We start from the raw sequence: 69,881 nt of genomic DNA on the forward strand, positions 1-69,881 counted from the left end.
CCACTCTCCTGCTGAGCAAGGGATGACTAGGTTCTGCTTTTCCATTTAAGCAAGAAACGGAATAAAAATGTTTGTGGCACATACAGCTAGTTCAGTGCATGCTGATTGTTTTAAGGAATTCACAAGCTCTGCTGGCAAGAGGCATGTTAGTAGTGCTGAGTGAAATGTTTTCAGCAAATAATAATTTCACCAAAAATACATTTTTCAGAGCACTGAAACTATTTTCAAATTTAGGTAGAATTAAATGAATAGTTTTGACTGAAAAAAGAAAGAAGCTAGAATGGTTCAATTTAACCATTTTGAAACACTTTGTTTTGATTTTTCAAAATTGCATTTCATTTTCAAAATTTGGCCATTTTGAGAAGGGTGAAAACATTCTGAAAATGACAGTGCCTCTCCTCTCCATGAGTATTTCATTTGGACAGATGATTAGGGAGGAATATAAATATATTGCTTTAGCATGCAGGGGTATAATCGGGAAGGTGAAAGCACAGTTGGAATTACAGCTAGCAAGGGATGTGAAGGGTAACAAGAAAGGTTTCTACAGGCATGTTAGCAATAAGAAGGTGGTCTGGGAATGTGTGGGTCCCCTACTGGATGGGGATGGTAACTGCTGAAGTACTCAAGAGCGATGTTCAATTGCATTTAATCAGCTAGTTGAGTCATCAATGGAATTTCCATTGATCAGTCAATAAGGGAGAAATTGCAGAGCCGCAGCGGGGTTAGCTCCTGGCCCTAGGAACTAACCTCGCTGCAGCTCTGCCTTTAAATGTATTAAGAGCTGGCAGCTCTTAATACATTTAAAAGGAAGAGGTGTAGTGGGGGAACTGCGTGGGAGCTGAGCATCAGCTGACCTGGCAGCTCTTAATACATTTAAAAAGCAGAGGCACAGAGTCTGGGACTGGGTTCCAGCCAGGAATCAGCTGTCCTGGCTCGCACCCGGTCCCTGCTACTCCCCTGCTTCCCCTGACTCCTGCAGAGACAGTGTTGGGGGGAACTGGCTTTTAAGCTGGTTCCTCCCAGAATCAAGGGAAGGGGAAAGCGACTAGTTGAGTCACTATTCAACTATCCAATAAGCTTATTGGGTAATCGACTAGTCACTTACATCCCTAGTACTCAATGCTTTTTTGCTTCGGTCTTCACAGACAAGATCCCAGACCACTGCACTAGGTCAGGCCAGGCTAGAGGGGGGGGGGGGGCGATTAGGGGAGGTCCTGGACAACTGAAAAAAGGCCAATGTAGTGCCTGTCTTTAAAAAAGGGAAGGAGGCAGAAATGGGGAGCTACAGACCGATCAGCTTCACCTCAATCCCTGCAAAAATCCAAGAGTCTGTCTTCAAGGAATCCATTTTGAAACCCATGGAGGGGAGGAAGATGATCAGGCACAGTCAACATGGATTCACCAAGGGCAAGTCATGCCTGACCAACCTGATTGCCTTCTATGACAAGGTAACGGGCTCTGTGGATATGGGAAAGTCAGTGGATATGATATACCTTGACTTTAGCAAAGCTTTTGATACGGTCTCCCACAGTTTGTTGCCAGCAAGTTAAGGAAGTATGGATTGGATAAATGGACTGTAAGGTGCATAGAAAGCTGGCTAGATTGTTGGGCTCTATGATTAGTGATCAACAGCTTGATGTCTGGTTGGTGGCCAGTGTCAAGCGGGGTGCCCCAAGGATTGGTTGTAGGGCTGGTTTTGTTCATCTTTATTAATGATCTGGATGAGGGGATGGATTGCACTCTCAGGAAGTTCTCAGATGACACTAAGCTGGAGGGAGAAGTAGCTATACAGGATGGCAGACAAAAGGTCCAGAGTGACCTAGACAAATTGGCAGAGTCCTGCATTTAGGATGGAAGAATCCCATGCACTGTGGCAGTTTGGCAGAAAAGGACTTGGGGATTACTATAGACTAGAAGCTGGATATGAGTCAGTGTATCCTTGTTGCCAAGAAGGGCTGAATTAGTAAGAGCACTGCCAATAGATTGAGGAAACTGATTATTCCCCTCTATTCAGAATTGGTGAGGCTACATCTGGAGTGCTGCATCCAGTTCTGGGCCCCCCTCTATGGAAAGTGTGGAGAAACTGGATAGTCTAGCAGTGAGCAGTAAAAATGATTGGGGGCTGGGGCACATGACTTATGAGGAGAGACTGAGGGATTTGGGTTTGTTTAGTCTGCAGAAGAGAAGAGTGAGGGAGGATTTGATATCGACCTTCAATTTCCTGAAGGGAGGTTCCAAAGAGGATGGAGAGAGGCTGTTCACAGTAGTGACAGGTGGCAGAACAAGGAGCAATGGTCTCAAGCTGCAGGGAGGGAGGTCTAGCTTGGATATTAGGAAAAACTATTTCCCTAGGAGGGTGGTGAAGCACTGGAATGGGTTACCTAGGGAGGGGGTGGAATCTCCATCCCAAGAGGGCTATGTCTACACTGCCGGCTTTTGCTGGCAGATAGTATGCAAATGACACATTCATTAGCATTTTGTTGTGCTTCATTTGCATAATTTATTCAAGCCATTTTTGCACAAAACCCCTTTTGCACAAAAAGGAAATGTCCACACGGCTTGTTTTTACACAAAAACCCCTTGCACAAAACCGGCTCGAATAGATTATGCAAATGAGTGACAAAATGCTAATCAGCGCTTCATTTGCGTGCTCTCTGCCAGCATTGTAGACAAAGCTGAGGTGTTTAAGTCCTGGCTTGACAAAGCCCTGGCTGGGATGATTTAGTTGGGGTTGGTCCTGCTTTGGGCAGGGGGTTGGACTAAAAGGCCTCCTGAGGTCTTTTCCACCCTAATCTGCTATTATTCCATTTCTATTAACAGCTTTTATATTTAAAATGATTTTTTTCCAGATTTTCAATTTTTCCACAAAAAAAAAAAAAAAAAAAAAAATTAAAAATTGGTTTCAGTCTGACTCAAACTGATTTTTTTTTCTGGTTTGGCCTCCCATATTAAAAAATCTAGTTTTTGCTCACTTCTGCTTGTAAGTTCTGCAAGCTCTCAGGATATTGATTCCCTTTATTTAAAAGAAACAACAAACGTAGGAAATGAAATGCAAAACTATTGTGAATGCAAGGTTAAGTTTGCACAAAAATTAGTAAATGTAGAAGAGAAATCTCCTGTAGCAACATTACCTTGAATATATTGCACATGTAGATTGTTTTCTTGTCCACTTTTTCTAGCTAAATATTTAGTTTAATAGGCTACTCTTGGTATCATTCATTATCTCATGGAAAACATAGGGAGTGTGCTATACAAGGGGTTCTCAAACTGGGGGGTTCTTGCCCCTTCAAGGGGTCATGAGGTATTAGATGGTGGTTGCGAGCTGTCCTGTCATGTTCAGTATTTATAACAGTGTTAAATATAACAAAGTGTTTTTAAATGTATAGTGAGGGTCGCTATGTGAAAAGGGTCACCAGCAATGTTCCCTCTACTTTTTTTTTCATCTGTGGGCAGAATACATTTTGTTATATGCACCAAGGCATGTGTGGATACACATGCTTCCCCTGAGAAAGGCAGGGTGGGTCTCCACATGCTGTCCTTGCCTGCAGGCACCACCCCTGCAGCTCCCAGTAGAAGCTGTTTGTTTGGTGCCTGTAAATGAGGGGCAGCACATGGCACCACGGCACACCACCTGCTCTCAGGAGTGGCACAGGGCCAGGACAGGAGTGGTCCTGCCTTAACTCCATTGCTTCATCTGTGGAGCAGCTGCCTGGATGCTCCAAGGGAGGGAAGGAAGGTGGGACTTGAACCCAGCCCTCCCTAGGCAAATGACCTAGCTCCTCAGCCACTCCAGAACATAATCCAAGTCTTAGCCTTCAGAGGAGCCCTTATCCTGCTTTCCAAATGCAAGCGCCAGGTCCATCCCTGAGGCAGCTGGTGTTGGCTATCCAGCTGCTCCCAGGATAGGGGTGCTGTGTTAATCCGCGAGGTGGCATTTGAATCTCTGTTGCCTGAGATTCAAGTGCACAGCTTACAGGGAACACTGGCCACCAACATAAACTATTGGGCTACACAATCAAGTTAACTCTCCTGAACAAACTTTCTCTCCTGCATTTTCTGACTATAACTGAACAATCAAAAAACATGTTACTCAAAGTTCTTGCATTTTTGGTAAATAATCTCACTGAGCCTGATTCTTCTCTGCTTGGAGCCTCATGGAGCAATCCTTTGCACTTGTGTGTGAGGGCTGACATGCTCCCACATCAAATGCTCCGCTTGTTCGTGCCCAGTGTGCACAGCTGTAAGTGACAGCTCACAATACAAGGTGGGGAGAACCAGGCCCACCCTTTCTCTTTTTCTCTGTGGATCTAGCCATTTCCTCCCCTCTCCACAGATGAGTTGAGTGCTGCTCCAGGAAGTCCTGACTGGCACCTGGGCAAAGCTCCAGATCCCCTAGGCATGCCCGAGTCAACCTCTCCTTGCAGCCCCAGGCAGGAGGTGTCAGGGAGACAGGAGCAAGCCGCAGAGGAGGCAAAATTCACTTCTTTCACTGCTTGCCAGTCCCCACTTCCTTGGCCTGCTATTTTTCTTACCTATTATTTTCCCTCTTCCCACTTGCACTTCACGCCCCCACCCTGCCACATCTTTTCCCTCCTGCTGTTTCAGTCGCCCTCCCTCCTTCCTTGTTCTTTCTCCTGCTCTGCCTTGTTCTGTTCTCCCCACCCCATTCTCTGTTCTTCCCTGTGTGCCTGCCCCCTTCGACTTGCTCTCCTCCCCCTCCCCGTGCGCTGTGATATATATTTTTGTAGGATTCTCTTCTCCTTGTGGTGAAATATTCAGTTCTTGTGGGATGTAAGTTTCAACATTTTTAAATAAACCTTTACAAAACACTGAAAACAGAACTGCTGCTGCTGTGTACAGGGTCATGGCAGGGAGCCCAAGGTGGCCATCACCCCAGGGAAACTGGGATGGGGCACCACACATACACACACTCCTCTGTCCTTGGCCACAGAGGAGGCAGAATTCAGCCCCATTCAATCCTGGGCTTCAGCTCTCTCCTCTAACACACATACCTTGCTCTCTGCTTTCCGGGATCCCTGCCTTCCATGCAAAGTGCCTTCTCCCGGCCAAGGGCCTTGGGCTCTGTGTTCAGTCCCAGGCTTGTATTGCCTGTTACATGCACTTGCCCAGCTACCGGCATGGACTGACTGTTCAACACATGGTGATTTCTGATTGAAGCAGAGTGGCAGGAAGAGGAGAGACAGAAAAGCTGAAAGAAAGGGAGGAAGATGGAGATATGCCGGGAGCAGAAAACTCGCTTGCTCCGTTCCCCTCGGCTGCCTCCGCGATTTCTATTTACAGCCTTGCTGCCTCCCCTCCTGGCCACGTTGCTGCTGCTGCTGTTGCTGGTTTCCAGGGCTGCTCTGTAATTAAGCATCCTTGTATCCTTTTACTCCCCCACTTTATTAACTCTGGCAGTGATCACTGGAGGGGTGGGCAAAAGCGTGTGTGTGTGTGTGTGTGTGTGTGTGTGTGTGTGGAAGGGGGAGGGCTGTACACCACAGCAACACATTAGGTTCCCTGGCTACTATCCCAGGGCCTCTACCCATTAGACTTAGGACCCAGGGCTCCAGTTATTGTCTGTGTTCCCTTCCTATTGAGGATGGGATGCAGGCCCCCCAATTACTGTCCCGAGCCCAATACCACTAGGGAATTGACCTAGGCCCACCCTTGACCTCGGACATATTTATTCTAATGAAGCAGGGATATTTAAATCCCCGGTTCATTGACTATGTTGGTATGTCTAATTTACATGCCTCTGTCGACAGAGACACGTAGTCTAGACATACCCCAAGTGACTGACTCCTCAACTCTTCAGCTTCTCTCAAATCCCTTCCCTGCTAATCAAACACACATTAAGAGCCGGGAGCTGAGGATGCCTGAGGGGCTTCCGTTCAAGGCGTAATAGAGTGGTCCTCTCCTGAAAGAGCCTCCCAAACTCTGCTGTACATCAGGACAGCCTCCAGCTGCCTCCGTCACTGCTCCAACTCTGCCTTGTCAGGCACAAGATGATTTTCCCTCACCGGTCCTCTCAGCGCGGTCTAACCTGCAGCGACTCGGTGAAATATTCCTCTGCTCCAGTAGGACCTGTTCTCCACAAAGTAGATTATGTTCCTGGTGCTGCCCTTTCAGCATCCTCCCTCGTTCACTGGCTCATGGCTGTTCCCTCATGAGACCTTGCCGTGCCCCGGCTACACTGCTTCCCCACCCCACACTTCTTACCCCTCGCTCCTCTCCCAGGCCGTTTTTTCCTCCAACTGGGAACTAGATGGGCAAACATCTTAAACCGGGAGGGAAAAGGGGAAGAAATAATTCTGAGGATTGAACACAACACCCAAAAGCTCAACTCCCAGATCTCTGCTACACTAATAAGCTAAAAATGTGCAGTGTGTTAGGATGGTCTCCAGTGTCTTCCTTAGGCTGAGAGTCCCCTGGGGCACAGAGGTCAGAATGGGTCAGCTCATGGGAGCTCAGGAAGCTAGCAGTTTCCCTGCTGGATGCTTTTTATGACTCACCATCTGAGCTCCAATTAACAACGATACAAACGTTTTCCAGAAGTGGACATTGCCCACCAGGTCCTGTTTTCAGAGATGAGCAGTTTCAGCTCCCACCGATTGCAACGTGGCATGTGCGTTCTCAGTACTGTCCCAAACTGGGACACCCGATTTGGACCAAATTCCTCTCCCTAAGTTGCAAAGAAAAGCTTCAGCGTATAACTCAGTCTGCAGAAAATCTGAGGGTCTGACTGCCCTGCTTCCACTTGAGTGACTTAACACTCATTGCGTCTCTCAAGTTAGCCTAGCCCAAGCCACCACTCCTAGGCTGTGAAATAACACTTCACTACTGTGTCCACACTGATGCTGCAACCCCATAGCTGTCAGAGCCACCAGAGATAGTGACAGCAAAGCCTGTGATTGCAGTATAGCCATCTGAGGCACAGCCCATGTTCATTAACAGTCACAAAATAAGCAGAGTCACACGCTGGAGTCAAAGGCACGGAAGACCAGTGGCACACACCTGCATCCACATTGCACGGGTTATGTTAGCAGATGACAAACTGGGCTCATGAACTTTAGCCTGAATCCAGCAAGCCAGCCAACTTGAGTTAAAAACGTCACCATGCTTGAGTTTTTGTGTGTGGACTAGAGTCAAGTTTAGGAAGTGTCCTGGAGGAATGAAAGATTAATCTTTAATTAAAGATTATGTCAAGTGATGAACAGTCAAGTTAGGGGCAATACACAAATTATAACTCAAGTAAACTTTGCAGCAAACTTGAGCCTTGAAACAAATCTTTGTAGTATCTCGAATAACAGAACCTGAATAGGTACCATTGTTTCATTTCCAATCTGGTCCCTGAGGGCAGGACTGCATCCGTGCACTGGTCACTCGGGGTGAGGCTAGAAGGCTGTACAACATTTTAGTTTTCTCCCCCTTTTTCGCTTCTCATATGTAACGCTCTGTTGTCAAAACCAGAAGCAGAATGAATCTGCCAGCTTAGTCCCAGCTACCCCTAGAATAGGACTAGCCCAGCGATGACTAATTCAAAGTCAAAGGTACAGGAATTCCTAAAGAGCAAAGCCTGAAGGAGCATAGTGCTTTGGGGATAAATAAAGCCAAAGATCAGGTCAACATTACATGGAGTTTTCACATTTAATTGTAGGTGGGGCAGAGAGCCCTGGCTCACATGGGAGCTGTCCAATACCCTGCTTTCTGTTGCTTACAACTTCAGTGAAAGTTTAACCAATCAGATTGACATTTTCCATATCATGGATCTGCTCCAGGCTGAATTCTTTAGAAAGTTTCAGTGGGTATGTCTACACTACAAAGTTAATTCGAACTAACAGCTGTTAGTTCGAATTAACTTTGATAGGCGCTACACAGGCAAACCGCTAGTTCGAACTTAATTCGAACTAGTGGAGTGCTTAATTCGAACTAGGTAAACCTCAATCTACGAGGACTAACGCCTAGTTCGAATTAAGGGCTGTGTAGCCACTCAATTCGAACTAGTGGGAGGCTGGCCCTCCCTAGCTTGCCCTGGAGGCTACTCTGGGCACTACCAGGGAAACTCGTCTGCCCCCCTCCCGGCCCCGGAGCCCTTAAAGGGGCACGGGCTGGCTACGGTGCCCGTGCCAGGTGCAAGCCTGCCAGCACCCAGCCAGCAGACCCTGCACCTGGCACGGCACGAACCAGCCACCCGCTGCCACCCAGCCCTCCGTCTGTTCCCGGGACCAGGCTGGCGGCTCCCAGGAGCCTGCCCGGGGCCGCAAGAGGCGGGCACCCGCCTGGTCTAGTGCAGACATCATGGACCTCATCGAGGTTTGGGGGGAGGCCTCTAACGTCCACGACCTCCGCACTAGGCACAGGAAAGTGGCAGTCTAGGGCAGGATAGCTGCCAGTCTGGCCACCCAGGAGCAGGTTTGCATGAAAATCAAGGTGATCGAGTGAGACCCCGACCTTGAGCTTAGAACATCAAAACATAAGAACGGCCGTACTGGGTCAGACCAAAGGTCCATCTAGCCCAGTAGCCTGTCTGCCGACAGCGGCCAACCCTAGGGACCCTGGAGGGGATGGACCGAAGACAATGACCAAGCCATTTGTCTCGTGCCATCCATCTCCAGCCTTCCACAAACAGAGGCCAGGGACACCATGTCTACCCCCTGGCTAATAGCACTCCATGGACCCAACCTCCATGAATTTATCTATCTTCTCTTTAAACTCTATTATAGTTCTAGCCTTCACAGCCTTCTGCAGCAAGGAGTTCCACAGGTTGACTATTTGCTTTGTGAAGAAGAACTTTCTGTTATTAGTTTGAAGCCTGCTACCCATTCATTTCATCTGGTGTCCTCTAGTCCTTCTATTATGGGAACTAATGAAGAACTTTTCTTTATGCACCCTCTCCACACCACTCATGCTTTTATAGACCTCTATCCTATCCCCCCTCTGTCTCCTCTTTTCTAAGCTGAAAAGTCCCAGTCTCTTTAGCTTCTTTTCATATGGGACCTGTTCCAAACCCCTGATCATTTTAGTTGTCCTTTTCGGAACCCTTTCCAAGGCCAAAATCTCTTTTCTGGGGTGAGGAGACCACATCTGTACACAGTAATGAAGATATGGAGTACCATAGTTTGATACTTCCCCTCCTCCTTCTTCCTCTGGCTTCCCCCTTCCAGCTCCCTTCTCCCACCCTCTCTCTTTCCCTCTCCCACCTCCTTTTCCCAGTCTCCCTGAGTTTTGCTCAATAAAAGAGAGTTCCTATTTTTGAACACACGTGTCCTTTATTTTGTACATCAGTAAGGGGCGCTAGGGAGGAGTAAGTGGAAGGAGGTGAGGGAGGAATGGGGTACGATCCCCCGATGGGGAGGACTGGGGTGGCTCTGCAGGCTCCTCGGGGTGGAAGCTCTCCTGCAGCCCCCAGATTGACACCCCCCCCCCGGATGGCAGCCTGCGGCAAGTGCAGCTGGGCTGATGGCCGAGTGCTGTGATGTGCCGAGTGTGGGCACTCAGGGCACTCCAAGCCAGGACTGCTTTGCTGTCCCTCATCGAGTTAGACAAGCAGGGGAACCTGAGAACTGTCTGTCCGGGGTGGGGGTTGGGTCCCTTTAAGCACAGCCCTCGGCTAGCCTGAGGCAGCAGCCCCACACACTAAATCCTAATCTGATGCCCTGCCGGCACTGGTTCCGGCCACCCTTAACTTCGGTTCAGGGTCCACTCAGTATGGACATGCTAGTTCGAATTAGCAAAATGCTAATTCGAACTAGTTTTTAGGTCTAGATGCACTAGTTCGAATTAGCTTCATTTGAATTAACTAATTCGAATTAAGTTAGTTCGAATTAGTGCTGTAGTGTAGACATACCCAGTTATAACAGTTCAGCCACTTCTGAGAATGAGGTTAGCCAAAAATAAGTTGCTTTGCTCACATTAAAAATTCTCACCATTGCTTTGTCGAGAAGCTCTAGAGCACCCATGGTTTGGGGCAGGAGTCTGAAATTTGGCAGGGGATTGCCATGGTGTCATGAACGTGCCTTTTGCTGTCCCCATATAAATCTACCCAAGCTTGAGCGAGCTATAAGCCTCTGGAAAGTCAGTTAGCACATGTTCACCAGAAGCTTGTTGGAGTTAGGCAAATAAAGTCTGTCCCCTCACAGAACCTGCCTACTCACGGGACTGAATGCGCATTATCCCCACAAAGCAACTGAGCGTGCACTGGACCAAGACCTTCCTTGCAACTGCATCTGGGGTGGAACTGAGCACACACCGCTTCTGCTGCTGGCCTCTAAGCAGCATGGTGGAAAGGAAATAACAGTCTGACTGACAGTCCGGCAGGGGCGGGAGCTAACAGGACAAGAGCAGAGGCAGTAACCAAGAGGAGGCAGGATTTGAGTAAAGAGAGGCAAGAACTTGAAGGGGAGGGTGCAGAGGCAAGGGCTTGGGGGAGGAGGGAGGATGGGACAGGAAGTGAAGAAGGATGTGGGGGGTGGACTGGTGCAGGAGCTCCTAAGGGAGATAGGGACAGGCACAGAGGAGTGCACAGGAGCAGAGAGAACAAGGTCAGGAACAAAGTGGGATGGAGGCAAGAGGGTTTACAATCACTGAACGCTTTCCATCAGGAGCTTGGCTTGAGCTTCCTGCATCCCACCATTTCTCGGCCATCAGCCAATAGCCATGCTGCAGAAGATAACATCCTCTACTGCTACCAGCCACTCAATGAGCTCAAGTGGCAGAGGTCTGAGCGGTAACTTAAGTTGCCAGAGCTGCTGCTGAACCTCATGGGTGTCAATGTTGCCAAAAGATGGATCTTTGTGTTTGCCAGACTGTGTGTCCATCATTTTCTAGGTGCCCAACTGGAGACACCTGGGATGTGATTTGCTGAGAACACACAGTAGTGTCTGAAGTTAATGGGAGATGTGCTCAGTACATATAAATGCTAAGGTCTCTAAAAAAATCCAGTCCCTAGATATCTCTGCTAGGCGCTCAATTAGCAGGCCCTTGCCAATGGTGGCCTCTGTTGTCAGTGTGTAAAGTGGGGATATTGCCCCTTCCGCCCACCGGGAGTTGGGAAGATGAATTCATGAATGTTGTGAAGCTCTTGTAAGAATTCTCCAGCTTGCTTTGGCACAAATGATTCAGTGTATCCACACTGACTATGCTTTAATTGTGTTTTGCTCATCTCACTGCCAACTTTTGTGCAGCTCCATGTGTGACGTTTTAAGGAAAATATTTGACTGAGCTAATTTGTGACTTTAAAACTAATTTGCATACAACTATAAACGGTGGCTTTAAAAAAGTTATTTGGTTTAGTAGTCATGCACTGTGGTGAATGAATGTCTCTGTTTGTGTACAGGATAACAGTGTGGCAGGCTTCCCTCACACATGGGCCTATTGCAGCTGTGATCCGCAGCGACTTCGGGTAGGCAGGGGTAACAGGTAGCTCAACCTCCATGGTCCGTGCAGTTCTTGGCTTCTCTGCTGAGGCTGCTAATCCATGCACAGTGAAGTGGAGAGGCAGGGAAAGGGCATGCTATTTCATGGGAAAAGGCTGAATTTTTCAAAATACAGTATAGTTTATTTCCATTTCAGAAAATATTTCCTGGGAATTCTTCCAACCAACTCAAGCTGAGAGTCTGTAACCTGAGAGCTAGAAATCAGACCCACCAGCTCAGTTCATCAAACCTCCCCTAGGAGGGAATAACTTAATCCCTACTGAGCTAGGTCGGGTTCAAGCTGATGATTTAGAGGGAAAAGGCTCTGTAGCTCATTAGCAAGCCTGGAGACCTCCAGATCCCCAAGCAGTGTTCATGTTACACTTTCAGGAATAAAGCTTCTTTTCTGGAAAAATATCTGTCTCGATAGTGCTGACCTGTCTGGGGCTGACACAGGCAGGTCCTTCTGCTCTCTGGACACACAGGCAAAATCATCCACCCACTGCTCTTGGTTTTGATGCCCACTGCCATCTTGGAGAACCCTGCACGCTCCGGCTTAATGTGCCACCATTCCCAGATAAAATATAGCCATCTAGAGACAACTCAGCCATAGCTGAACAAGTGCAGGATTGGCTGAGCATGCCTCCGGGAGGCTGAGAGCCAGATGGAGACATCTGCTCATAGGCAGTGGTTTTTCAGTGGCCCAGTCTACTGCATTTTACATTTGCAGAAGTAAAGGTGGAGTAAGCAACAAGAACTGGACCACCCAGGCCAAACCTCCTGCCTGTACCTTTAGGCAGCCAGAAACATAGGCAGCAGGACTCGAGACCAGGGACACTGCCTGCACAAGGTGTGCTACACACACAGCAATGTTCTGGTGCATCTGCTAGCTTAGGGTGAGTACGCAGGAGAGTAAATGATGAAATCCCTTCAGTACGTTTAAACCGTAGTTTTGCTTCTGGACTCTATGGCAAGATCCAAGGGGAATTAAGTGCCTAACTGCCACTTTAGGTAGCTAGGCCCAACATTTTAGGCTCCACTGAAATCCTCAAAACCCCCACTCAGTGGTTGCCTAATCCTGTAGGACCTAAGGCTGCCTGTGCACCAACACTTGCACTGTTAAAGAGCCCACAGAGTCTGAAAATCTGCCTGTGAGCATAGCCATGGCTGTTGCTGCTTGCCTAAGCCCCAGCAGGATCCTCAAACTAGATATGTGAGACTGAGGGACCCCTCCTACCCAAGAATACCCCACAGCCTACTAGCTAGAGCATGCTCCTGGCAGGCGAGACAGCCCACTTCAACCTCCTTCTCCACATGGCACAGAGGAACTGAAGCAGGGTCTCCAACATCCAGGGGCAGTGCACTGAGCGCTGGGCTAATGGTTGTAGCACCACCTCTTCCATCACTGTCTTGCCCTGAGAAAAGGATGACCTGCCTGGCCTCTAAGTGCAGGAGCGATTCATAGCTTCGAATCCCAAGCAGACTGGATAAGTCTCCAATTAAAACACCCTATAGCGCTTCAGTGTAGACATTACCTATTCCAAAAGGAGGACTTTTCCCAATAGTGTAGGCAATCCACTTCCCTGCAAGGTGGTAAGTAGGTCCAAGGAAGAATTCTTGTCTACCCTGGAGGGCTAGATCACTATAGCTATGTCTCTCAGGGATGTGGTTTTTCATCCCCTTGACAGATGTCGCTATACTGAATTAAATTCCTAGCATGGACCAGGCCTTAGGCACCTAAGCTGTAAGGTAGACCAGCCCTTAATTGATGTAATTTACATTGCTTGGGAGTGTGAAAAAGAAACCCCTGAGCGATGCAAGTTACATTGACTTAAAACGGTGTCTACACCGTGCTATGTCAGCACAAGATGCTCACCTGTCTTTACCAGATGGTCTACAACGGCACCACTGCACCAATGTGGTGCAGTAGCACAGATTAGGCCTAAGTCCCGTTGAGGAGTTGGGCTTAGGCCACACTTCTTTCATAGGCATTTCCTATTGGCTAACGTACATGGCTCTCCATGAAGCTTGCTGGCTTTTTAGGGCTCTCAGCCTGTAAGCACCTAATTCTTCCCATGTATTGTTTGAGAGTCTGAGCAGCTAACTCAGGGTTTGGAATAGCATTGGGTGTCAAGGGGCATAAAAGTTAGTTCCTGGAATGCCAAATATTGCAACCTCAAACCTTTTTTTCCATCTAGCCCAGGGTGGGCAATAAGCGGCCTGTGGATTAACAAGGGTTAGCCCCAGCGGGCCGCCAGATACTTCATCCACTTGCACATCCATAGGTACGGCTGCTCGTGGCTCCCATTGGCCGCGGTTCATTGTTCCCAGCCAGTGGGAGCTACAGGTAGTGTTGCAATACCTGCAGGTGTGCAAATGAATGAAGCATTTGGAGGTCTGCCAGGAGGTAACCTTGGCGAACCATGTCTGGCCCGCTTAGTGCCCACTGTTGATCTAGCCCTTAATGCTCTGCATGCATCTCACTTCTAAAGATGTTTGGTTTTCTGAATGGTGAAAGAGGCAGGCAAGGAAGCCAGGCTTTCATTTGAGTTCTTGCTACTGTGCAAAGATCAGAGAGGTTCTCTTCCAAAAAAAAGAATTCCTTGTGGCTAGCTACCACAACAAAACAAACCTCCCATAAAAATCAAAACAGCGCTCTCTGTTAACAAAAAACTGCCTGCGCTCAGGGAAAACTCTTCTCCTACCCGATGGCACACTGTGGGAGAGGTCTTAGGTGTGGTTCTGAAAGCCTGCAAGGCTCTTTCTACGCACTTAAGTCTTCCAACTTTTGGAGGGCACAGTACAGCGCAGGAAGGACGGGCCTGGAAGGCTGTTGAGACAATATATTTGTAGTGTCTATTTGGGTGCAGGAAAACCTTTGAAATAATTGTCCCTGTTTCCTGTTTTTTCCCCATTTCTGTGCATGTCTTCATCATACTGAATGACTACAGCTTTACCTCTTGGCTACAGTCTAACCCGTTCCTCTATTTTTCCTCCTCACACAATTGGCCTACTAGTTGTAATCCTCAGCCATCCTTTTCTGAAAGGCCAATAGCAGAGCCTTCCTGCTTTTGTGGCATCTAGTTTGCATGGTGGCCAGTCTGGCAGTGATGACACTGCTCCCAGGTGGTTTTGCCCAAAGCTGGGCTCCGCATTAGGAAAGAGTGTTGTAGCTGTGTTGGTCCCACAATATTAGGGAGACCAACTGGATAAGTAATACGTCTCTCTCTCCAATAGAAGTGGATCTAATAAAAGATATTACCTCCCCTACCTTGTCCATCAGGAAATGAAGCAGAAAGTCCTGCCAATGGAAATAAAGATGTAAGTCAATGTTCATAGCAACCCACGACACATTCCTTGCCCTACAAGTTTCAGTATATAAAAAGCCTATTAGTAATGCATAATGTGGAATTGAATGATGAGTGCCACAGCCTGTCACCCTCTGCTATCATGGTAACCCAGTTCTTTGTATTTCTGCAGCTGAAAAGCAGGGACCATAAAGGCATGTAGAGATTCTAGATGGTTATCACATGAAGGACAATGCAAACAGAATAACAAGTCTGAATACGAACCCGTTGATACCAGAAAGGAAAGAATATGGTCTATTTTGACACACTGGGAAGAAAGACAGAAAAGATACACTGCATCGCTATCTGTTACACAATACCAGAGGGAGTAATCAAATGATTGGAGAACCTACATCAGCTACACAGGATGGCAAGGAAAATAATCTTTGCTGAGTAATTAGAATACTGGCTTTAGGAGACTTTCTAATATTGTCTCATAAAAGTAGATTAAATATTAGGGCAAGAATGAATAGCTTGCTTCTCTAAACAACTTGCTCCTATGTTGATATGCCATTTAAGCAAATGTCTTCCTTTCGGCCTGCAGTTCAGGTGCCACTAGCCAACCCTTGGCCCATCAGACACAACACATGGACATGCCTAGCTAGATGGTTACATCTCTGTTTGTGTTATGACAGCCAACCAAGATCAGAGACTCATTGTGTTGGGTACTGCACAGAGTTACAGAGCGTCTGCCCTGAAGAGCTCACAATGTAGCTGCCGCAAACAGACAGTATGTCTAGGGATATAACATGCAGGTAGAGTGAACGATGTGATGGGTTGTGTCATGTCAGCACCATGATTTTGATTTTTGAGGCTGTGGGGATTGGCGAGGCAGAAAGATGAAGGAAGGGAGAGAATGGGCAGGCGTGGCCAAGTAACAGATGGTGAGATGGGGTGTGGCAGTTTAAGCCAGTCACCACCGAGGAGAGGACATCAGCATCAAAACTGTAAAAACTGCCTCATGACATCACCAGTGCCAGACAGCAAGGGCTGTACCGCTCCTGTGTTCGTTACTTGCTGAATTCCTGGGAGCTCTGCTCAGCAGCTCTTTGCTTCCCCTTACTGTAGGGCGAGACCAGAGGCAAAGATCGGCACCCTGAGAAGAAGGGGTGTTTGACGTGAATGTTGCCAGCTTGGTTCCAGAGGGGCAACCTTGCCGAGTCTCCTCTCATTCTCACCCCTCTCCAGTATCAGTTTACCTGCTGCAGCTCCTGTTTCCTGTTGGCTTTGTTTTCTTGTAGTGAAATGTTCCTGTCTTTTAACCTTCCTATTCTGCAGAACCTGTGCCCTTTAATTCTCCCAGCTTGGATCCAAGCACACAGCACAAGCTAGACCACACTCCTGGCTCGTGTTGGTGGACCATGCATGGAGGGTAAGGAGAGGAGAGAATTGTGGGGAAACTGTTGGGCTGAGGACCTGTGTTGTGCTGAAGCAAAATATAGGACTATGTAGCACTTTAAAGACTAACAAGATGGTTTATTAGATGATGAGCTTTCGTGGGCCAGACCCACTTCCTCAGATCAAATAGTGGAAGAAAATAGTCATAACCATATATACCAAAGGATACAATTTAAAAACAATGAACACATATGAAAAGGACAAATCAAATTTCAGAACAGAAGGTTACTTGTGCTGTGAGGGCGGTAACATTTTTGCCTTAAACTGAAGCTGTATCTGCTCCTTGTAAAAAAAACAGGAATCAGCAGCTGTAAGTACAGGGAAGTTTCTTCCCCACCCCACACACCTCCAATCCCAAAGATGCATTTGCAGAGCATTCAGGGAGTTCGTGGGTTCAGATGGTGCAGTCTTGTCCTTGTCCTACAACTCCCAAAATAGCTGACCACACACACCAGTGGGGAGCCTGTAACCATCTCATGCCATAGGAAAGAATGTGGAAATTTAAGCCACACTTCAGTGGGATCATCTGGCTCGCTCAGCTCTCAAAGGCCACCACTGCTTTCCTTCCTCACCTTTAGTGTCGGGTGCATTGTCAATCTCCCACGGCCTATCTGGCTGAGCAGAAGAGAACTGTTCCATGAGCCTGTCTCTGCAGAAAAGGCATTTCCTCAGCATAGCCCACAACCTATAAGTCTTTTGTTTCTTCTCACATTCTCTTCCGTCTCCTCTCAAGTCACAGTCACCTCTGACAGACACCAGGCAGTGCCTTCCATCTGCACATAAGAATGGCCACACAGGCCAGACCAATGGTCAGTCTAGTCTAATCCTGTCTTCTGACAGTGGTTAGTGTCAGATGTTTCAGAGGGAATGAACAGAACTGGGAAATTCATCAAGTGAACTATCCCGTCAGCTAGTTCCAGTTTCTAGCAGTCAGAGACTTAGGGATGCATGAAGAATAGGGTTGTATCTCTGACCATCTTGGCTATTAACCAAAGATGGACCTATCCACTATTAACTTATTTAGTACTGTTTTGAACCCAGTTATATTTTTGGCCTTCTCGTCTCCTGGAAAGGAATAGGATAGGCTAATTGTGTGTTGGATAATGTATTTCCTTATGTTTGTTTTAGAACTTGCTATGAATTCCATTGGGTGATCCCTGGTTTTCGTGTTACATGAAAGGGTAAATAAAGCTTCCTTATTTGCCTTCTCTTCACCTTTCATGATTTTATAGACCTCTATCATCTCCTCCCTTAGTAATCTCCTTTCTAAATTGAACAGAGACAATCTTCTTCTCTTCATAAGGAAGTTGTCCTATGCAATCATTGTTGCCCTTTTCTGTACCTTTTGTGATGTGGCAACTAGATCCGCTCACAGTATTCAAGCTGTGGGTGTATCATGGATTTATATAGAGACAATATGATATTCTCTGTCTTATTTATCCTTTTCCTAATGGTCCCTAACATTGTTTGCAGTTTTGACTGCTGCTGTACATTGAACAGATGTTTTCAGATAACTATTCACAATAACTCCAAGATCTCTTTTTAAAGTGATAACAGCTAATTTATATCCCATCAATTAAGACTTGCATCAATTAAAGCTGTCTTGTGCTATCACTTCAGTTTATATGGCAATGAAAGTTTTAATGACAGGGGTTAGCTAGCAACCAAAATGCTCTTCTGACTGTTAAAGAATTGAATATATCAGAGGTTCGATCAAAGATCTGTCATCAGAAGAAAATTGTGACAGCAGACACAGTTGGCAAGTTGGGCTCACCAAGCTATTTGTACAGGTTGCTGGCTTCCAGGCAATGCTTGCAGTTGAATGCTGTAAAGAAACCAGACAGTGCCCCTGAGTGCTCACAGTTGGGTACTGTAGGGTGTGCTAACCTGACCGTGATCTCCATCCACATTGACATTCAAAAGATTGAGTTGTTTCAGCAACGATTCAGATTTCTAACCACTAAAAACACTGCACTTTACACAGCACAACTGACAGCTTTGCCGCATGTATTGAGGGCCTTGGTGCATTTGCACGTCAGAAAGAAACAATGTGGACTAGGACAAACTTCTATCATGTAGAGCAAGACAAAGGGAAAAAGACAGTACAGGCAGGAGTTTCAAGGAGGGTCAACAAAGCCCAGGAAATAATGGTCAAGAGCTGGCTCAGAAAAGATGTGTCATGAGAATAAGTTTCCCTTTATAACCCCAGAGTATGTTCCTTTTGTTTTGTCTCCCTATGGGGAGAGGATGAACAAGAATGAATCAAGCATAACAGATGTTAGTCACCTCCCTTAACGCACTACTGGAAGTGCTCAGGAACGAGGAGTGACACAAACACCGGTACGGAATAAAATAGAATGATCTGCCCCCCATGCTTCAGTCAGCATTTAAGAAAATCAATTTGTCTGGCACCCAGCATGGTTATAGGGCAATCCAGCTGCTCAGCTAGTGACAGGCCCTCCCCACCCCCTCTAATGACTTTCAATCTCATTCCTTCTTTGGAACAGACGGGGAGGGAGAGCCCCCAAGCTGGTATAGGTGAGGAGGGGAAGTTGCATCTGGACTGTAGCATGGTACGGAGGGTGGGCAGGAGTACTTGGCTCCAGACCCTCTGCACAGAAATCAGATTTGGTCCCCTATTGTTCTAATTCACTTTCTGGCCCTTGGCACACAGGGAGAAATGTCACCTTCAGGACTGAACTGTCAAATATAGAAATAAATTACAGGATTCATGAATATTCATGAGACAATTCAAACAACCCAAATTAACAAGGAAATTAATTACCAAACTGATGAGGCTGTCAATTCCCTTTATTTAGATATACCAACAATTCCCTGCTCAAGATGTATCCTGCTGAAGACTGCAATAGTAATCCCAGTATTTCCCAGCAAGTGGCTCCCTAAGATGTCCAGTGAGAGCAACAGACTCCTCTAGACCAGGGGTGGACAATAATTTTTGCCCTGGGGTCACTTCAAAAATTTGTGAAGTAGCCCCGGGCCATCCCAGAAGGGGCAGGGCCAAAACAGGAAGGGGGGGGCTACCCCACCCCCAGACCATGATTGGCCTGGGGGTGGGTAAACACATGAAGCCTCCTCCACTCTCCCCCCCCCCACACACACACACCCTGCGAGCAGTGCACAGGGCTTCAAAGCACCGCGTGCTCCTGGCAAGGCGGGAGGCTTCCCATGCTCCCCTGCCCCCAGGCCCTGATTGGCCTGGGGCAGGGGGAGCAACAGGGCCTCCAGGGGGCAGAGCCACCCACTTGGCGGGTTGAATCCAGCCCGCAGAGGCCCTTTTGCCCATCCCTACTCTAGACAGATCCCAGCTCCTTGGGCTCATCAGAGAGACAGGAAGTTGCTGCTCAAATATGCTCTCTCCTTTGTAGCCCCTGGTAGTCCCCCCACCCCAGACCTCTCTCAGTACTGGCTTGCAGTCAGTTTGCTGAGCATGAAGTCAAGTTCTCTAAGAACATGTTCCTGAGACCATTCCCCTGCCCTGCTTGCAGACTCCATGCTGACAATGCAGAGCTAGTTTTGCTATGGACAACCTGAAATCTTAGGAATCTCTTGCCCCCTCTTCTCCACACTCCATTTCTGCTGAGATCCCTGGTTGTCTGCTACCCCCTTATGATTTTAGTTACTACAGCTCCTTCCCCAGCTCCCAACGATTCTTTCCTACAGGGCCCTCCCCAGCAACCTCTCCACCATACGCCTCCATTGCAGCCCAGGACCCATGTCACAATTTCAGAGTTAACAGCACCCATGTAAGATGTGACACACCCAGCTATCCCACCTCTTGCAAGAGACACTCACTCACACTCTCTCTTTCTCCCCTCCCCCCCAACCAGAAGACCAGTGGGTTAAGGTTTCTGCACCTCACTGATTTCCCCCACAAGTCTGACTGGAGTACTACAGCTGTGGGTAGCCCTTCTTCAGGGACTACCACGATGTATCCCAGTTCTCAACCAGCCCTCACAAAGGAAGATACCTTTAAGAATAAATGGAAAAGCACTACAGAGAAAACATAAAAATCGGTAAAAACGTCTCTAGGCATGCTACAATCAGTCTGCTAGGAGCTCTAGCCACCCAAATGTCTTCCAACCCTTGGACTGAAAGTCTGGTTTGCTCAGTCTAAAGAAAGCCTTGTGTCAGTTCAAACTCATCCTTTCCCCATGGGTGGTCAAACTTAGTGACTCTCCAAGCTGCAGAGGACAACCTTCAGAAGTTTGAGAGCCAGGGCAGGCCAGCCAAGGTCTTGGAGCTATAGCCCAACAGCAAGGGAGCTCTGTCAGGGCACAATTTAAGCTGTTGGGGTGGAGGCTTCCAACTTAAATTATTCTCCCCCAGCAGGCACCGGTCATCTCTGGTAGAAGCCACTTGCCCCACCACCCTGCTGCAAGGCAGAAGCCCCGAGTTTCCCCCATGAGTCTGGTAGGCAGAGAATGGGGTAAGGGTGTGGGTGGCTTTGTGAACTGCACTGACTATAAAAGAGAGGCATGCAGTTCATGTCCTGTGGATTAGCTGACCATTTTCCACCAAAAGCCCTTTCTCCTCTATAGAAAACCTAGCTTGAACCAATAATGCAAACCACTCCTGGGGCTCTCCGGGGTGGTTTGCAATCCCTGGGGTAATACCCCTGTTGTTACTCCTGGCACAGCTGAAGTAACCTGTCCCATGGAGCAGGACATGGGCTTACCAAGAGCTGTCACTGATGAGAACACAAGGTCCCAAGGACACAGTCTGGGGTGGCAATATCTGATCTAGCTCCCATGGCAGCACCATGCTGAATTCAGCACAAGAAGCCCTTGAACCCCAAAGTCCCGCCATGACCAGAAACCCCCTTGTAGGGAAGAGGCATGGCCAGAGTCCACATCCTGTACCCAGCCCACGCAAGCGGGTGAGGGTGGGGGTCACAGAGAAAGCATCAGCAGGACACCCTGCAGCCATGGAGGCACTGCTAATGACAGCTGCAGGGCTGCAACTGCATAGGGTGACCATCTGTCCCATTTTTAATAGGCCAGTTGCATATTCAATCCCTCTTCCAGGAGACCTTATTTAAAAAAATGGGCAAACTGTCCTCTAATTTTGGCTTCCCCTGCTGGCCAATCAGAAGAGAGTGCAGCCCCAGATGTGTCGTTTGCAGCTGGTGGGTGAATGCGAGCAGGTGGTGGCTGGTTAGATATTGCAGGTGGTGGCCCCAGGCCAGGTGAAGAGGCCAGAGGAGACAAGTCAGGTAGAAGCAGCATGCCTGTACTTATGTCTGTGGGGGATCACATACAGCCAGGCTCTCCATAGGAATGTTAACTATCATTTATTTGTGTACACATGGGTGGGGGAGGCAGGAGCAGCTTTTAAAGAGGCAGAGTGCAGGGGGCAAGCAGTTCCACAGAAGATAATACATGCAGGGAGCCAGCTGGAAAGTCATTTCCTGCATGTACTAGCTCCTACCTGCCCTCCTCATTCCCTGCACTGCTGCTTCTCCATCAGTGGCAGCAGTGTGGGGGTGGAGGCAGGCGGGAGTCGACATGCACAGGGACCTGGCTTTTAAGCCAGCTCCCGGCACATGCCAGATTCTGTGAAGCTCCCTGTCCCTCCCTGCCTCCCAGAGGCAGCAGTGTGGGGGAGCAGGTGGGAGCCACTCCCCACACCCACTCTGCTGCCTCTGTGGGAAGCAGGAGAGGGGGGGGAGGAGAAGGAGCCAGCTATGCAGGAGCCAGCACATATGGGGAGTAGGTTTAAAAGGTAGCTTCCCACTGGCTCTCAGCAGGAGCTGCAGTGCTGAAACCTTACTCCCCAGTATCCCTCCATGGCTGATGCCCAGCTCCCCAGCACCCCCCTGTGGTCCCAAATTTCTGAATCCCAATTCCAGGAATTCCCCTTGTGGGGCCAAATGCCCAAGCCCTGGGGGCCCCAGCAGGACTAAAGACAGAAGCTGCAGGGCTGAAGCCCTAGCTGCATCACACCCCTCCTCTTCCTTAGGCTGATGTCCTGATCCCCCCTCCTCCCATCAATGAAGACAGGAGCTGCAGAGCTGAAAGCCTAAACTGTGGCAACAGTAGTGGGGCTGAAAGCAGGAGCCCAAGTCCTGATCCCTGGCCCCCTCAAACTGAAGCTATGAGCAGCAGAGTTGAATCCTGGCTCCCCTGCTACTCCCCATGCAGCAAAAGCCTCCTGAGCCCATTGAGCTGGAAGGGGGCAGGGACTCTGGGGATGTTGCCCCCCCTCCAAAATTTAGTGGACGTGCAGGGCTAATCCCGGTAACAGAGCCCCGCTTCTTCTCTCCCCGCATCCCGGCCAGTGTGGAAGCAGGAAGCTGGAGTGGGCGGGGCAGCTGCTCTTTCGGCTGGGGCCATGGCACGGAGAGCAGGGGCGCCCGCCTGGCCGCTGCTCAGAGCCCAGCCCCCTTGTCTCTCACAGCCAGAAAAAGCTGCTGGGGAGGGGGGGGGGGCTCCATGGTCGAGGCCTCGGGGCAGGGGGGTAGGGAAGCCCCGCCCCGGCCCCCGCGTTACAGGGTTCGGGGTGCCCCGCCCCCAGCACGAGGCCAGGCGCTGCCCCCCCCCTGCACCTGGGCCCCCCCGGCTGCAGAGCGCGAGGCTCCGACCCAGCGCGCGCTCGCGCAGGAGCCGCTTCCCCAGGCGGGACGCTCCCGGGCTCGCGCCCCCTGGCAGGGTGAGACACGGCGCGACACGCTGCCAATCAACCGCTACTGAATTATTTATAAGCCGAATGAATATTCAGCAGAGACCCTGCCTCACGTCCGGCCGAGAAACTACCTCCGAGCGGAAATGACATCACGGACTAGGAACTCGAGTTATTTCCGCTTCCGAAAGCGGAGCATCATCCGCTGTCAAAAAACGTTACTTCCGCCCTTACTTCCGGCCCGGACTCACCCCTTCACCAACCTCGTTACCTACTTCCGGCAGAAAAATCTCACCGCGTCATCAGTTCAGTCTTATTATCCTCGGCCAGTCCCACCCTTTCGCAGTAAGCGCCGCAGCCGGTCCCATGAACTGCGAACCGCGCGTTGTCTCCATTGTCCACGGCCCTCATTAGTACTTCCGGTTTGTAAATCCGTTCATTCATTTCCGCCTGTACTTCAAGCTATCTTTGCGTGACGCCACTTCCGTCCTTCCTAGCGCCCTGGAAGAGCCGAAATAAGCCCCGCCTCTGAACCGGAAGTGACTTGTCGCTCCCCTTTCCGGTGAGGAGGTTGCTGCCGCCGCTGGAGCCGGGGTTGGGGTCGCATCTGGGGGGTGGTGGCCGGTAATCGGTGGTGGGCAAGACTATGAGAGACCCAGGGCAAGGGTACTTCCGGGATAGAACGACCCGGAAGCGGAAGGGGGAGGCTTGATTGGGTGTCGGGGCAGAGTGTCGCCAGCCTGTCGGCTCCGCCGCGCGGGGATTGAGATTCCGGACCGGGTCGGCCCCTCCCTCGGGCCCGGGGCGCTGCGCGCGTGTGTGTGCGGGGCCGGCCTGGGGGCTCCCCCTGGGGCGGATACTCCCCGCGTGGGCGGTGCTGCCCCTGTGGCCTGTGTGCGCCGGGGGTCCCCGTCTCTCTGCCCGGGCCCCTGCGCTGGCAGCGGGGCGCGTCTCCCCCTCCCGCCGCGGCGCCGTCATGCAAGTCCCCGAGCCCTGGTTTTGCCAACGTGTCCAGTAACGCTGGTGGTTTGTTCGCAGAGACAGCCCTGGAAGGAGGAGAAATGCAAGAGGAGGGAGAGTGAGAGGGAGAGGGGGTAAGAAACTTCCAGGAAAATCCGGGGAGCTGCGGGCACGACTCACTCACTTGCTGCCCTCCCACCCCTGTTCTGCAGGGTGGCCCTAGTTCCCAGCTCTGGGCTGAGAAGGACCTTTCTTATGAGAGCTGGTTCTGGTCCAGGGATTGGGGAATGGGATCTAGGGTGCTTCACTTCTAGGGTGAAGAGGTGGGATTGGCTGCATGAGGGAATCACATGAATATTGTTGATCTCTAAGTTACTATTAGGGATGGTTAGGGAAGGGGAATCTAGTTCTTTTTTTCTTCGTTATAGTTAATGTATTGGTGGCATGCAATCAAAAACTGCTTTTTTAATTGTTACATAGAATTCCTTAATTCTTCTTCCTCAGAGCTTTTTGAAGATGCTTTTGCATCTATCTCATCAAATGCTGTGTGTTCAATGTGTGTTTTTCAGCATGAATTGTTTCCAGCTTCTCTTGGGCCTAAACTTCCCCATCATGAAATTTAGTCTTGTACAGGTGTAATGATGCTTTGGGTACCGCTCCCAAGTGTCATTCTTGGGGGGGGGGGGGGATTATTATAATATCACAATTAAATAAATTAACTCCGAAAGTAAGGAAAATTTTATTTAAAGTCTACTTAATCTGTTCTTGAATATTGAGCCTTAATTGTACCCCCTGTTACACCCCGTCTTTATGCTCTATGTCCTTGCTATGCTTTTCATGTATGTGCCAGTGATTGAGTGCACTAACTGTGAAATGTAAGCCTGGCCTATGAGGTATGTGTGAGTCTGTGAGGGCCATAATGATACCTTTGTCCCTCATGGTAAGCAATAATTGAGTTCTCTTGTTTGTTCAATTGTTTGTTCAGTGTATGCACATTTGTTGCCTGTACATGGAAGGTATTATTTCTGGTTTATATCAGGAGGGTACGTTGACATCTTTCTGATACTAGACTGGTGAATGGGAAGAAGGTCCCATCTATGGCCTGTTTGTGGAAGCTGAGATGATGAAGGCACTTCAGTGGGAACGTGCTGTGGTACAGGGTTGAAGCTCCATCCCGTATGTGATAGTGGTAGAGCAATTGGAAAGGTTACATGCAGAGTTCTGGTAAAGTAAGTGTGAGCTGTGTTAAGGGGGTTGGGTGGTGAACAGGGATTCGTATCTCCAAAAGGGTTATTAGACTGCAGTGGGTGGATAGCTGAGGTTAGGAGGACAGACGTCTGGTGGAGGAACTTTATCTTAAACTTTTCTTACTTTGTAAGATTGGCATGCTGCTGGGATTGCATGCAATCTATTGTGACAACCTCTCCCTCTCCTTCCTGCCATTCCTTATAATCCTAATAACTTTTTCAAGCTTTCACCTTTTAAACTGAATTTTTCCAGACCTGCTCACTGCCCAAATGTAAAGGTTTTGGGGGATGGAGGGGTAGACATTTTTGAGATTCAGTACAATAGAAAATATACTTTTGCCTTTATAAAGGAACTAATTAATGACACTAATAGTGGATTAGTTGCTGAGAGGAAGTCATGGATTGTTGCCGTCAACATTGATTTGGATTTGAGTTTGAAAACTGAATTGCTTTTAACTTATCTTCTAAATGAAAGAAGATGTGTGTATGGCAAAATTGGGAATTTACTTAATTTTGCATCCTTGTCTTTTGCACCTAAAACCTTTCAGTTGAAATGGTGGTATCAAATTCCCGCCATCAACTTTGCTTGAATAGTGCTTAAAAAGCTCAATACTGTATTGTACAAATCCAGTTTCATTTTGGCTTTAAGGTTGTATATGAGCATATAGCGGAGGTTCTTTAATTTTGTGGTTTTTTAAAAAATTATGAAATTCTGTAGAGATGCCATAGGAAACAAAGTGCATTAATTCTGCCCCCTCTTAAAGTTGCATTATGATTATTTTCTGTCATGTAATTACACTCTAATCCAGTTGTTTTCAAACTATGGGTCATGACCTAGCACTCATTGCTGCAAGGTGATCAGGAGACCAGTGGGGGTGTGAAGACAGCTACCTTCCTGTCTTGGCACTGCAGACTGCGCTGCGCCCTAGAAGCAGCTGGCAACAGGCCCAGCTTCTAGGTAAAGGAGGAAGGGAGAGTGCACAGGGCTTCATGCACTTACTCTGCCCAGAGCACTAGGTCCATGTTCCCATTGGCTGGGAACCTTGCTCCTGGTTGCTTCTGGGGTTCAGCATGGTCTGTGGTGCCAAGAGTGGCAGGAAGCTGCCTTAACACTCCCACTGCACTGCTGATCGGGGCTGCTCAAGATAAGGACCTCCTGCCCCAGTCCTGACCCCCACCCTCCCAAAGCTGGAGCTCCCGGGCCCCTCTACACCCTAAAGCTCTCATTCTCAGCTCCACTCTAGAGCCCACACTCTAATCAAATGTTGGGTCATGGGCATCAACAATTTTCTTCAACTGGGTCATGGGTGGGGAAAAAGTTTGAAAACCGCTGCTCTAATGTATACAGGACCCTGCGTCAGTCAGTGCATATGCTGAATGGTGTAAAGGAAATTAAGATGAGATGGCTTCTGTAGCACTCTGGGTTTCTAGACCAGGTTATGTTGAGTGGGAATAGTGTAAATCCAAAATAATTCAATCAGTCTATTAACATACAGTGAATTTATATTGGAGTAGCTAAGAACAGACAGTAGGTGGGTTCTGAGGCACAGGTGGATTCACTAAGCAGAAAAGAAGTAATTCATTTTAAAAAACAAGTAATTGGATTTATTTAAAATTCTGTTATAGTTGGCTGATATATAGGAATTGTCATGTGTACAGTGTTCATCTTCAGTGTGGTTTTATTGCACTTTTTTCAAAATGTATTTCTTTTACTTTATTCACTGCATGCAAGTCAGCAGCCTGTTTATTGAATGAGGCCGGGCCTATAGAAATAATATGCAGTCATGTAATTAACCACTGTATTTCATAAGAACTGATGTAGAAATGTAGCACATTGAAGCTGCATGAGCAATCTTATGTGGGCACTTTCTAACTATCAGCATCTCACTTTTCAAACTTAGGTTATCCAAACAGTTTTTATTGAACGGAATTTAATTATCACTTTCAACATGTGTGTGAACGAAGTCTAAGCCTTCACTATAGCATAACAATGTTTTTGTATATGAATGCTCTCAGTTATTAAATAGTCATTTCCTAGGTAGTGTTCATCTGGGAAAGCTTTCATACTACCCCAGTGTATGTCTATACTGCCACCCTCGTTCGAACTAGGGTGGCTAATGTAGGCATTCGAACTTGCAAATGAAGCCTGGGATTTAAATATCCCGGGCTTCATTTGCATGTTCCCGGGTGGGCGCCATTTTAAAATGCCCGTAGTTCGAACTACCTGCCCGTGGCTACATGTGGCACGGACTAGGTAGTTCTAATTAAAGCTCCTAATTCAAACTACTGTTATTCCTCCTACAAGGAATAATGCCTACATTTGCAAGTTCGAATGCCTACATTAGCCACCCTAGTTCGAATTAGGGTGGCAGTGTAGATATACTCCCAGGGAGTGGCTTTTTTTAGGTCTTTTCCAGTTGCTGTGCTCCTAGAGGTTAAGATGCTCCAATATGGAGAGGGCGCCGTTTGATCTGTGGCTTGGTCTGTATGTAAACATTAGGTCAGTTTAGCTACATTGGTCGAGGATGTGAAAAATCCATACCCCTGACAGACCTAGTGCTGCTGACCTGGCCCTCAGTGAAGATGCAGTTGTGACGGTGGAAGAATGCTTCTCTTGATATAGCTACCATTGTTTGAGGAGGTTGAGTTCCTACACTGATGGAAATCCCCTTGCTGTTGATGTAAGCTGCATCTTATATGGTCAAATGCCCAAAACATGGTTGAAGGGTGGCATGGCAAGTCACTCCTTTGCCCCTTTTAGAAGGAGGGCAACCTGGAGTCAAGACTCCTGAGTTCTCTTCCCAGGGGAGCGTAGTGAAGTCTGCTTGGACTCAGGCCCCCTTAGGTTCTGTTTTAGGCTTTCCCATAGCAGTGGAGTCTGGTGAATTAGAGCAGTTGGAAATTGAGAGTCTATTTTTTGATTACCCTGTTGGTTCACGGCTATGTTGGGCAAGTCTGCTTCCCTCTCTGTCTCCCCCTGTACTAACACTATGCTAACATTGTCCTGCTACCTGTGGGTGAGGGGTAATTAGTGCCTGATGTTAGGATGAAGGGGTAGGGGGCATGTAGGATCTGGACTTTGCGCTATTTGGGTGTTGGATTATATGTCATGTTGCAAGAATTTGTTTCCACCCATAAGGGTCATGGCTGCAGAAGCAAAACCCATCCCTTTGTCCCGTCCCAAAGATAAGGTAACCGGGGAAGTGCTTTGGGAAAGGGAAGTTAGACATCTTTGGGATGAGGGACTGTAAGTTTGGAACTAGAGAGGAACCTAATCCTGGGTGAATGGTGAGTAGCAGCCTAGTTTCCTTGCTGGATGATGAGGTCTTGGCAGGAAGCTCAGAAGAGGGGCCATGTTGCTTAGTATAAAAAGGGAGCTTTCACAGGATGTTAGGCTGAGCCAGTTCTTTATCACAGTCTGCCTGGGTTTAATGTTTACCTTTTGGTGTGTCTCTCCTTTTCCTTGTCTCCCCTCTTCTCCCCCCCTTCCCCCCCCCTTCCCCCCCTCTGCCCAGCTAGGATGGAAGAATCTCACTTCAACTCCTCCCCGTACTTCTGGCCGGCAGCGCCCACGGTCTCGGGACAGGTAAGGGCCTCTGTTTGGTTCTGCTTCTTGCTAAGACCAGATTGCTCCTGACCTGTTTCCTACAGTGCTGGCGGGGGTCAGTTCTGGGGTATTCTAAAAGAATTTTTTCGTACCCATGTAGATTGAGAATACCATGTTCATTAACAAGATGAAGGAGCAGCTATTACCCCCAGAAAAGGGCTGCAGCCTGGCTCCCCCCCACTACCCCACCCTGCTGACGGTACCCACCTCTGTGGCCCTACCCACTGGCATCTCCATGGATTCAGACACCAAGCCGGAGCAGCTGACCCCACACAGCCAGGCCCCCGTGACCCAGAACATCACCGTGGTGCCAGTGCAGTCTGCTGGGCTTATGACCGCAGGTAGGGAACATCATGGGGCTGTGGAGAGTGATCTCGGTGTCTGGAGGGAATGCGGTGCATGGGGGTCTTCATGCTCTCCTTCCTGGAGTGTAGATTGACTCAGGTCTCAAATAGCAGATGGCATGGGGTGTCCTGGTGGTACCGTCTAGTGTTTCCCCTCCTCAGGCAGAGGAACCCCAATATTGCACAGCAGGACGGATTGGAGAGAGTGGTAATCTTCCTTGTGAATCAGAGTTAAAAATGGAGTTTGAGGCCCCATTTTTTGAGGGTGGGGGAGCCGAAAGGTGATTGGACCCTCCCCCTGCTATCTGGTCTCCACTGATCTCTTTCCCCTTTCTTTCCCTACAGGTCCCGGCCTGGTGATTACCTCCCCCTCCGGTTCCCTGGTGACTACAGCCTCCTCTGCCCAAACCTTCCCCATCTCTGCCCCAATGATTGTCTCTGCGCTACCCCCCGGCTCCCAGGCTGCCCTACAGGTGGTGCCTGACCTGTCGAAGAAGGTGATAAGCACCCTCTCTGAAGGTGGGGGTGGGGGAGTTGCCCCCAAACCTCCCCGGGGCCGGAAGAAGAAACGACTGCCAGAGTCGGGGCTGCCAGAGATGAGCGATCCCTTTGTGCTATCAAACGAGGATGATGAGGACCAGCACAAGGATGGCAAGACATACAGGTGGGGAGTGGGGTTCCACCATGGCTGTTGGACTGTGGGGTGGGGGAAGTGGTTACACAGGGAGGAAGAGATGAGTGCTTTCTCCCTGGGAAGGCCCACTATGCAGACACTTCCAGCTGCAAGAAGAGTTGAGATTTAATTTTGTTTTCTCTTTCAATGCATCAGACAAATTAAAAAATACAAATGAATCTGATGTTTAAGGCTATGAAGTTGCATTGTTGCAGTGTCAGGAAGTTGGGATTGAAGTTTTTTGTTTGACAGTAATGCTCCTGGAGCGGTTGGTTAATGAGAGACTTGTTAGTGTAAACCTTACCAATAATGAATGTGGCAGCTGTTGGAGCTGCAATACTCCTGCCTACCACTGAGGTGGGACTCGTGGCTGCACAACACATAGATCCCAGACAGCAGAGGAAGGAGACAGCATGGAATAGATTTCTGGGGGTGTAATTTCAGGTCACATGCTCCCTGATGGCTCTTCCACCCCAGCAAAAGATTGAGGGATTTCTGAGCATGAGGTTGGCATGAGTCTGAGAATGGTGGTGGGTGGCAAGAGTGATGAAGGTGGAGATGTTTGCGGGACTTGGAACAGGTGTGTCTTTTTTCTGTTTGAGGAAGTGGTGGGCGGAGGCAGGTTCTGAGCTGTGGTGAGGATAAGTAGGAAGAGGAGAGGGTCTCAGTCTGGGAGAGGATAGAGGGTAGGTGCTTCTGAAAAGGTGAGCATTGAGTGTTGCTGAGGAGGCCTGGGGTGTTACTGAGCTAAGTGGTTTGGGTTAGTGAGAGAAACAGTGGTAAGTAGAGAGAATTTGGGGCTAGGAGAGCTGAAGGTCATAAGGCTAAATGTTTTCTCCCACCTTGCCCTTTGGCTTCCCCTTTGGCCTTCTCTGCAGAGTTTCTGTAGTGACCTAACTCAATTCCTGTAACTACACTACTTCTGTACAAGCCCCTTCTATTGTATAACTGTCCAAGCTGGGGCTTGCACGACTTTAACTGCACTGCTATGTTAAAACGATACCAAAACTTGATGTGAAACCACCCTTCAACCAGTGTCCTAGTTTTTCACTTTGAAAATATCAAACTACAGGAGGTGTGGGGAACTTTGCTGCTTTCAGCTCCACCATTAATTTTGGGCACCAACCACAACTTTGCGACTTAGGCAGCATGCGTTCTGGGTCACTAGTTAGGTTTTGGAAGGTGTATTTAGAAGAGTGAACTTGTCAGTGAACGCTAGTTAGAGTTATTCAGGACTTTAATGATAGTCCTGTTTGCTTCTGAGTCTGAACAATGCTTCTGAGCAGGTGGAATGACTCATCAAAAGCCTGAGTGCAGAGGCACAGCTTGGGCTTTTCTTTGAACTGATAATTACTCAAATCCAATCAACAGAATAACGGAAATGATGACATCCTAAGTTGGTACAAATATGCTCATAAGAACAGCTGTAGAAAGTCAGACCAAAGGTCTGTCTAGTCCAGGCTCCTGTCTCCCATAGTGGTCAATGCCAGATGCTTGAGAGGGAATGATCCACAGTCGGGCAATTTACTGAGTGATCCGTGCCCTGCTGTTGTCCCATCTTCTGGCAGTCAGATTTAGGGATACCAGCAGCATATTCCTGGCCATCTTGACTTATAGCCATCAAAATTACTATGAACTTGCCATGTTCTTTTTTGAACCCCATTATAATTTTTGCCTTCACAATCTGTGGGCTCCTTGCCAGGGATGCTGACTGGGCGTTGTGTGAAGTGCTTCTTTTTGTTCTAAACCTGCTATCTATGTAATTGAGTGACCACTGGCTCATATGTTATATGAAGGGGTTCGTGATTTTATAGACTTCGTGCCCTCTCATTTTTGTAGATCCATGTGCAGAATGACTTTCATAATGTGCACCAACATGGAGCTAATGTATCCCATTACAAAAGTCATTCTTCATATGACCCATGTGTGGCACGGGTGGGGCAGTGTGGTTAGGGTGAGGGCTCTAAATGGGGGCTGTGGATGTAGGAGGGGGTACGGATGTAAGCAAGTAGTTGACTACCTGATAAGTAGTCAAGTAGTGACTCAACTAGTTGCTTCCCCCCACCTTGCTGCCCCTATCAGAGAGAGGCAGCAATGGGTGAGCAGGAGCTGGTGCTGGAGGGAGCTGGCTTAAAACATGGCTTTCCCCCAGCATTGCCTCCATGAGGGGCTGGGGAGGCAGAGGTGTCCTGATTGCTGTGTCCTGTATGTTTCCCTTTGGGATGGATGAGCTGCTGTTGTAGACTTCAAAGGGAGAGGCGCAGTGGGGAACTGCACATTCAGGGACCTAATCAGTCCTGCTGCACCGCTTCCTTTGAAATATATAAGGGGAGCGCTTGCTATCCCGCTACAGTGGGATAGCAAGTGCCCCCCTTATCGACTAATCAAGTAGTCAATGGAAATTCCATCAACTATTCGATTAGCAGCTGATTAATTGAAATTTAACATCCCTAGAAGGGGGCTCTGGCAGTTAGTGTGTGTTGCAGTTAAAAGGTTAATGAGTTACCTAGTAAGCTGTAGCCTTACCAGAATGCTTTCTAGGGATATTAAAATATGTATTTTCGTAAACATGTAATGGCTCCCTGCAAGCATCAGTTCCTGCCTCTATCGCGCCCCTGTACAGCTGCCGCTGACATGCCCAAGTCTCTCCCCCTTCCTCTCCCTCTCCCCCCGCCTTGGTGTTGCTGCTTCTGATACAGAGACAGCAGCACGGGTGGGGGCTGCATGTAACCGTGAGGGTTAACCAATGAGTCCAGGCTCATAGAATCATAGAGTCCAGTTCTAGGAAGGGATCTCGAGAGGTCATCGAGTCCAGGCCCCTACCCTCACAGCAGGACCAAGCACCATCTAGACAAGTGGTTCCCAAACTTTTTGCATCACACACCCTTTTTGATTTTTTAAGAAACCCTCCCCCCAAAATAGCAGCAAAATTTGTTGAGCCCCCTCCGCGCCCCCCCCCCCCGGAATTTCTTCATGCCCCACCTGCACAGGGGGGCACGTCCCCCAGTTTGGGAACCCATGATCTAGACCATCTCTGACAGATGTCTGTCTAACCTGCTCTTAAATATCTCCAGAGATGGAGATTCCACAACCTCCCCAGACAATTTATTCCACTGTTTAACCACCCTGACAGGAAGTTTTTCTTAATGTCCAACCTAAACCTCCCTTGCTGCAGTTTAAGCCCATTGCTTCTTGTCCTATCCTCAGAGGTCAAGGAAAACAATTTTTTCCTCTGTCCTCCTTGTAATACCCTTTTAGATATCTGAAAACCGCTATCATGTCTCCTCTCAGTCTTCTCTCTTCTAAACTATGCAAGCCCAATTCTTTCAGTCTTCCCTCAGGTCATGTTTTCTAGACCTTCCATCATTTTTGTTGCTCTTCTCTGGACCTTCTCCAATTTCTCCACATCTGTCTTGAAATGTGGTGCCCAGAACTGGACACACAACTCCAGTTGAGGCCTAATCAGCGCAGAGTAGAGTAAAGGAATGACTCTCAACACTCCTGTTAATGCATCCCAGAATCATGTTTTTTTTTTTTTTTTTTTTTTGCAACAGCATCACACTGTTGACTCGTATTTAGCTTGTGATCCACTATGAGCCCTAGAGCCCTTTGTGCAGTACTCCTTCCTAGACATTCACTTCTTATTGGTAAACCGTGTATATTGGGGGGGGGGGCAATAATTTTTGATTGGGGGCCACTTCAGCAATTGATTGGTCTGTGGGTGGGCAGGGAGCGTGTGAAGTCTTCCCCCCCCAACCCTGAGAGAACCGCCAGCTGTTCTGAACATCTGGCCGTTCCCTCTAGGTGCCGGCACCCCTGGTCATGAGAGTAGACTTTGCATGCTGCTCCCCTGTGTCCCCAGGTCAATCAGGGGAGGGAAGCACATGAAGTCCGCCCCTACCAGGCACGGGAGCAGACTTCATGTGCTTAGTCCTCCCCAGCAACTGGCAGTTGCCTCTAATTGCTGAGCCCCTTGCAGGGTGGAAGGAGACTTTGTACTTCCCTCTGCCCCCAGGCCCTACTGGGGCAGCACTGTTACAGGGAGCCCTTTAAATAGCTGCAGCAACCCTGGGTGGCTGCAAGGCAATGTGGTAGCTGCAAGGCCAGGAGCACTTGGCTGTTTTTATTTCAAAGCCTTTAGCCCCAGGTAACTCTGGGGGGACGTTAGTCCCCAGTCCTGCCCCTATGGTTATAGGCTCCACCCTTCTAAGGGTGGAGCTGGCCCATGACCACGTACCAAAATTCATTAAGTAGCCCCCCTGTGAAAATTATTGCCATTCCGGGTTAATTAGTATACTGGTTAATAGCAGCAGCAGCTTGTGAATCACCGCTGCCTTCTGCCAACTTCCCAGTACTGAAAGTCCCACCTTGGTACTGCATGACATTCTGATTAAAAATCTACTACCGTGCAATAGCAGTGAAGTACACGCTAAATGGATTAAGGATTGGCTAACATAGATCACAAAAGCAGTGGTCAATGGAGAATCTTCATCTAATGAGGGTGTTTGTACTGGTATGCATCAGGGTTCACATCTAGGCTCAGAACTATTCATATTTTCATTAGTGGTCTGGAAAGTGTATAGAAAACTACTGCTGATAAAATTAAAGATGAAAAATACAGGCTGGCAGAGTGGTGATAGGAAGGACATTGCAATCATACAGTGCAATCTAGATCATTTGCTAAGCTGGGCTCATTCAAATAAAATGAATTTCATTACAGCCAAATGCCAAGTTATACCTCTAGGAATCAAAAGTACAGGCCATACCAAGGATTGTGCACTGAAAGCAATGATTCTGTAAAGAAGTAAGTGTCATAGTGGACAAATAACTGGAGCTCCCAATGCAATGCTGTTGCAACAGGGTGGTTGTGATTCTTGTATGTATGAGCAGGGGTAAGGAGGTGGTTTTACTTCTGGCTGTGGCACTGATGAGACTAATCCTGGAATAGTGCATCTAGTTCTGACTTCTGTACTTTGAAAGGAGTGTTCAAATAATTGTGTATGTGGAGTGTTTGGAGAAGGGCCATCGAAGTATTTGTAAAAAATGTCTTAGTGAGAGACTTGAAGCGCTTTACCTCTAAATTTTCTTTTAGTTAAGCTAATTTGATTATGATAGGAGGATATATTAAGCATTAAAGATCTCTTAAATCTAGTGGAGAAATAGGGTACAAGAACTGATGGCTGAAAACGGAATTTAAGTTAGGCACAGATTTCTAACAGTGAGGGTGATCTAGTGATTCCTCTTGGCCTTAAAAGTGTATGAACTTCCACCCGAGTGCAGGAAAGGCTGGCTGCTTACCACCATTTCCTGCATGCTAAAAAGCCTAGCCTGCCAAAGCCCTACCGCTTCCCTGTGGACGTCAATATGAAAAGCTGCAGGGTGTGAGAAATTCAAGGTGTTTGCTATGTAATTTAGGTGAGTGTGCCATATAGGTAAAAGACCTCTCCCAGAGCTTCCCTATGCAGTCCAGAAGTGTGAAATTGATATCTTCATGAGGTTCACCATCCTCTACGGTCACAGGCTGGGTTCTGAATAACAGACTAAAGCTGACAAGAATGGTGGTTAATTTCACTTGATTGTACTGCTAATTAGCAAAGCTCAGAATAGCAGCAGTGACCAGAACCAGCTGTCTGGAGACTCAGAAAGGTGACACTATATTAGTACTGTGCGTCACGTGTGCAAGGTCAGAAGTGATTGGTGCAGTTTAAATACAGACACAACACATAGATATTTCACTTTTTAAAGAATTGAGAGCTTCAATTCTGCAGTCTTGGGGCCTCCTCATTCACCACTTAGAAACAAGCCTACTAGATTTCTGTGACTAGCATCAGTGTATTGCTGTAAGCTAACATGTTGACTGCTGTAGTTGAAGGCTTCATCTGGGGACTCTCAGAAACCTGTGGCCTCCTTAGCTAAGCTAGATGTGTTGAATTACCTTCTCCTGACTGTATGTAGCAGGATGTATCTAGTTGAACTAGGGATGTATAATCCTGGCTAATCAGTTAAACCAAAGGTTTAAGCAGTTAACTGATTAGCCAGGATTATACATCCCAGCTAATCAGTTAACTGGTTAAACCTTTGGTTTAACTGATTATGTGGGATCCTGCTTCTGCCTGTTCTCTCTGCCCCTCTCTCCACGAGGGGCTGCTGTAGGCCTCCTCTGCCCCCCCCACCCCCCCATTCTGGGTGTGTGTGGTCCAGTAGCAAGAGTCAGTAGCCCAGTGTGTGGAAGGGCCAGTTGCTCCGAGCTCCCCAGAGTGCAGGTGGCCAGTTCCCAACATGTGGTAGGCTGGAGCAGCCCTCTGCCCACCGCAGGCTGATCCTGAGTAGCAGTTAACTGGCACTATGGATGTAAAAAGTCAGTTAAAGGTAGGATGAAACTGCTAAAAAGCTTAGTGATGAAGTGGTTACACGTGCCATGGGCTTTGCAGTACAAAGCTTAAATAAGCTTTATACTTCCTGGGGAGGCTTTGCTGTCAGCTCCCAGGGTTGCTCCCTTGGAGCCAGCTGTTGGGACACGACACATGCTAGGATGGCGCCTTCCAGTTCCTAAACTGCAGAGCCTGCCATGGGGAGGGGGAGCAGCCGAGCCCCCAGGCGAGTAGAGTTTAACCAGTAACATTAACCGATGAGCATTAGCTTATCTATTAACCAGATAATCGGCTAAACTCTAACTTCTCTAACCCAGTAAGTGTGATGCTTACCAGGCAGCTGGTTAACTGTTCATATCCCTAAGTTGGACTAGGATGATATAACTATTTTAAGGCATGTCCAATCCAAGGCAAACAGAAAAGTGTTAACACATTTGAAGTTTCCAGTAACTGATATGACTGCTCAGTAGCAAAAAGCTAGGATAGATGTTAAGCATATCACTGGTGTGCTTTCAGAAAACAGGCAGGAATTCATGTTGCTTCTCCTGTGGGAAAGGTGATGTAGTGTATTGTCTGGTCTTGTCAAGCCACCTAGCATGATAGGAGGACTGGACATGGCTGGGCTGGCTTTTTGGGTGTACGGTGGCACATATAGATTTGATAGTGCACACATTAGTAGGATGGATGTTATATAGTTCAGCAAAGAACACTGATCCCATATGTGCTCTGCCATGTGCAGGGCATAAATTCTGCCTTCAGTTCAAATAAAGGGCGGCTCACGAGACAGAGTTAGAGTTGCTACTCTGATTTTGCATTTCCCTTATCTCCAATTTTGTTCCTAAAGAATAACCACTGCGCTGTCTGGCTTTCAGACATTAGTTATTTTCAATCCGCAATGCTCTTTTTTCCCTCCAGATAAAGTATTATTATGTATATGTCACCTTGACTCAGGCCATTACTATGTCTGCTGGACCTTGCTGACTGACTAAAGCCCATACCAGACCCAGAGGGGCATTTGAAATTAATTAAACCCAGTTTTTACTTGAATACAATATGCTGTATGGTTAAGCAATTGAATCAAAATCCTTGCATATCTGTATTGCAATAGGTCATTATTACCTGGTTCTGTTTCTGCAGCCTCGTGCAGTTAAACAATGTCTATGAATGATGCAAAGGAATTGTTGGGGGGGGGGGGGGGGGGGGGGAGTACTGTTCAGCTGTGTCTCTCTTGGCACCTAGGCACCAGATGAAGCAGGTATCTTGTGAATATAAGTGTGATTGTGTTCTTGGATTTATATGGAGATGGAGTTAAGGATGAACATCCATAGTTAATTTTGGTATTTCCTAAGTTGTGAGGGCTTCTGTGTAGTGTTTTACTTTTAAGGTTATTTAAAAATAAAAATGTTGGGAACTGTGAGGGGGTCACTCACCACCGTAGCGGGGGTCCATAGTCTGTCCCCGGAATCAGTCCATTCTGCCCGCACAGGCCTCCGCTCACGTGGCGTTTCCCCTCTGGAATCTTCCGGTCGCGCTGCTCTCTTCGCCACACTGCCCTCCGGCAGTGCTCCAGTCACTCGCTCTGAGCCCCCCTTCTGGGGGTTTGGTGTCTCTCCAGCAGGCCTGTCCGCAGGCCTAGCAGGCTGGCCGGTTGGCTGTCCAAGCGTCCTGGCCCAGCCTGACTCTCTGGCCCTGCCCTAGCTCCAGAGAGCGTCCTGCTCCCTCGGCAGCCAGGCTCACACTGCCTTGGCTGAAGCAGCCCTTCCCTTTTATAGCCCCCAGCTGGGCCTTAATTGGCCAACGCCGCCCAGCTGGGCTGAACTCCCTGGGCCTGCTCTAGACTGGGGTTTGGCTCTTAAGGGGCCAGTACAGGGCAGCTGCCCTGTTACAGGAACTAAATTAACTCTAAGCCCTCAGGTGGAAAAATGGGGCACTGCTGAGAATAATTTTTCATTGAAACTCTGTGTAGCATCAGTTAAGGGGGGGGGGGGAAGCAGTGCTGGAACACACATGCAGTGGGATGGGAAATCATTCTGAGATTGTTATTGTATAAAGGCATTCCCCTGCAATTTCTGAGTCTCCTTCTCAGAAAGGATAGTGGTGTTCAGAGATGGGGCATGAAAATGATTCGAGGCTTGGGGAGATTGGAAAGATTGGGACTATTCATTTTAGAGAGCTGATGAACAGAGAGGAATACTAATTAATGAATAGAGTCGAAAAAAGGTTGATTAAGATGCCCTTATTGACATTTTTTCTTAATACAAGGACAAGGAGAGCATCAATGAAATTGAGACAAATTAAAATATTATAAAAGGAAATTATTTTGTTTACCTAGTGTAACTGTGGATTTTCTCATTATTCATATAAACATCTAACATGTTTTGACTCCAGTTAAGCCAGGGGTGGGCAATAAGCGGTTCACGGGCTGGACGTGGTTTGCCAGGGTTAGCTTCTTGCAGCTCCTATTGGCCACAAATTGCTGTTCTCAGCCAATGGGAGCTGTTAGAAGTGTTGTCCCAGTCCAGTGCCAATGGGAGCCACAAGTGGCCATACCTGCAGGTGTGCGGGTAAATAAAGTGCCGGTGGTCTGCCAGCGACTAACCCTGACAAACTGTGTCCAGCTTATTGCTCACCCTTGAGCTAAGCTCTTGGTCTAGTAGGATAATATATTCCCCAGGTAATTGTGTGTGTGTACACGTTTCTCTTCAGGCATAAGCCAAGCCAAACCACTGTTAGGAGTTTGGAAGAAACTTCCCCTTTGGGCAGGTTATTCCATAATTGCCCACTAGGTGTTTGCTTGTATAGTAAAACTCCAATAGTCCGGCATCCAATTGTACGGCACTCCTGATAGTCCGGCATCAAAATGGCAAGAGCCTAGTGAGTGAGCTTCAGCAAAAAATGAGTCACAAGGCAGCAATGGCAGCAGCTGAACCAAGCAAAAAGGGTTGTTAAAACTAAAACATTACAGTATACTGTATACATATGTACAACAAAAAGAGTTAAAAACACTTTATATACTGTGTGTGTGTGTGTGTCCTCCTGATAGTCCGGCATATTTGATAATCTGGCACCACCTAGGTCCCAAAGGTTCTGGATTATTGGAAGTCTACTGTATCTCCCTCTGAAGCCTAGTACTTACTAGTGGATATTGGATACAAGTATAGTTGGACCATTGGCCTTATCCACTGACAATTCCTATTCCCGTGCAGGGTGAAGCTGCCTGGATCATGGAATACTGCTTTCTTGCAGAATTCTCCAAATTGTAGTACAACCTAGAGTTCCATATAAAATGGTTGCACCCCTATGTGTGGTACTATAGAAACAGTGGGGACCAATTGCTTACAAAACCACCCAGAAATTCTTTTAACTATAGAATGATAAAATACTTTCTTAAATGGTTATAACCACTAACTGCAGACAAATTGGAACTTGTATAACAAAAGGGCATGTGACCAATGGTTAATTTCTTTCCCAGCATCTAGTTTCTACCCCCTTCTGCTTGAGTGCCAGAAAGGTTTTTTTAAATAAACCGCATTCTTTTTTAACATGATTTTATTGTGAAAATATCAAATCATATTTGGTCTGACTTAAAAAAAAAAAAAGCTCCCTTTGGACAAAGGCAGAGTTGGAGAATTTCTAGCTTTAATGTGGGAGTTTGATGAAATTCTAAGTAATGGAAAGACTAAAGGCAATCCCTTCAGCAGCCTTTACTGGAGGTGTTGTGACATCCTCTGATTGGAAGAGACAAGTCAGCCCAGGTGCATGACTGGGAGTTTTGGTAGCTCCACTGCTGACTTGCTGTGTAATTTTGGGCAAGTCACTTTATTCAGCTGTGAGTGCCTCAGATACTCTGAAGTAAAGCTTTCCTAGATTTACAGATGAAAGGCTGCTGTACAAGAGCTAAAAGCCCACTCCTTTAGGAGCCTGGATCTTTGTGATGGAAAGCAGAACAAAGTAAATGAGTTTCTTGGTCGTGTTCCTTTGAAGCATACTATTTGATGCACAAATCTTTGTGAAAACTTTAGGAAAACTGAAAAACATCCTATTTCTCTAACTCTAAAATGTCCCCCCAAACTTGCCTTCTAGCCAAGGATAACATATGTAACATTTCCACTTGATAAGTTTTATTTTGTCTTCGGAGTAGAGACTTTTACAATGGAAAAAGAGTTTTTCCAATGACTGCACATAGCATACTGTTCTTGATGTCTGTGCATGCAACACATGGGTGTCAGAAGCTTTCCTTCAGTGGTACCCATAGGGCAGCTTGAGCACCCTCTGCTGCCGCACGCTAGTATGTGCAGGATAAAGGACAGGTGCCTCATGCCCCCTTCCTATTCCTTCTTACTGCCTGTGGCAGTTGTTAGAGCCCCTGTTCATTGCCAGAATGGTTTTCTCTGTGCCCTCGTCCCTGGGCTTCAAGCGGTGTGCTTCTTGCTCAAAGCCCGTGCCAGTGAGTGACCCAGACAGTAGTTGTCTTAATGCAGACTTGAGAGACAAGTCTAGAATAAAGACACATTGGAGTTGTCCCAGTGCAGTTGGAGGCTGAGTGCTGCAGAAGCACGCCTTCCCCATTGGCAGAGTCCTGGCACTGTCACCGTCAGGCATGCCAAAGAAGAAATGAGTGTTCCAGAGAGGTGCTGACTAGAGTTTCTCCACCTTCTATGTCTGGTGAGAGAAGGAGATGAGGAGAGTGCATCTGAAATCTAAGCACTCTCTCTCCAAGTCCATGCCTGAGTTGGCACCCTTGGCTCAGGTACCTGTCAGCCCAGCAACTTCAGTGGCACCCCCACCAAGGTACACTCTCTATGCCGACTATCCCAGAGGCATTCACAGTGGCAAGAAAGTTATTCTGCCTCTGGGTACTGAAGCTGGAGTTGGATCCCCTGCCTGCTTCCCAGACAGTCCAGTGGTACCATCTCAGGGGAAGCCAGCAATGATAGCAGTGCTTCACCTGGCACTAGGTTCTTGGTGCAGGTCCTAAGCACTCCCCGAGCAACCCTTCTATCGTCAGAGGAAGGGGAAACTTTGTCGTCAGACTCAGACGTTGGATCTTGCATCTCTCAACTCCAGAGCAGAATCCACCAGTCCCATCTGAGCTCCTCCCTCTCTGTCTGCCATTGTGACCCCATGGTAAGTGCTAGTTGGGGAATCTGGTCAGGAGATCACTGGGATCCAGCCCCATATCAGTGGTCTTTTTGGAATCTCTGAGATTTCCCCCACTCCCAGCTGCTAGATCCTCACCTCATCATGCCCTTGCCTACGCAAGTGGAACCCTCACACTCAGCTGCTCCATCTTCAGTGTTTAGTACCAGTCTGTTGTTGGACATCAAGAAGTGGCATTGGAAACAGAAGAACTGTCCGGAGAAGAAATTCAACCCTCCCTAGTCTTAGCTTCCTCCTCATACTTTCTGGACCAGGTGGTTTCCTTGGAGGCAACTTTACCCCCTGCTGGTAACTTTCAAGCTGATCAGGAATCTTTAGTGGTCTCCAACCTTTTTACACCCAAGATCACTTTTTAAGTCTCAGAACAGGCAAAGATCTACTCCCCCACCCCTTCCTTGAAGCCTCGCCTACATTACATGAGGAAATCTAATGTAAATGTACTGCACAGGTGCGCAGTTCAGAGAGGGCTCAAGAGCTACTCTTAGAGCCCCTGAGATCTACCGGTAGATCGCGATCTACTGGTTGGTGACCACGGCTTTAGAGGGTGGCTTTGGACTTGGGCATTCATGTTTGAAAAGGTCAATGAGCCCTCCCATTGTCTGGCACTTTATTAGGGGCATATCTGGGTGGCACTGCTAGTTATCGAGGCAATGTCAGAGCCTATGAAGGTTCTGTGGCAGAATCTTAATTGCCTTCCATGCCCAAGCTGGCAGAGTGAAAGTCCTGTGTGCTCTTCCAAGGGTTTGAATATTTTTACTCCCACCCACCTGGAAAAATGATTCAGCTGAGGCACTTGCCAATCCATGGGTTCTGCTGGAGTGGTATGATTTTAATTTGAGGTTTTAATGGAGAGGTTCAAAGAACTGCTTCCTGAGAACGCCAGGCAAGAACTCTCTTCCTTGGCCAAGGAGGGCAGCTCGGTGACAACGTTGCTGGTGACTGGACTGTACACTGCATTCTCAGCATCTAGACCCATGGTTTCTGCAGTTGCCATGAGGCAATCCCTTTTGGTTGGTTGTCTTGTCTTCCCTGCAAAGTTCAGAATCCTTGTCAGGGCCAGCCTTTTGAGGAGCCTTCTCTGTACTCAGACCAGGTGAACAGCAAACTTCACAGGCTGAAGGAGCACCTTAACCTCTTTAGGTTTGTACATTCTAGCTCCAGTCAAAAAGCACTGCTGGCCTTAGCAGATGTAATGTTTTTCTGCTCCACCTCTTTGACAGGGCCTGTCAAAAAAGAAACTCAAAGATCATAGACATAGGCCTCGACTTCCTGCTGCTTTGGCTCCAGGGCCAGACCCTTCAAGACAGCCAGGAAGTGCCAAACAATCATTTTGGTGAGTCTGTTGAGGTCACCATACCAATCTCCATCTGTCCAGTCCCAAATTTCCCCACTTTCAGCAAACACTCTGAACCACTTGCTCAGTGTTTGGTACCAAATTACTTCAGACCACTGTGTGGAGTGCTGCCAAAGTGGTCTGTGCTTTCCGGCTTGTTTGGGTTCCCCTGTCCTCATACTTCTTCCGGGACCAGTCTTACAAGGAACTACTCCAAGAGGCATGATCTCTGCTTAGAGGAATTCCACAATGTCTCGGGATGGGATTTTATTTCCTCTATTTCCCAATCCCAAAAGTAAAGGAATATGGGGAAGGAGGGGGGAAGGGAGATGAGGGCTAAGGAGAATGGGTTTCCCCAGCTAGACCAGTTTGCCTCAGAAAGAGGCCCCAGTTCTGTTCTCTGCAAGTTGCAGCCCAAGTTCCCCACATGTTTTGCTACAGTGGTTGGGCAGGCGGCTCTGTGCTTTTCTACCAATCCTGTGTGTTCACATGGCATTATCTTCTACGATATATTATGCGTCTGTGTCTCCATTCATCCGTGAGTCTGTTTGTTCTATAACTCCTCCTAAACAGTAAGATCTGGGACCACCAAATTTGGTAGGCAGCTTCCTCTTAACTTAAAGCAAGGTCAGGGTTTGGCTGTGCCAGGGACAGTGGGATGTGCCTGGATTGCAACCCTTTCTCATCAAATGGAAAGGGAGGGCTCTACTAGCAGGGACAGTTATACTCTCAAATGACCATGGGGGGACCGCAAGTGCCCCAGCTGTGGGCAGCAGCTACTGGCCAAGCCATTTGGCTCCTGCCAGCCTGGGCCCTGGGGAGCCACTGCTGGCCTGGGCCCCAGGTGGCCCTGCCACCCCATGCTGGCCCTGAGGAAAGGCCAGTGGCTACTCCCAGCTGCTGCTCTGAGCCCTTCCACCCCTACCCCGACTCGTGTGTCCCTACCCCGACTCATGTACCCCTACCCCGACTCATGTACTCTCTCACCCCTACCCCAACTCCTGTGCCCCCAGGCCTTGCCCTGAGCCCCGCACAAACCCAAGACCCCTGCCCTGATTCCTGCACCCCACAACCCCAGCCCTGAAGTACCTGAGCGATGTCAGGGAAATCTTTTAGTTAAAAATAAGACAGGACCAGAGTTTAACTTTTTCCCCAGTGCCAAAACTGGTTCTCCACTCTCCTGGCATTGTCAGTTAATCCTCCCATATCACATCCTCTAGAGTAGGACCTAATCTCCCAAGATCATGGCTGCCTATTCCACCCACACTTACAATCCATTCCTTTAATTGCATGGATGCTCTATAGCTAGATATTAGAGAGTGGTCTTGCTTGAAAGAGGTTTAAAAGAATTTGCTAATAGTAGGTAGCATTTTACAAGAGCTACTTACTTCTCTAAATGGAGTATGTGGTGTCACTGTCCTGTTCTTTAGTTCAACATACTTTGATCAAATTAATGGCCAGCAGCTGGTGTTTCAGATACAATGAGCAATCCAAAGTACATCTGGCAGGTATTTTAGCCTTCTACCCTAACATGGATAACTGCCCTATTTGTTTTAACGACAAGTCCATAAGGATTTTGAAAGGCCTAATTAAATTATATCCTTAGGTGCAAGACCCTGTTCCTCTGTGGGATCTAACCTTAGTGTTGTCAAGACTTATCGGTTCTTCATTTGAGCATTTGACTATTTGCTATCTGTTGCCTCTATTGACAAAGATGGCATTTTTGGTTACTATCACCTTAGCCAGAAGAGTAGGAGTGCTGTGTTGCCTTAATGCCTCTATCCTGTATTCTTTAAGAACAAAGTTTACCTGTGTCCTCGTCCTAGACTGTCCAAACGCAATGACATCCTTCCATATCAAGTACCCAATTTATTTGCCTGCGTTTTACACAAAGCCAGGAAGAGGAGCATTTATATACCCTGGATGGCAGAAGAATCCTGACAGACAAACCTAATAGCTTTTTGTTACGGCATTACAAAATTAGTGCACTGAGCAGTGTGTTAGAGATTGGATACTGTGACTGTATTAATTGATTTTATTTGTAAGTCCTGAAGCGACTGTTGTGATTGTAGTGACAGCCTTCCTGCATAAAATCCAATAACATGTTGAAACTGGAGCAGATCTGTGGGAATGATATCTGTGGTGAAGTTGCCCCCCCTCTCCCCAAATGATTGCCTACCCCTGGGTTACATTAACCCTTCTAGCCATGGCCTTGCATTGGGCACTTGTGTTCAACTAGGTGCTCTTTTCAGCATCACAGTTTTTAAGGATACTACCAGCTATGAGAGAAAAAAACCCCAAACATTTCACACACTGTATCCAAGTCCAGGATTGCAGCTCTTTGAAAAGTTTGGGGCAAGTTGGACAGAATGTTTGGAGATACTTGGAATAAGAAATGGACTTTTGGTTCTTAGAAATCACTCTTATGCTTCTTTTGGATCCTCATATCTTCAAAGCAACTTAATGTTGACATTCAGAACCTCTTACACACTGTTGTGGCAAGTGCTGATTGCCTAAGGGGCTATGGACCTTCACTTGGAGACAACAGTGTACTCAGCTAGCATGTTAGTTAGGTAACCAAGGGCTGTATCAGTGAATAATTTGGATGCATACCTTTTACTAGAATCTGGGAGAAAAGGTGGGATGAGAAGCAGGGGAAGATGCATGCAGGAACAACTGAAAAAAGGGAGTTTATGAAAGGTGGGGGAGGAAGGAGCTCTGCTCCGTGGTAGGCATCTGTACCAGGAGGTGGGACTCCCAGCAACCAGACTTGGAACAAGGGCATGACTGGGTAGGGTCTGTGATTGTTTGAGGTAAGAGTTGGATAAATGTTTTGTGCATTGCATATACTAATCAAACTGCTGCATATTTCATAACTGTCACCTGGCCCCCATGTGAATAGTTGTGATGTGGGGAATGGGGGTAGACCTAAACACATAGAGGGGAAGGGATTTCCTGGGAGAGAAAGAAAAGTCACATGTGAATTTGAGAGAGATGTCAGAGAAGAATGGGTACCAATCCCTGTTGATTTACTGTTTCTACTGGGACTCCTGGCACCAAGCAATTCTTCAACATTTTTAGACACTGAAGGAAATTCCCAGACAAAAAAGGGCATCAATCTGGAGTAATCTTAGTCAAAACTCCCATAGATGGCTTTTTCATTTTCTCAAACATTAGCCTGAAAGTTCCAAGAGCACATTCCATTTTGCTAAGAACCCCACAAAATATTGAAAAGTCTGCAAATGAATAATTAAGGCTACAACAAACATAACTCTGCCCCTGTAGTGGCACCCTGAAGAGTCGCTAGAGACTTACACAGCTTTATCTTGCCACTGAAGCAGCAATCATTAAAACTTGTCTGGGAGCCATGTGCAATCCTTGGAGGGGGAAAAACTGTTTTTATCAGTTACGGATAAATAGCAGCAAGTAGTCCTATAGTCCTCTAAGGTGCCACAGGACTACTTGGTTTTTTACAGTTACAGACTAACACGGCTACCCCTCTGATAAATAGGTCCATCATTTCTCTCTGTTCAAAGAATTCATGTGCCACTAACATGTCCAACCCCCTAAAGCAATGTGTAGTGCTAAGGATACAATGAAATTGAGTTGATAAAGCATCGTGTTTGATATTCAAATCACATGTGAAACCAATTATAAAAGCATTCTCTGCACGTCTCATTTTCAGCATTCTGCTCAGACCATACAAATGCATTATCTTCCCCAAAGAGGGCAGAGTTAAGATGGTGATGATCTTAACTGCTTTAGCAGACTTTCCAGCACTTGCTGGTCAGCTTTTATTGTGAAGTGAAACTTTAACCTGGAAATCCCAGATTTTCTGTCTTTTTTTTTATTTATTATTTTTTTAAGACAAATAAATAATAGATGAATAAAGTTTTTTGTCTGGGAATTATTATTTCTGTTCTAGCATACCTATCTGCTTATGACTTTTCTAAATTGCTATCTAGTCTCCCATATCTTATGTCTTCACCAGGCTAAGTGGATTTAGTTCTAATTCTCCTAAGAATTTGAGCAGCCTGGTCACTGGAGTGTGCATGTGGTGTTCTCTGCTCTCTGTCAGTCTGCCCCTCTTTTGCTGAGATTGAGGGGCCCACAGCTGAGCACAGTATCCCAGATGGGGTCTCCATTGAGACAGAGGGGCTGTCCCCTCCCTGCTCTGGGACATTATGCGTCTGGCAGTGAGAATCTCACCCAGTTAATTTTGGTGCACATTGGGGCCTGCCCCATATGACACTCTCTCTTCCCCTCATCCCGGTCCCAGGTGCCGGATGTGTTCGCTGACGTTCTATTCCAAGTCTGAGATGCAGATCCACTCCAAGTCTCATACCGAGACAAAGCCACACAAGTGTCCTCACTGCTCCAAGAGCTTCGCCAACAGCTCCTATCTGGCCCAGCACATTCGCATCCACTCAGGGGCCAAGCCCTACACGTGCAGCTACTGCCAGAAGGCCTTCCGCCAGCTCTCCCACCTGCAGCAGCACACACGGTAAGGGTGGAGAAGGCTGGGCCTTGTGCACTGCATGTTGCCATCATCCCAGCATGCTGCAAACATACTAGGCTAGGACAGCCTCTGTTTGCCATAGGCTGGGTACCTCCTGCACACACCAGATCTGTAGTGGTGCTCCAAGCAGTGGGGCTGGGGGCAAAAGTCAGGACAGCCTGTTCTTAGGGGCATCAGAAGAGAGGCGATACTTGCTGTGAACCCTAGCCTGCTGCTACCAGTGGGATTCTTGAGTAGGGATGGGGCTGTCGTGTCACCCTCACCCTCAGCACAGCTCTGCCTGTACCAGCCACCCCTCTGCTATTCCAGTCCTAGGCTTCCCACACACAGCTCTGTCAGCGCCCCTCAGCCTAGACTGTCCAGCTCCTCTCTCTGGCCCCCTGGTGCAGACAGGCCTTGGTTTTGTACACCCATGGGGAATGTGGGTTCAGTCCACGTCTGGAGTTCCTGCGTGTAGCCAGGTAGCGTGGTGCTGCCCCATCCCCTTCGTGCCCTCATTCCATCCACACTAGCCAGATGGTGGTCGTGTCCAACTGCTGCTGCTCCTCCTCCTCTTCGGCAGGATCCACTCCAAGCTTCACACGGCGATTGTCAAGCCGCACAAGTGTCCTCACTGCTCCAAGAGCTTCGCCAACACATCCTACCTGGCCCAGCACCTCCGTATCCACTCGGGGGCCAAGCCCTACAGCTGCCGCTACTGCCAGAAAGCCTTCCGCCAGCTCTCCCACCTGCAGCAGCACACACGGTAAGGGCCATAGGCGGCTGGGGCCTGGCCCCCTCCCCCCTCCCCCCGCCGGCATGCACCTGTGGAGTTCGCGCGCCGAGCATGCGGGGGGCGGGTAGGGGATGCGGCAGGCTGCACCCCCAGGAGGACGCGGCCACCAGAAAGAGGATGGAGTGGAGGCTGCGCAGGAGACACTGACCACGTCAGGGCAGAGGTGGGCACATTCTGGCCGTGGGGGATCCTTGGTCTTGCACCATGGGGGACACAGAGAGAGAGACTTTGGTCATGAGGGATCCCAGCCTGGCACTGTGGGGGATGGGCACAGAGACTGAGTGTGTGGAAGCTTTCTCTGGCATTGCAGGGGCACAGGCACAAACACTGACCTTAGATGATAACATGTGCATGTCCTGAGCAGGGGCAGGTAGAGCTTGTCTTCGCATCGTGCAGGGCACAAAGGTTTACCGTAGTCGTGTGGCTGCCCACGATGGGGGCAGAGAGTCTGACGCACAGCGACTTCTCGTGGCACCACTACAGTTACCAAGCTGGCCTGTCCCTCCTGCCTGTCACCCTCCCTCTCTAAACTCTCCAGAGTCTCTGCTAGCGGGGCACAGGTGCAGAGCAGGGCTCCCTTGTGTCAGTGAGGCTAGAGCAGTGTTCATGGATAGCATCGCACACTCCTGTACTAGAGTGGCTCTGGGTGTCAGGGTCATGGAGATCCAGTCTGACTTCCTGTTCACTGCATCCCATTTGTGTTCTTCCTCCGACAGCATCCACACTGGGGACCGACCCTACAAATGTGCCCACCCAGGGTGTGAAAAGGCTTTTACCCAGCTCTCCAACCTGCAGGTAAGGGTGTGAACTTGTCCCACAGCCAAGTGGAGAAGCATGCAGGATTGCAGAGGGGGAGTGGAGTGGGGTGGGGTGGAGAGGAGAGCAGAGAACTCCAGGGAGGCTGCTCCAGGGGCTTTGGAGTTTCAGCGAGGAGACTCTCAGCATTGCCACCCCAAAAAACCAGTCAAGACTCACAACATTATAAGATTTTGAAAAACACTGGGTTCTTTTCATTTCCAGTCTGGCCTTAGGGCTCATATGTTTAATCTTTTCTTCCCAACCATGGGGACTAGCAACTGTTTTCTAGTGAAACCTATGATACTCCAGGGCTGGGGCTCTCAGGAAAACACCAGCTATCATGAAATGTGTGGTGAAGTCACAAAAGCTGTTAGCGCTCCCTTGCCTGATAATGTGGAGGGAAGCGAAGAGCTGGAGGATCAGAGGGATCGGAGATGTCATTGGCCATGGCTATCTTTGGGGCCTTGGAACAAGATGAGCAACATGCTAGTGGAGGTCATAGGTGACATCCAATGGAGAGGTGCTACAAAGAGTAAGGAATAATGGAGCTGTTCTGAATCTAGGGCTGCAGTGTGTCAAGCAGTGGCAAGAGCCCAGCGTAGAGCCTGGTGTGGAAAGCAAGGTGGGATGTAAGAAGGGAGCTGGGCGGAAGGGGATGGAAGTAGGGAAGGACAGGGGAGAGAGGTTGGGAGAGTTCTCTCTTCAAAGACAGCCAGTGAACCAGCAGAAGGGAGACTGGGATGGTGGAAGATAAGAACTGAGAGAGCCCAGGACCCCTTCCCTTGGGATACAGAGGCCTGTGGCCTCAGAGGGAGTAAGTCGTGAGGGGGCAGCTCCAGCTCTAACATCAATTCCTCCCCTCCTTCTTCTGTCCCTATGCAGTCCCACAGGCGGCAGCACAACAAAGACAAACCTTTCAAGTGCCACAATTGCCACCGTGCATACACAGATGCTGCCTCGCTGGAAGTTCACTTGGCTACGCACACAGTGAAGCATGCCAAGGTCTATACCTGCTCCATCTGCAGCCGGGCCTACACCTCAGTGAGTATCGCCTCAGGCAAGGCAGGCAGGGAAGTGCTGCCCTGGTGGGCAGAGATTTAGTCCTTGTCCCTGAGGAGTGCTGGGTGGGAGACACCTTGAGAGCTGTCCCTAGCGGATCATTGATGTCTGCTTTCCCAGGAGTCTGCTCTCACCCCGATTCCTCCCTTTCTTCTCTCAACAGGAGACATACCTGATGAAGCACATGCGAAAACACAACATCCCTGACCCACAACAGCAAGTGGCACAGGCTCAAGTTCAGGCCTCGCAGCAGCAGCACTTCCAGCCGCAGGGTGGTGGGGCAGCAGGGGGTCCTTCTGGAGACACTAACCCCCCCAACCCTCCATCCCATTGCTCCTTTGACCTGACCCCTTACAAGACTTCAGAGCACCACAAGAACATCTGCCTCACTGTCAGCACCAGCACCATCCAGGTGGAACATCTCTCCAGCTCCTAAGAGAGACCTTGACCCAGGGAGCAGAAAACCTCTCATGCATAGCCTGCGCCCAGGGGCAGTGCTTGCGCAATGGCCCCTCCTTGTGCAACAGCCTCTGGCCTCTCCTTGTGCAGCAGCCTCTCCTGGCAGCGTACCCTGTTAATGGCAGGCCCTGGAGCGATAGCCTGTCCACAGGCATGTTGTACAACAGCCTGCTCAAAGGGGAATACTCTCGCCTGCAAAAGGCCCTGTGCTGTGATGGGAGCATCTCCTCACACAAGCACCCCTCAGTTCACACACAGAGGAAAGGCCTCGGTTTTGCTTCATGTGTAATTTTAAAACCTGTCTGAAGGCTGGTGGAGGGAGCACCCTCTAGGCCCCATGTGGCCAGATGGGCTGGAAAGAGGCTGTCCGTGTGCAGAGAGGCTTGGACACACGCTGGCAGTAGGGCACTGAAGGTTCTGACAGGGTGCACAGTGAAAGGTTTTTTAGGGTTTCCTTATGTGGCTAAAGGAAAACATTCATTCCCTTCTCCTGCTTGTGAAAAGTGGGGAGGAGGCTGTTCTCCAGTCCCGAGCTAGAATAACTCCCCTGCTCCCTGGGTGAAAGGGAGGGCTGCGGGGACATGCGAGGTGAGGCGTATTCCCTGGGTTTGACATTGCCTATGCTGTGGGAGGGCGGCAATTTCTCTCCTACCCCACTGAAGAGCATGGGCAGGGTCTGCGTAGTCTGGCAGCTGTCCGTCTCCCACCCAACTGTGGAAGGGGTCCCCATGGAGATCCAGGGGAGTAGGTTCCAAGTCGCTGCTGGGCCTGCCCTTTGTGGCTAATGCAATAGTAGCTCCGTCTCCATCTCCCCCCACAAGAGAGTCTGCGGGCAGCATCAGGAAACCAAAAAAGCAGTGGGAGGGTAAGAGAGTGCCACAGTGCTCATTGCCACCCCTCCCGCATCTCCTTCCCAGGAAGGAGAGGCAGGGATTCTGACCTTTACCTTTCCCCCCCCAGTTCAGCTGTCTGTCTTCTCATTCCTAATGGGGCTGGCAGAACAGACCTGCCTCTTCCAGGAGCCAGCAGGAGGCGGGAAAAGGCGAATTCCTCCTGCTTGTGTCTCATTGTGGGCGATCTTCCAGGCTCCCTCTTGCCAAGATGGGCTGGACTCAAATGGTAGCGGTGGCCTCTTGTAGAAACAGGACCAGATGTATTCCCCAGAAGGTGGACAATGGAGGGAAGGGCACAGATACCCCCACAAGGAGAGACCAAACCAATGAGAAGGGGGAGCCACCAAGAATGAACTGAAGGCCCCTTGAATTTATATCAAAACATCTATTTCCTACCCCTGGCCTGCTCTGTCCTTGCTGTAACTGTTTCTATCTCCGTGTTTATAAAATGCATTATCCTGGCAAATTTTTATTTTCAATCTTTGCTTTCCTCCTCTCTGTCTCTCTCTCTCTCTCTTTGTCTTCTCGTTTTTTTTCCATGCCACCTTTTTTGGTACACGTGGTTTCTGGATTATCATGTAATTATCTGCCTGACTTTTACTTGGCTCATGAAGGCTGGCTTGAAAGAAACAACAAGAAAGCCAGGGAAGAATTATTCATTTGGATTAAACCTAGGATCCCAAGCTTCGGTAACTACCGGGGCAAGGGTGGGCCAGAGGGGTGCTTTCCAAAATTGTGCAAAAAGGAATTGGTGTGAAAAGATACAGGGGCATGGAGGTATTGATATGAGCATAAGCATCTTTCTGTTCCTATGCACAAGGGAAGAGGGCAAGAATTGTGTGTTCGTTCCTGTGTGCACAAGTGCATCCATGTGAGCAGCTGTGTAAATGTGCATCTCTGCCTTTGAGTGTGAACAGTCCTGACAGCGAGGAACATACTCCTCCCTCTGTGTGCTGGGCTGGAGCTGTGAGTGTTACGTCCTTATGCTCCTATGCATGCATTGCTGCAAATGGCTGTAGGATTGTATCATCAGTTTTTAATATGGAAGGGATTAGATAATCTATTTTGATCTGTATATTGCAGACCATTAAATTTTATCCAGTTACTGCTCTGTGGAGCTATATCACTTTTGTGTTTGGCTAAACCCTATCTTCTAGAGAGGCATTTGTGAGTTGGAGAATCCACCAATTCCCTTAGTAGTTTGTCCTACCAGTTACCCTCACTGTTAAAAATTGTGCCTAATTTCTAACTTAAATCAGTTTTGCTTCAGTCTTTAGCCAGCAATTCTTGTTATGCCTTTCTCTGCCAGATTACAGACCCAGTATTTTTTCCCCATGAAGATAATTAGAAACTGAAATCCAGTCACTTCTCAATCTGAAAAGATGGAGCTCTTTAGGTCTCTTACGGTGTGTCTACGCTGCACCCATAGCTCGAAATAAGCTACGTAATTTCACCTATGCAAATTGTGTAGCTTATTTCAAAATTTGGCGCTGTCTACACAGAACTTATTTAGAAATAAATGGCTATTCTGAAATGTCCTTTATTCCTCGTGGAGTGAGGTTTACAGGGACATCAGGATAGCAAGCCCGTTATATTTTGAAATAACGGGTGCATGCAAAAGACGCAGAATAACTATTGTGGGATACCTCCAGTATCCTGAAATAGCGCTGCAGTGTAGACATAGTAATGTATTCTCTACAACCCTGAAATCATTTTTGTAGCTGTTCATGTCCTGTCCAATTTCTCCATTTCCTTAAACTATCGACTCCAAAACTAGATGTAGTATTCAGTTTGACTAATGCCATGTTCAGGTGTAAAATCACCTCTGTACTTCTGCTCAGTACTCCTCTGTTTTTATATATCTCCAAGAATCTTCATTTTTTTCATCACTGGATGTTTCTTGTCTATTATGACACCTAAATTCCTTTGTGTGTCTGCTTTCCAGGATACAGTCTGTAGGTGAGAGGCATCATTCCGTGTTCCTAGATATATAACTTTGTATGTGACTGTATTAAAATTTCTTTTTTTTTAATGGGCCCAGCTTACCAAGCAATTCAGATTTCCCTGTAAAATTACTCTGGTTGCCTTGTTCTGCCAAACTTTGTGTCATCAATAGGTTCTGATAAGTGATTTGGATACTTTCAGATCACTGATTAAAATCTGGCCTACTATCAATCTCTGTGGACCCCATTAGGCTCACTTTTCTTCAGTGTTATTTCCCCAGTGCCAACTACTTTTTGAGACCAGTCAGCTTGTTTAATGTGCTGTAGCAATATTATATAGTGCTATTTTTAATCTGAATATCTTGTACTGTATGAAGTCAAACACCTTACATACATCTGTTTGATCCATCCATGCAATTACCTTCATGAACACAATTTGTAATTGCAACAAAGAATGAAATTATATTTGCTTGATGAGACCCGTTTTCCATGAAATCATCTTGACAGAGATGCGTTCTATTTTTTACCTTTAATTCTTTGCTAATAGAATCCCATTTTTAGTTTTTCCATTATTTTGCTCGGGATTATTGTCTGGCTAACCATTCTCTAGATTTGGGCCATTCTGTGACATTACCCAGAGGACAGTATGGATTGTTGAACAGCTGTGTATCCTCTCAATTCTCCAAGATGAGGTGACTTTTACACTGTGTCACTGTGCGAGCAACCACTCCTGGTCTGCTCTCACACAGCATCAGCATGTAAATTACTCCATTACACATTAAATGCTATGGCCCGCCACTTATTAAATACACTGTGGGGCAACACCAGCAAATACACATTTCTGAGGGAAATGAGGGACTGTGAATTATAATGCCCAGCCCTCTCCTGGACGACTCAAACACATAGGCTACGTCTAGACTGGCATGATTTTCCGCAAATGCTTTTAACGGAAAAGTTTTTCCGTTAAAAGCATTTGTGGAAAAGGGCGTCTAGATTGGCATGGATGCTTTTCCGCAAAAACACTTTTTGCGGAAAAGCGTCCGTGCCAATCTAGACGCGGTTTTGCGTAAGAAAGCCCCGATCGCCATTTTTGCAATCGGGGCTTTTTTGTGCGTTGTCTGCACTAGCCCTCTTGCACAAAAGCATTTGCGCAGGAGGGCTTTTGCCCGAACGGGAGCAGCATAGTATTTCCGCAAGAACACTGACAATCTTACATGAGATCGTCAGTGTTCTTGCGGAAATTCAAGCGGCCAGTGTAGACAGCTGGCAAGTTTTTCCGCAAAAGCAGCTGCTTTTGCGGAATAACTTGCCAGTCTAGACGCAGCCCTTTATTAACCACAGAATGTAGATTTAAGTGATAAGTAATGAGGCATTAAAGTCAGAATGGATTACAAAGAAAGAAAAGATAAAACATAACTAATGCCTAACTTCACAAGCTAAGTGAATTCAAAGGAAAAGTCTCTCTCTCTCTCTGCATGTTTCAGCAGTCTTACTGGCAGAATTCATTTAAGACAGGACCCTTCTGCAGTTCAAAGCAGAGGTTTTGTTTTGTTTTTTGGTTTGGTTCCTCAGGTGTTACGATTGCCATGGGTAGAGAGAAAGAGGGGAATATCCTGAGGCCTGTGTTTCCCATTCTTGTATCTTTTCCTATTATTTGAGAATCGTCTCCTGAACCCCAGCTGGAGATAGGAAGTCTGTGGGGACTGGAGATTCCTGTCCCTTTGCTAAGATGTAAATTTCTCATTTATACCCCTCCAATCAGGTGATTGTCCATTTGATTTAATTGATACCTGGCTAAGGCACCAGCTTGCTTTTTGTCTCAAAGGAACAGGTTTGTACCAGTTTCCCTAGATTTGGAATGTCTTATATTATACAGCAGAATCTTACAACTTTACATACAATGTGTTCTCTCATATTTTTCAAGGACAATAATGATTAGCAAATTGAGTCTTTAAGTGTACAAAATTTATCATAGTTTTATAAAAGGGGTGAATATAGGAATACAGACTGTCATACATCCCATTTCCCCTTCTTGATGGCACTCAAAAGTTATCAAAAATTAATTCTAATGGGCCAGAGATCTCAGGCATCCATTTTAAGATTCTTACGTATCCAAGCCTGCTGATCTAAAAATGTGTATCCCATGCAAATGATATCTAACATCCTCCTTAGTTACTAATAGATTGGAAAGTACTTAAATATCATCATTATATCATCCTGTTTCTTTCCAAATACACAATCGAAATATTTATCCAATATTTATCTTTTCCTGCATCATTAACAATTTTGTCATCTCCTTCTAGTAATGGGCCTGTGCCATTGCTGGGATTTCTTTTTTTTTCTCATATACTTTAAAAATGTCCTTAGCTCTGCCATCAATACTTCCTTGATGTCTTTAGCTTCCCTTATCAATTGTCTATATTTCATAACTTCTAATTTATATAAATTGCTATATATTCTGCCTTTTCTCATTTTTAACATATATATTATTTCTAATTGCTGCCTTCAATTCACTGCTGAACCAGGATGGGCTTTTACCCAAAGTTATCCTCTTTCGTGATTGTGGAATTGTGGCTTTTTGGCCATCAAATAAACTCTTCTTTAAGAACTCCCAACTTTTCACATTTTTCTGTCTGAATATTTCTTCCCAATCAGTTTCGCTCCTAGTTTTCCTCAGCTTTTGGGAAGTCAGCCCCTTTGAAGCATCAAGTTACAAGTTGTTGGTTGGGACCATCCTTTCTTTGCCTGTAATTGGATAATATTCTCTGGTCCCTAAGCAATTACCAACTTCCAGTCCAATTATTTTCATCTTTACCCATAATAATAAAATATTACTTCATGTTGGGTGCAATCCCTTTTCTATTAAAATATCGTTCAGCTATAATTTTTAGAAACAAATAATTTCTACTAGTTATATGAGTCCTCTAGTTAGCGTCTTACAGGGAACTTCAATTTGCATCAGCAGTTTTTTCTTTCTGCAAATCAGATAGTGCTTAAGGAGTAACTCGTGTTTGGCTTGATTCTGTGTTCTGTAACAGACTAACTTGGGCTTGTCAGGATATTGATTCCTATGCTTTCAAATTCATTTCTGAGAATTGTGCTTTTCCTGTGTACTGGGTGCAAGGGACCATTAAATCAATCTGTCCCTCTTCTATGCATGTGAGTATGAGCAACAGCTTGAGAGGTGACAGTGATGTGCTGGGTGTCAGACTGAGGTGGTATGAGTGTGAAAATTGTGTGCTCCTTCCCCTACTCGGGAGAGGCTTGTTAGGAGAAGCACATACTGCTGCCCTAATCCCCAGACGGAGTGGAAATGGATATGGGATGATAACTCTGTGTTCCTGTGGGCATGGAGATAAATAGCCATGGGAGTGTGATAGTCATATACTGCTGCTTCAGAAGTGAATCATTGACTGAGAGAGATGTAGTATTGTCCTCCTCCCCCCCCCCCCCCCCCGCCCGCAGAGGGTATTAATATGAATAAATATGGGCATGAAAGGATAAGCTCATCTAATAGTGGGTGAGAGAATTATGTAGCCATCAGAGTTTATGAATCATGCTCTTCCTCCTTTGGCTACAGGTCAAGTATGACCTACCGTTGAGGTGGAGGTGGAAGCAGATATACATAAGAGAATCATACACTCCTGCTCTGGTGAACCCAGCATGAAAATGGACATCTGGAAGGGGACTGAATTGAGTGGTTTTGTCCATATGCATTAGAACCTGCGTTTCGGCAGCTGTAGGTGTGTTGTTGATGTGACCAAATGTGAGCTGTGTGCGCATCTGCTGCTATGAATTGAAGCCTGAGCAACCAAGGGAGAATAATGCATTTCTGCTTTTGTGTACATAAGGCCTGAGTGTGAGTCACTGTGGGTGTGAACAGTTCTGTCCCTGTGCACCAGCATGGGTATGAGAAGCTGTGTGATGTTCTTTGAAGAATGTCCCTGTGGCTGCTCCACCGTAGACGTCTTGGCACTCCTGTGCTTGAAACTGGAACTTTTTAGCAGCAGTATATCCCCAGGTGCTGGCGCACATGTGTGGCACCACTCACGCCTTAGCGAACGTGTCAACATGCCCGTGCTGTCAGCCGTCCCTCGGTTCCTTCTCAACCGCTCCTGGTTTGGTTGGAACACAGCAGCACTCTGTGATAGATCTTAGTGTATTTAGAGTAGTATTTGGTGTTTGTAGTTTGTCTTATTTTTGTTCACCATTTCCCCCTTGTTTATTTTTTGTTAGTTAAAAGAAACCCACAAAAACCTTCTCTTTGCTCTAACCATCTCGCTGTTAGTACAGACATTCCAGGCTCACCAGGTTTCAAATTGTGCCTGACATACAGAATTATGCATCCCCATCTCTAACTGGCATGCCCAGTGTACTTGCTGTCTGGGCCAGGGCCACTCACTGAAGACTTGCCACCATTGCAAGAAGCCGTGTCTGCTAAAGACCCACGCTCTGTGGTCTTGGTATCCAAACCGAAGAAAACCACCACTGCACGATCAGTACTGACCTCATTGGCACCAACAACCAGTACCAAAACCACAGCACCACAGTGTGGCCAGTGGCACATTGGAGCCAACAGTACAGACACCGATGAAGTTGGTACTGGCTCCAAATACTAAAGTTTCCCCGGTACCGACTACATTGAGCATATAGGGAGACACAATAGCGTAGTGGCCACAGCCCTCTGCACTGGCGGTACCGACATTCGCTCCACCAAGGCCGCTGACTACGCATCAAGATCTTGCAGTAGCATCGGTACCAGACATGCTGCTATTCAACGCCACACCAACATTAGAGGGACCAAGCAGGCTTGCAACGCCATCAAGCTTGGCTCCTCCCTTCTCGAGTGACAGTGAAGAGGATGAGATCACCTTCTCCCCATGACTTTCTTCTCCAAAACTAATCACTCAAATACAGCAATAACAAATGGCTCAGCCCCAGATGTGGCAGCCTTTTCCTTGGCTTCCTTCCATTCTACCTCCACAACCCTGGCAGGGATGGGGTCTAAGGGGTTCAACCAAGGTTCAAGTGCCAGCACCACTGCCACCGATGCCACCTAGACCCCAGACAGTGGTCCCCAGGCCACCTACATCAACAAGTCTGACACCACACGGAGGAGATGGAAAATCTGGACTCACAGGAGGAAGACGCAGTGCCTCCTTCACACATTTAATCGTCTTCTCCGGATGAGTCCATAATGCCCCCTGCCACCAACAGTGGGGGATGACTTCAAGTCTTTTCAAGACTTGTACAAGCGAGTGGCCAATATTCTGGACATCTCCTTGGTCGAGAAGACCAAGATTCTCCACAAACTGACTATTATACTGCAGGCCTCACCTTCCGAGAAGACAGCCCTGCCAGTTAACGAGGCCATACTGGACCCTGCAAAAATCTCGTGGCAAACACCAGTTTCCATCTCTCCAACATCAAAAAAAAGCTTATGGGAAAGTATTATGTCCCTGCAAAAAGGGCTGAGTTTTTGTTCACCCACTTAGCCCCAAATTCACTGGTGGTTGATGCAGCTCATAATAGGGGCAAGCAAACACAATTCATATCCACCCTTTACAACAAGGAAGAGGTTGGACATTCTGGGCAGGAAATCACATTCCTCTGCATCCCCTCAGATAATAGCTAACTATGCAGTGGCATTAGCAAAAATATACATACTTCTATTTTGAGAAAATGAAAACTTATTGAGCAGCTGCCTGAGGAATGCAAATCTTCCTTTCACTCCAATATAGATTAAGGTGTCTTCAAAGCAAAGACAGCATTGTAAGCCTCCCACAATGCAGCGGACACAGTCTCACATTCCTTGGCCATCTCAGTGGTCATGCGTTGGGTCTCCTGGCTGCACCTCTTGGGATTTCCTAGGAAGGTGCAGAACACTGTTGAAGACTTGCTCTTTGAGGGATGGAAGCTGTTTTCCACCACCATGGATGCTTCATTATACTTGCTCAAAGATTTGTGAGCTTCACTAAAGACTCTGGGGATGTATGTTCCCCAGCCTAAAAAGAAACTCTACCATTTATTTACACCTCGAGGCAGAGCATCATCCTCATACCCTTCCCTGAGGAGGCGACAGAGGCAACAAAGGCATAGGCAGCCTCAAGGCCAAACTGCCACATCCTTGTCCCTCAATGGCTGGCAAACCTTTTGAACTTCTGGTTGAGGGTTCGAAGTTTTTTCCATCAACTGGCCAATATCAGTTCACTCTGCAGCCCTTTTACTGTGCATGGGCCACCACTGCAACAGACAGATGGGCCTTGGAGATCATAGAAGAAGGCCTCTCAATACCCTTCCTTACCTTTCCTCTCATTCAACCCCCTTCCTGGTCCCTTTTCAGGGACCCTTCTCACGAGTCTCTGCTACAACAGGAGAGCCACAGATTGCTTCAGATGGGGGCAATAGAGAGTGTACCTTCACATCAAAAAGGAAAGGGGATTTAATCAAGATACTTCCTCACCCCAAAGAAATCAGGGTTGGAGGCCCAATCTGGACTTAAAAAAAAAAAAAAAATTCACCATGGTAACTCTTGCAAAGATAATTCCAGCCCTGGAAAAAGGAAACTGGATGTTATCGCTTGACCTGCAGGAGACTTACTTTCACACAGCAATTCAACCCTCTCACAGAAAGTTCCTGAGATTCACAGTAAAGAATCAACATTATCAGTATCGCATCCTACCATTTGGCCTATCCTCAGCACCCAGATTTTTTCCAAGATTTTTGCCATAGCAGTGGCCCCCCCTATGAAAACTAGGCATAGTAATCTTCCCTTACTTGGATGATTGACTCATTGTAGCACCTACACAAAAGGAGGCTGTCCGCAAAGACAAACCAACTGTTCAGAACTCTGGGGCTTCGGGTATACATGCAAAAGTCCCATCCTACTCTATCCCAGGAGTTGGAGTTCATAGGGGCCACACTGGATTGCGTACGAGCACAGGCATGACTACCAATGTGAAGATTACACGCACTGGCTGCCATAGCAAGGACAATCATAGGCAGCCCCGTAGCATTGGTCAAATAATATCTCCAGCTTCTCAGTCACATGGCTGCAACCACGTATGTGGTTCCACACGCCAGGCTCTGCATGAGATATCTAGAAGCCTGGCTTCACACATTCTTCTGGCCTCTCAAACACCATTTACACAAATGACAAAGCCCTACAAAGGTCAGAGACTCGCTTATATGGTGGTTACATGCAAGCAGTCTTTGTTCAGGAGCGCCCTTCCAACAAACGCCTCCCTCCATACACATAACTGCAGATGCTTCGTTGGAGGGCTGGGGTTTGCACACCCACAGTCACAGCACACAGGGAAGGTTGACTCCTCCAGAGTCAAGCCTGCACATCACCATTCTAGAACTCTCTGGAGGAAGAAGAGCATGTGAGTACTTTCTCCCCCTAATCCAGGGCAAGCCTATGAGGATACTCTCAGACAACACCACCTGCATGTTTTACATAAATCGGCAAGGTGAAGCCAGGTCATGCTTCCTCTGCAAAGAGGTGACAGAACTGTGACAGTTGTGCATCCACCACCAGATCACCTGTCAGCAGTATATATCCCAGGCAAGCAAAATGTCACTGCAGACCATCTATTTTATCACAAGTATGAATGAGAGATACACCCCAACCCCTGCATACCATATTCCTCAGGTAGGGCTTTGCAGAAATAGACTTATATGCTGCATCACACAATGCTAAATGTCCCAAATACTGTTCCGGGGCGGGGCTAGGCAAGGGCTCCATAGAGGATGCCATGATGATCAGCTGGCCCCATAACCTTCTATATATCTTTCTATCTCTTCCTCTTATTGGCAGTTATACAAAAGATAAAACAGGACAAGGCCAAGGTAATCATCATAGCTCCTTCTTGACCCAGACAGACCTGGTTGTCCTACCTGTCACAACAGTCAGTGGTTCCTCCGATTCCCCCATGGCTGGACATTTTATCTCAGGACCAAGGCCGACTTCTTCATCCTAACATGCACAGTTTCCACCTCAACGCCTGGTTCTCCCAGGGTCAGCACGCAAGACCAGATCTGTTTGGAGGAAGTTCGAAATTTAATCCTGAACTGTCGCAAACCGCAAAAAAGGACTTGCCTACAAAAATGGCACTGCTTCTCTCAGTGGGCAAACCACAAAATACTGCAACCTCATTCAACACACCTGATGATCATCCTTGATTATCTAATCTCATTAAAGAAACAAAACCTCTCCAATTTATTAGTGAAGGTCCACTTATTTTGAGTGAGCATGATGGGATAGATGGCCACGCTATTCTCACATCTGACCACAAAGAAATTTTGAAAAGGTCTGACTTTATCCTTTCCCCGATAAAACCAACAGTGCCACCATGGTACCTCGACCTCATCCTCAGCACCATGACCTGCCCTCAGTTTGAGCCAATGGCAACGTGCCCACTGTCCCACCTTTTCAGAAAAGTTACTTTTTTTTACTAGCAATTACGACAGCAAAGAGGATCCGCGAATTGGCAGCACTCATGGCAGATCTACCATTCACAATCTTCTACAAAGAGAAAGTAGTGTTAAGTCCCCATCCAAAATTTCCCCCAAAGATAGTCTCGCATTTCCACCTTAACGAACTTATATACTTATCTCTTCTTCACCGGAAGCCTCATCCAGATGCCAATGCAGCACCATTCCACTCCTTGGATGTTTGCTGGGTGACTGCTTTCTACCTAGCAAGAACAAAGCAGTTCAGGTGTTTTCCCAGTCTGTTCACTTCCATAACAGATGGCTGCAAAGGCCACGTGATCTGAAAACTGAGACTTTCAAAATAAATAACAAATTGTATTAAAGATTGCTATATTATTGACAAGGTGCCACTGCCGACCCTTATGGTTGTGCACTGGGTCATAAAATCTTTGAAGTGTAGGGCTGCGAGGGACTTCGAGGGGTCATCTAGCTGAGCCCCCATGTTGAGGCAGAAGCACATCTACCTAGAGCATCCTTGACAGGTGTTTGTCCAACCTGTTCTTAAAAACCTCCAGTGATGGGGATTCCTCAACATTCATTGGAAGCCTGTTCCAGAGCTTAACCCTTGTCACTAAAAAGCAGTTTAACCTCTCTCTTGTTGCAGATTAAGACCATTACTTCTTGTCCTACCTTCAGTGGACTTGGAGAACGAGTGGCCATGATGGGGTAGATGGCCACACTGTATTCTCATGTCTGACCACAAAGAAATTTTTAAAAGGGCTCACTAATATCTTTTCCCCGATTAAACCAACAGTGCCGCCATGGGATCTCAACCTTGTCCTCAACACCATGATCAGTATCCTCTTTATAAGAGCCCTAAACATATTTGCAGACTATTTTCAAGTGTTTTCGGCCTCCCTTAAGTCTTCTTTTCTCAAGACTAAACATACACAGTTTTTAACCTTTTCTCAGAGGTCAGATTTTCTAAATATTTTGCCTTCTCTCCTCTGAACTCTCATTTGTCCCAATCTTTCTTGAAGTCAAGTGCCAAAATTGGTCACTGTACTTTAGCCAAGGCCACACCAGTGCCAAGTGAAGAGAATGATTACCTCTAGCATCTTACATAAAGCAGTCCTGTTAATACACTCGAGTGACACTTTTTCCCCCAGCGGCATCACATTGTTGACTCTCATTAAATTTGCTATCCACAATAACCCCCAGAGCCCTTTCTGCAGTATTTCATTTGGTGAGTTATTCTGTTTTTTGTGCATTTGATTTTCCCTCCTAAATGTAGCACTTTGAAAGACAGGAAATGCTGGATGTTAAAGATGTGAGCGATGTACACATGCCACACTTCACTTACCTGACCAGATATTCTTTTTTGCATTTGTCTAACCTGGCTGAAATCACTGGCGGTGTTGTTTGCCCAAGGTATATTAGAGGTTCACTTGACAGCCTGGCTCATGTTTAAAAATACTGCATAGGTTCAGAGAGGTTGAACTTCAACGTGCTTTAATAACTTTTCACGTTGCCTTTCCTGTCTCTGGGATATTTAAATTTTCAGCCTTAATAGTGCATTAGGTACCCTTTTGTATTTCAATTTCAGTAGGTTGTTGCTTGTTTTTTAAGAGAATCCCTCTTGTCCTGATAAACCTAGAAAGCTACTTCCTAGCAATGTAGTGGGTTTTGTAACTCAATAACAGGTTCTTTTCAAAAGACTCTGTAACCTCAGCACTGAAGAGCTGGTTTAATACAGAAGACAGGTAAACACCTCAAGTAGGCAGATCTTATGCAGTTGCTAATGGGAGCCAGATAGGTACCAAATAGATAGATAGATACAGTGAAGTTCAGCCAGCTATTTAAAAAAAGAAAGGGGAGACCAAAAGGTGCTGTATGGCTAAGTGGCGAAATCAAAGTTTTTCAAGTCACACAGAATCTTTCAAACAATAGAAATCCAACTTTATTGAAGCTAATGGAAAGGAGCACGAACTAGAGCAGCCAATATGGAAGAAAGTAGAAGTGCTAGTTTGACCCCAATATGCACAAAGGGGAATTTCAAATAGGAGCAGAGAGGTTATTTTACATGGATGTGACTGCTGCTAAAATACTGTGTTCAGTTCTGGTGTCCACAATTCAAGAACTGGAGAGAATTCAGATAGGCGCCGTTAGAAATACTTTAAAGGATTAGAAAACAGACCTTTTAGCGATTGACTGAAGGATCTCAATCTCTTTAGTTTAATCAAAGAGAAAGTTGATTTCAATCTAAATACCTACATGTAGAACAAATCATTAGTAATGGTACAGTCTACTACAGAAGGGTATACCATGATCCAGTAGCTGGAAGCTGAAGCAAAACAAATTCAGACAGGAAATAAGGTATTTTTTTAACAGTGAGAATAATTAATCATTGGAACAATTTCTAAGGGCTATGGTAGATTCTCATTCACTGACAATTTTTAAATCAAGATTGTATTTTTATTTTCTAAAAATATGCTCTAGGAATTATTTTAGGGAAGTTCTATGGCTTATGATATGTAAGCCAGCCTAGATTATCACAATGGTCACTTCTGGCCTTGCAATTATACATCTATGAGGTAAATTATGAAGCACACATAACTAAAGACCTACCAACAAAGGTTTATTAGGGCTATGAGAGAGTGAAAAATGGCTTGTAAGAGAATCAATGGGCCCGCTGGAATAGCGGGAAGTAGAGAGATTGACAATAGAAAGTAGCTATACTTTGTATCTCCCCCTCCCCCATGGATATTAATAGGTGATCTGCCCCAAAGCTATCTTTCAGTATAAAATCTATTCTTTTTCACTGTTGGAAAAAAGATGTTGAAACACATGCATAGAGAACAAGTCATCAGGATTGTATTTGTATACAGCAGCACTAGCTATTCCACAGTTAAGATTGCAATATTGTTCCTGTTGAAAGTAGAATTTTGCATGAAGCATAAGACACATTGCTACAGTGTTCTTGGTGAGCACTAGCAGGCTGAAGTGATCCCACGTGGCATAGAAATAGTTATTGGTCCTTGTATTTTGGATTTATGTAATGTAATATTGCAACTAGCATGCCCCTATAGATCTCTAGCACACTGTGTAAACTCCTGACAAGAGTTGTTACCAGTCTTCCCTCTAACTTTTTCCATCTATAAGCAGAAGAAATTGTATGATGTGCACTGAGGCATGTGGAGATGTGCACCACCAGTAGAAACACACACTACCAGCTGTGGGTGCTCTGTTAATCAGCTGGGCGGCATTTGACTCTCTCCCAAATGCTCAATTTACAGGAATGCTGGATGTCTCCCACAAAACATTCTGGCTACGTCTAGACTGGCATGAATTTCCGAAAATGCTTTTAACGGAAAAGTTTTCTGTTAAAAGCATTTTCAGAAAAGCGCGTCTAGATTGGCAGGATGCTTTTCCGCAAAAGCACTTTTTGTGGAAAAGCGTCCGTGGCCAATCTAGACGCGGTTTTCCACAAAAAAGCCCCAATCGCCATTTTTGCAATCGGGGCTTTTTTGCGGAAAACAGTACTATGCTGTCTACACTGGCCCTTTTGGGCAAAAGTCTTTCAGAAAAAGACTTTTGCTCGAACGGGAGCAGCATAGTTTTTTCCGGAAAAGCACTGATGATTTTACATGATATCGTCAGTGCTTTTCCGGAAATTCAAGTGGCCCGTGTAGACAGCTGGCAAGCTTTTCCGGAAAAGCTGCTGATTTTCCGGAAAAACTTTCCAGTCTAGACACAGCCTCCATGAATCAGAGAAGGTATACTAGTCACAAGCTAGGAGCCCGTGAGTTCTAACCTGACTTTAGACAGGGGCTTACTATTTACCTGTGTGTGCTTCACAACCTTTATTGAACAAAGCCTGAAGTTCCTATTGGCCTACAGACTGTTTGTTATAATTCCTTCTATTTTATTCATAGGCATCAAGTCTACTAGGAATTGTGATCATTTGGCCTGTCATCCTGCATAACACAGACCACACCACTTTACTGAATAATGCCTGTGTCAAGTTTACAATTCAACTGCCCCATAACTTCATTAACAGAGCTAAAGTTGCCCATTTGTGCCTGCCCTTATTTATTTATTAATTTAAATGGTTGGCTAAACTTAATCTGCTGAGAACTTGGAAAAGATGTAAGGTACATGCCATCTTCACAACACAATGCTATAAAAGCCCCCAGGGTCTAAGAATGGTTCAGTATTGTCGAAGCAAACGCCTCACTCAGTTTACACGGCTAAACAGACAGTTTTATTGGCCAATAAAAGCAAAGTGAGCCAAACGTAGTCTCAGCAAAGCCAGGCCCAGTAAGGCTGCCTAATACAATCAATCCTAGTATCTTTATACCCTTAACCAAACAGTCTGATGTCAGGGCATCCAATTACAGAAATAATCAATTAAACTAGGAAAAACAAAGCCTTATCAACAAGATGGCTGACAGGTGCGAGGGAGTACCTCTTCTCTGAACCAGCCCAATTAACACATTCCAATAGCACATCTGTCTTGGCCTGGTGCATGGGGTGATAGAAAGTTCACTCTGGCCTACGTGCAAAGACAAAAAGCTGAAATGGTTTCTGTTATACAAGATGGCTTCTAGCTAAACATAAAATAGCTTCTACAGTACCATAAGAAGGACAACAAGAATGACATTGTTTGTGTTGGGATCTACTGAAGTGCTGTACTTATCTATATGTGTTGCAGCTGTGTCCACTGATATGTGTAGCCATACTGAATAGTGGAGATATTAGCTGAAGCAGATTGGCAGAGCTGTCAGTGTGATTTGAGGAGGGTGCAGTGTACCTTCATCAATGTGTAGGCCAGAAGGGACCACTGTGATCATCTTGTCAGCTGTTTTGTAGAACACACGAAGGCCCACCAATGGGGGAAGGGGTGAGGGGGCAGTTGCCTCAGTGCTACTGGCTGGAGTCCTGTGCCCTTTAAATCACCACTGCAGTGCAGTGCTCCAAGGGCAACTCTACACCAGGGAGTTATTTTGAAATAAGGTGAGCATCCACACTACCATGCCTGTTATTTTGAAATAATGGGCTTATTTCAAAATAATTCACTTGTGAAGAGGAATAAGCTTATTTTGAAATAGTTATTTTGGGCATTATTTTGAAATAACCTGGTAGGGAGTGCAGATCTGCCCTCTCCCCCCGATCCAGGGGCTCAGCAAGTCAAAAAACTTCCCCAAAATAATTTGTTTGAACTAGAGCAGATAATGCACAAGGGCAAGCCTGGGCCAAAGACCAAGTATGCTCAATCACTGTTCCTGTGCTAGTCTCAGCACTATGTACTTGTCCCGTTCACTCAAAGAGCAGGCTAATGTTCAGAGCACAAGTGACTTGAAATCACTGTCCTTGGATACAAGAAATCCATACTATAAATTTCATGAAAATGTGTGCCTTAAATTTCCCCTAGTTCTACAAATGTAATTATAAGAATCTGAGAATGTTATAAGCAGCACATGTTGGAGGGGGGCTGTACAGCAGAAACCCCCTGACCAAATTACTTAGTAGTTCACATTTTTTTATCACCATTGTCCAGGAAATGGGCTGAAGATTATGTAGCATGATTACACTATCCTAATGCTGCTGCTTACTGATCTTTCACCTTCTCTTTAGCAAAGGCTCATTTTCTTGACAATATTTCTTAACTAAAATCAGAATCTCCATGGGAATTCTAGAGCACTTTGAAATACCCGCTTTTAAACCAAAACTTTCAGCCTCTGGGCAAAATGTCCAAAAATTGCCTCTGCAGAATGCAAGTAATCCACACAAAAACCCTCATTCTCTGAAAGCTGCCTGTGTTAGAACTCAGATTTAAAGCACATGGGTGCCACTCAGGTTCAATGGCCATAGCAAGACCTGATTTAGATGGAAAATGAAAGCAGCTACTAAAAATGTGCATATTGTGATGAGGCCAGGCCAGATGGCTACAAGAAAGTAATAGAAAGCAGGTAGATTAGCCCCAGATTAAACAATTGCCTGTTTTCCTGATAACCAAACAAGGTCTACCCTAGGTCAATTAAGACAGCTGGAGTCAATCAAGAACCTGCTAGAACAAAGTTGAGAAAGTTTTGGTTGGGACATCTAGAGCCAATCAAGGACTATCTGGAACTTGTTAAAAGCCTCCTCCTTAGTCAGCGGCATGCTAGGAGTGGTGGAAGGAGGATGTGCTGCTGGAGAACAGGAACTATAGAGACAGTGTCAGTTAGGAGGAGAGGAGTCCTGCCTGGGGAATACCCTCCTTTGGGCCTCAGAAGTCAGAGATAGGTAAACCCCTGCTGGGGGAGGGGGAGTGAGATAAGAAATCTGTTGCCTCCATGTTTGGACAGGCCACTAGAGACAGATTTTTTCACCTGCTATGTCAATGATGAGAGTGGTTAAATCTGACCACAGCTTGTCTGTAGTAAAGGAATTAGACCGGGGTTCTCAAACTCCAATTTACCTTCATGCCAGTGCTCACATCCTTCCCACGGGGCCCTTCTCTTTCAGGGCTCCAAGGAAGGGAGTGTCTTCATGAGTCCTCTTCCCCTTCTACTGTCACGTGCTCCATCCCTCGGTGATTTAAAAGCCCTGTCCCTGGCACCACCACTGGTAGGCTAGAGTGGCTTCTGGCTACTAGCTCTGTGCCACTGCTGGTGTGTCCCAGGGAAGAAGCATGCAGAGCCATCCTATCCATAGGATGGTTCAATATGGCTGTCCTGGGTCCTACTGTTTGAGGTGGGAGACCCACAGCAGCTGCTTCAACCACCTTATGGACAGGATGGTCTTCTCCTCCTCCCCTTCCCCCCATACTCAGATTAGTCTGTGAGTCCCTGGACAGGCTGAGGCTGGCGGAAGCAGTTGTCTCTTCCCCCCCCCCCCCCCCCCAACAAAGGCAGCCATAGGGAAGCAGAACTATGTAGCAGCCTGCTCCATTCTGCTGCCATGTCCCAAGCCAGTTTGTGCTGCAGCTGGAGCACTTCACTTCCTGTCACCACAGAGAAGTGGAGCAACCAGGATGTCCTGGGAGATGGTGGCAGAGCAGAGCTGAGGCTGCTGTGTTACTCTGGTTCTCCACAGTGAGTTTAGGGGGACCTGACCCCTGCTGCTACCTCAACTCATGTCCTCTGATATTCTCAAGGGCTGCATCCCTCGGAGGAGGCTTGAGGGAAGGGATGCAATAAAGGCAGAGGGTGGAGCAGGTGTTGGAGTTGGGAAAGGGTACAGATCTCCTCTCCCCCACCATGAGGAGTCATGTACCAGCAGCTGTGCACAGGCCAGATTGTGGAATTGCTTGGGTCCCAGATGATCCCCAGGCCATGAGTTTGAGACCCCTGGATTAGACTCAGAGCTGTAGTGAGCCACTGAGGTGAGCAATTAGACCAGGAGTTGGTTATACCAATCTGGGGAAAATGGCAATACTCAGTCTATTGCTACCTAGAGGCATGGGATTCACAGTATGAAATTAAGGAGCTTTGTCACAATCTATAACAAATGGAAGAAAGGGACAATTGATAGTAATGAATATCAACCAACAGCAAGAAATTATAGGAAAATTAACAAGGGAAAGAAAGGAGCAGAAGTTGAAATCTATGCCTAGCAGACTTAATAAGGTGTTTTTAAGTATATTAGGAACAGTAAGAATCCTTACAATGATATTGGTTTATTACTAGATGGAAATGGTACAATTATCAATAAAATTCAGAAAAGAGAGAAACATTCAATATTTTTCTTCTATATTTGGGGAAAAACAGATGATATGATAATATAGATAACACTCAATTTCACTAGTCTCTCTGGAGGATGTTTTATAGCAGCTACTAACTGATGTTTTTAAATCAGGAGGACTGGATAACTTGCCTCCAAGAGTTTAAAATGAGCTGGCAGAGGAGCTCACTGGACCGTAACTGCTTCCAAAAGTCTTGGCACTTTAGGGACGTTCCAGAAGATTGGAAGAAGGCTAATGTGCTAATATGTAAAACAGGTAAATGGGATGACCCAGGTAAGTATAGGCATATCAGGCTGATATTGATACTGGGCCAGGTAATGGAGTAATTGAGAAATGACTAGCTGAATTAAGGGACGATCATGTAACTAATGCCAATCAGCATGGGTGTTTAGAAAATAGATACACTATTTGACACTAACTTGTTTTTTTAAATAAGGTTATACATTTGGCTGATAAAATCAATAGTGCTGATATAATTCACTTAGGCTTCAGTAAAGCATTTTACTTGGTACCACAATATTTTGATTAAAAAGCTAGAGTATCCAATTAACACACTACATGGATTAAACACTGGCTAATTGATAGGTCTCAACATGTAATTGTAAACAAGGAATGGGAGATTGCTCTAACTGGGTCCTGCAGGAATCTGTTCTTGGCTTTGTGCTATTGAACATTTTTTTTTATCGATGACCCGAAGAAAACAAAATTCTAAGTTAGAAGTGGGCAGATGACCCCTAAAATTGGGAGACTGGTAAATAATGAAGAGGACAGGTT

At 47.0% G+C, this 69,881-nt stretch overlaps 1 protein-coding gene across 11 annotated transcripts; it reads left to right on the top strand.

Annotated features, from left to right (window-relative positions):
* The first annotated feature begins 23,232 nt into the window (after positions 1-23,232).
* Positions 23,233-52,104, top strand: ZNF384 (zinc finger protein 384). Of its 11 annotated transcripts, XM_075903833.1 has the most exons (12): positions 23,410-23,425; positions 23,840-23,895; positions 24,831-24,990; positions 28,524-28,594; positions 28,716-28,956; positions 29,305-29,623; positions 46,776-47,000; positions 47,578-47,760; positions 48,507-48,585; positions 49,471-49,629; positions 49,811-50,059; positions 51,067-52,104. In XM_075903833.1, exons 4-12 carry the CDS (start codon positions 28,529-28,531, stop codon positions 51,091-51,093), a joined length of 1,548 nt encoding a protein of 515 aa, XP_075759948.1. In that variant the 5' UTR covers positions 23,410-23,425; positions 23,840-23,895; positions 24,831-24,990; positions 28,524-28,528; the 3' UTR covers positions 51,094-52,104. The 11 variants fall into 11 exon arrangements, with proteins under 11 accessions (XP_075759975.1, XP_075759966.1, XP_075759954.1 ...); XM_075903851.1 differs by lacking the exons at positions 23,410-23,425; positions 24,831-24,990 and adding an exon at positions 23,349-23,363; XM_075903839.1 differs by having other exon boundaries at positions 23,402-23,895; positions 28,528-28,594.
* The last annotated feature ends 17,777 nt before the right edge of the window (positions 52,105-69,881 follow it).

This window comes from Pelodiscus sinensis, chromosome 1, assembly GCF_049634645.1.
Source record: "Pelodiscus sinensis isolate JC-2024 chromosome 1, ASM4963464v1, whole genome shotgun sequence".
Classification (NCBI taxonomy): Eukaryota; Metazoa; Chordata; order Testudines; family Trionychidae; genus Pelodiscus; species Pelodiscus sinensis.

Excerpts from the sequence above, each read along its gene's own strand:
- ZNF384 (XM_075903860.1), top strand. The coding sequence starts at position 28,529 with ATGGAAGAATCTCACTTCAACTCCTCCCCGTACTTCTGGCCGGCAGCG. Across the intron at positions 28,957-29,304 it reads TGCTGGGCTTATGACCGCAG|GTCCCGGCCTGGTGATTACC; the intron begins GTAGGGAACATC and ends CTTTCCCTACAG. Across the intron at positions 29,624-46,775 it reads AAGGATGGCAAGACATACAG|GTGCCGGATGTGTTCGCTGA; the intron begins GTGGGGAGTGGG and ends TCCCGGTCCCAG.